The sequence below is a fragment of the Vipera ursinii genome, assembly GCF_947247035.1.
Source record: "Vipera ursinii genome assembly, chromosome: 5".
NCBI classification, from domain to species: Eukaryota; Metazoa; Chordata; class Lepidosauria; order Squamata; family Viperidae; genus Vipera; species Vipera ursinii.
This window is the reverse complement of record NC_139518.1, coordinates 65,558,363-65,630,279: the sequence shown is the minus strand read 5'-3', so window position 1 is coordinate 65,630,279 and position 71,917 is coordinate 65,558,363. Positions and strand designations below refer to the sequence as shown.

At 39.0% G+C, this 71,917-nt stretch overlaps 1 protein-coding gene across 1 annotated transcript; it reads left to right on the top strand.

The window, feature by feature from the left end:
• Nucleotides 1-27,703: 27,703 nt before the first annotated feature.
• Nucleotides 27,704-47,972, top strand: LOC310641241 (uncharacterized protein C10orf143). Its single transcript, XM_083364117.1, is given in 6 exon segments — nt 27,704-28,092; nt 42,194-42,358; nt 42,474-42,539; nt 44,141-44,162; nt 44,165-44,210; nt 45,509-47,972. Coding segments are annotated over 6 exon segments (444 nt in total). The 5' UTR covers nt 27,704-28,026; the 3' UTR covers nt 45,588-47,972.
• The last annotated feature ends 23,945 nt before the right edge of the window (nt 47,973-71,917 follow it).

Sequence of the window (71,917 nt, the reverse complement as noted above, 5' to 3'; positions counted from 1 at the left end):
TCCTTGAATTGTGTATGTACCAAATTTTGCACTAATTTATTAAATTGAATAATTAGTGTTGCATACAATGCTAATAGTTAATCAGCAATTTTATACAAATATTCCATTTACAATCCAGTTGTATTTTTCATACTTTGTCTACTATATTTGGTGTAAAATGTAGTCTAATTCTTCTTAGATTTTAATCAGAAATAAACTAAAAGTATAATGTAAAATCATTACATATACAATTATCTACTTATGGAAATAAATCCCATTGAATACAATGGAAATTTCTTCCTAATAGCCATTTGATAGTAAAGAAGCATGATCCTATGAAAACTACAAGGGACCACATTTGTTCAAAGGAATATGTTTCCTTTCCTTCAATGGAGGCCTTTGCAACTAGGCCAGAAACTAATTTATCAGTTGCCAAACATTGGCTGTTATTATTGTGTAAAATATTCTGGTTCTGCCTATATAATCGTAGGATGTATTTAAGCATAGTTTGGATTGGTTTGCTGAAAGCAATAGAACTTACAATTATTTATTTAACAAACTAACATGGCTACCCATCTTTACAAAAACTTGGACAGTTCACAGCAATAATGAAAATATGTAAATAATTATTTAAAAACACAGCATTCAAGTTAATCATGAGTAATATAAACTCCATTAATTTCAGAGTCCAGTCTAAGTATGATTAAGTCTGAAGCCAGCCCATTGCTATCTGGTAAGCAGATTACAATTTTACCTGTACAATTTCACATATGCACCTTTCACCTTTATGCTGCCCACAAAATTTAAATTAGAAATCATTAACTCTGGAATCAAGGAAATCAGCCATTTCAATGTAGCAATGAAATTAATATATTGTTTCTATGCATATTACTTTTGTGGCTAAAAAGTATTATGTTTAGTTTTTTTGCTAAGCTTCCATTGATTTAATGATTTTTCTGAAATCAGTGGAAGCTTAGCAAAAGACCAATTAAAGCAAAACCACCAAATGTATCAATAAAAATGCCGCATGCATTACTGTTCTACTCTCATGCAAATAAACTACTTTTTAAAATCATACGTTGCATTTAACTCTCACATTGCACTTAAAATATGCCTTCCTAAATAAACCACAACTGGCTGTTCTCACATATGCTAAGCTATAAACCATGGGTTACAAAATCACACTAGCTGACTTTGTTCAGCGAGCTGAACAAACAAAAACCCCAAAATTGTGACCAACAATGTTTAAAATTCATACATGCTTTGCATGTAAAAAAAAATACTACAATGAAATTGCTGCATTTAAACAAGAGGGAGCAGCTGTTAGCAACAGGAAACCAGAGATTCCAGCAGAAATTCCAACTACAGTTGCTTGATCATTCCCACCCCATTATTTTATGCAAAGCATCTTCAGATAAAATGCCAGTCTGACTGGAGGAGGAATTGGAGCTGCTGTGTTTTGGATATGATGAAATCTGACTACTGAATTTATATCTGATCACTGTTTATGGGTGATTCTGCAACACAGTGCTGATTGCTTATACCACGGGTTGGCAACCCGTGGCTCTGGAGCCACATGCGGCTTTCAGCCTTCTGCGGCTCCCAATCGTCCTCCGCCATTTGCAGAGAGAGACAGAAACAGGAACTTGTGCTTCCCTTCTCTCTCTCTCTCTCTCTCTCTCTCTGTGTGTGTGTGTGTGTGTGTGTGTGTGTGTAAAAAAGAAGTAGCCTCATGCTGTTCTCCAACAAGCTGACAAGCTTGTTGGGCAGGGCTTCTGCCTTTGCTGAGTCTCCGCGGGAAGCAGGAAGCAGCAGAAAGCAGCACCAGCTCTCTCTCTCTCTCTCTCTCTCTCTCTCTCTCTCTCTCACTGAGTAGGGGAAGAGGACTGGGAGACCAAGGGCAGGAGAGCCAGCCCAATAAGAATGTGTGTCAGCTTGTCGGAGAACAGTGTGAAGCCAGCTTGCCAGGTGAGCAGAAGATCGGAGAAAGGGGGGAGAGAGAGAGAGGGAAAGAAAGAGAGGGAGAGGGAGGGAGAGAACACATGCACAGCAGCCTCTATTACTTTTTAATTAAACTCTTCAATCAAGCTCCCCCCCCCCCGCGCACACAAGTTTTGCGGCTCCGTGTTTTCTTTTCTCTGGGAAATGGGCCCAAGTGGCTCTTTGAGTGTTTAAGGTTGCCGACCCCTGGCTTATATATTGCTAAGCACATTTCATTTGTGCTTAGATTGTAAGCCGCCCTGAGTCTTCAGAGAAGGGCGGGATATAAATGGGATTAAAATAAAAATAAATAAATAAATAGTGTGCTATATATTACTTGCCCTGGAAAACAACAGGATTTATATCAAAACAATGAAGATAGAACTTTGGTGCCTTGTGAACCTGCTTTCATGCTTTAGTATATAACATCCCTGATCAAATCACTTAGGCTTTTAGGCTACATGTCCTTCTTCTAGTTTCAAGATGCTAATGAGGCCATTTGACCATCAAGCATAAACCTGATGCCACTAAATGTTAAGAATCACCTGGATAGGTAGATGAATCTCTCTGCACCAATTATGGAAAGAATACAGGTTCCTAAAATAAATTCCCTCCTTACAGTTGCAAGAAAAAGTATGTGAACCCTTTGGGATTACGTGGAGTTTTGCATGAATTGGCCATAAAATGCGCTCTAAACGTCATGTAAGTCACAACAATAGAAAAACACAGTCTGCTTAAAATAATACTACACAAACATTAGCTGTTGTCACGTTTTAATTGAACATAAGATGGAAACATTCACAGTGCAGGGTGGAAAAAGTATGTGAACCTTTGGACTTAATAACTGGTTGACCCTCTTTTGGCAGCAATAACCTCAACCAAACTTTTCCTGTAGTTGCAGATCAGACCTGCACAATGATCTGGAGTAATTTGGGACCACTCCTCTTCACAAAACTGTTTCAGTGTAGCAATATTCTTGGGATGTCTGGTGTGAATCTCTCTCTTAAGGTCATGCCACAGCATTTCAATCGGTTTGAGGTCAGGACTCTGACTGGGCCACTCCAGAAGGCGTATTCTGTTCTGTTGAAGCCATTGTTTTGTTGAATTACTTGTATGCTTTGGGTCATTGTCCTGTTGCATCACCCATCCTCTGCGGAGCTTCAGTTGGCGGACAGATGGCCATACGTTTTCCTGAAAAATGTCCTGATAAACTCTGGAATTCATTTTCCCATCAATGACAACAATCCGTCCAGGCCCTGAGGCAGCAAAGCAGCCCCAAACCATGATGCTCCCTGTTAAGGAATTTGTTGTGCAGAGGTCTCCTTGTGCTACCAAAGAGTTGCACAGACAAGGAAGGGTACTGAGAGCAGTAAGAGTCACACAGAAACCACAAGAGTACACTGAGTTGTAAAAACAAAAAGTAGTTTACTTTGAGGTGGTGTAAAATCAAAAATGCACAGTCAAAAATAAACAGTCCAAGTAGTAATCCAAAATACAAAGTCTTCTTACCAGTCCAGAGGTCAATACACAGTTCAGGTAACAGAGCAAAAACAGTAATAGTAGAGAGCAGTGAATTCAGAGAGAGAAGCTACGCTACTAGCTCCCTCTTATGGCCATGAGAACACTTACACACCCATTGGCTAATTAACATCTTAAAGACATAACATCTTGGTTAATATATTTTCAACCCAACATTGTAGGCTAACACCATATGCCTAACATTCTCCCCTTTGGGTAGAATAATATATAACCCTTACAATCGTATGCACATTCTTTCACAATTAGCATTGTGTTTCACAGCGCTTTGTACCTTCGTAAAATGGTCTGCAATATTTACTTCAGATGAACAATACTCTAGCTGTATTAATTTATCTTTAACACATTGTCTGACATTTAAATAACGAAGATCAGTATGTTTGGATCTTGTTCTTACTGCAGCATTATTTGTCATCTGTATCGCAGCTTGATTATCCTCATATACAATGAATGGATCATTTACATTTAAACCCATATCTAACAATAATTGTTTGTACACTAGCAGTTCTGTACATAACACTGATAGACATGAAAATTCAGCCTCCATTGTAGATAAGCTTATGTGTTTTTGCCTAATGGACTTCCATCCAATCAAAGAATCACCCAACATAACAGCCAACCCTGAAGTAGATTTACATGTGCTTGTATCAGAGGCAAAACTCGCATCTGCATATGCAGTGAGGATTAACTCACGATTTGGCTCTAAATATAACGAGTAGTGAATAGTCTGCTTCAAATACCTTAATACTCGTTTAGCTGATTGCCAGTGTCTAACAGTTGGTTCATTGTTGTATCTAGCTAATTGGTTTACACAGTAAGAGATATCAGGTCTAGTCCAATTACTCAGATACATAAGACCTCCTATCAAAGATTGGTACATAGTCTTATCAAATACAGGACTCTCAACATTAGTGTCCTTAAAATCCATAGCCATCAGAGTTTTTGCTGGTTTACACATTTCCATATTGTATCTCTTTAATAACTGAGATATTTTACTGGCTTGTGACACCTTAAAACCTCTATTTGTTTTCACAATATCTAACCCCAAATAGTGGCTTATTTCCCCAAGATTTCTAATTGTGAATTTATTTTGCAATCTTGAAATGATAGTTTGTGCTTCTAACTCAGTTTTTGTTATTATTGCAATATCATCTGTGAATAATAAAAGATAATACTCTGTTGTGTTCTCTTCTAAACAAACAAGAATCAGCATTACTGGCTACAAAACCTATTACACTCAACTCATTAACTAAACATTTATTCCACTCATAGCCTGATTGTTTCAATCCATAGAGGCTTTTCTTTAATTCCCAACAATCATGGTCTCTATCATTGGTCAATCCTGGTGGTATTCTTAAATAAATAGTATGTTGCAATGGAGCATGTAAATATGCAGTTTCAACATCTACATGGTTAACCATATATTGGTTTTTAGCCGCCCATACTAAAGCTGCTCTTAAAGTAGTTGCCCTCAGACTGGGTGAAAACACCTCGTCATAATCCTCAGTAGTTTGGGCAAAACCTTGTGCAACCAAACGTGCCTTATGGGTTATGGTCCCATCTACACCCTTCTTTATTTTGTATATCCATTTGCAACCTATAGCTTGCTCACCAGGTGGCAGTTTTGCTTTCTCATAGACCTTAAGATCCTGCAAAGACTTCAACTCCCTGTTCATTGCAGCTTTCCATGATGCCTGTTCCTTTTCAGGATACATCCTGATCTCATCATAGTTAGAAGGCTCTAAACTAACTTGACATATTACACTGGCTTCATAGCGATCAGGTGGACATCTGATGTGCGTTGAACGCCAAGGAATTACAGGGCTTTGAATTTCTGACTCCTTTCCTTCCTGATTCATTTTTTATCTCCCCTATCTCCTCTTCATCTTTTATATTTACAGGAGATATATTATCATTACTAGTTACATTATCAGAGGAGTCCTCAAACACTAGAGGATCAGTATTAACAGTTTCTTGCTCTAACCCACAGGTCGGCAACCCGCGGCTCCAGTCGCCCGGTGCACGTGCACCTCTTTGAACGGGCAGTGGTGCGCGCGCACCTCTCCAAATGGAGAGTGGCACTGCCCGTTCCGAGAGGTGCGCATGCAGCTTTCCGAAGGGCAGAGGTGCGCGTGCACCTCTCCAAGCTGCCGCCGTCCCGTCCAGAGACCTGCCGCGTTCGTCAAACATGGACGAACGCGGCAGCTGTGCAAACGGGATGGCGGTGTTTTGGAGAGTGCGCGCGCACCTCTCCCAAGCCGCCACCGTCCGGAGACCTGCCGCGTTCGTCAAACACTGACGAACATGGCAGCTGTGCAAACGGGATGGCGGCGGTTTGGAGAGTGCGCGCGCACCACTCCAAGCCGCCGCCATCCCATCCGGAGACCTGCCGCGTTTGTCAAACATTGACAAAAACGGCAGCTGTGCAAACAGGATGGCGGCGGTTTGGAGAGTGCGCGTGCACCTCTCCCAAGCCGCCGCTGTCCGGAGACCTGCCGACGTACGGCGGCGGCTTGGGAGAGGTGCGCACGCACTCTCCAAACTGCCGCCATCCCATCCGGAGACCTGCCGCGTTCGTCAAACATTGACAAACACGGCAGCTGTGCAAACGGGATGGCGGCGGTTTGGAGAGTGCGCGCGCACCTCTCCAAGCCGCCATCCCGTCCGGAGACCTGCTGCGTTCGTCATTGACGAACACGGCAGCTGTGCAAACGGGATGGCAGCGGTTTGGAGAGTGCGCGCGCACCTCTCCCAAGCCGCCGCCGTCTGGAGACCTGCCGACAGACGGCGGCGGCTTGGGAGAGGTGCGCGCGCACTCTTCTAACCGCCATCCCGTTTGCACAGCTGCCGCGTTCGTCAATGTTTGACAAACGCGGCAGGTCTCCGGATGGCGGCGGCTTGGGAGAGGTGCGCACGCACTCTCCAAACCACCGCCATCCCGTTTGCACAGCTGCCGCATTCGTCCATGTTTGACGAACGCGGCAGGTCTCCGGACAGCAGCGGCTTGGGAGAGGTGTGCGCGCACTCTCCAAACCACCGCCATCCCGTTTGCACAGCTCCCACGTTCGTCCATGTTTGACGAACGCGGCAGGTCTCCGAACGGGACGGCAAGCACCTCTCCAAAGGGGAGACCCGTCGCCGCGCAGGTGCCTCCTATTTTGCGCATGCGCAAAATGTTTTTTGTGCATGCGTGTGAGTGGACGCACGCGCACGCTTTTTGCGGCTCCCACTTTTTTGTTTGTGTGATGGAACCGGTTCTGAGTGGCTCTTTTCCTTTTTCCGATTGCCGACCCCTGCTCTAACCTATCCCAACCAACGTGCTCAACGAATTTGGCACTTACACTTTTATATACATTAGTTGTGCCTTGTTCCCAGAAACGATAGGATCTGTGGTTAGCTTCGTAACCTACGAAGTATAATTGCCTAGCCCTGTGTTGGCCTTTACTTCTGAGTTGTGCAGGAATGTGGACCCAAGCTGGGGTGCCAAAAGTGTGCAGGTAATCAAGGTTTGGTTTTTTACCATGCCATATTGTGTATGGTATTTTACCAGTAGAAGTATTAACAACTATATTCAGAACATGGTTTGCACATTTTGCTGCCTCTGTTAACCCAGAATCTTTTAACATGGTTCTCATCATGGCTTGTAATGTTTGTCCACGTCTCTCAACAAATGCATTATGTTGAGGCCTATAAGGGGCTGAACGTTTATCCTCAATGCCAGCTGATTCTAACATATCAACAAAGCGCTTGTTTGTAAATTCAGTGCCATTATCGGTAATTATGCACTGAACCTTTCTCTTTCTTTTCCTCGCGACAAACTTCAGCCAGTTTGAAAATTGTTGGAAAGTGTCTGCCTTTGACTTAAGCAGATAACAAAAACCATATCGAGAGTAATGGTCCAGTATACTCAAAATATAACAAGATCCTCCTAAACTTGGTTTCATGGGTCCAATTAAATCTGCAAACACAACTTCCAAAGGAACAGTTGTTTTGAAGCCGTTTAACCTGTTTGCAGGAGTTGCCTTACTCTTTTCCTGATTACAGGCATTGCAATTCAAATACTTACTACATGGCTTCAGTTTAATTCCTTCTACTAACTCAACTGTTTTACATAGTGAGTTAAAGTTCACATGCCCTAACCGCCTATGCAATAAATGTATACATTCATCATGTGGCTTCTTGCTCTCACATATTGAGTTAGCTTTTACTGTACTAACCTGGTTACTTGTGAGAACGAATAAACCATTTTTCAAATTAGCAGTTACACAGATTCCATTCCTCTCAATAGTGCATTGCTCCCCTCTGAATGTTACCACAAACCCAACTTTAACCAATTCCCTTACAGATAACAGGTTGAATCTTAATTTAGGTATATATAACATAGGTAACTGTTCATCAATGCATGGACAATAGGAATTACCTTCACCAGAGGCCTTCATCCTCCAACCGTTGGCTAGTGAAACATATTGGTTGCTGTTTTTCATATTAATAAACCTCTTTTTCACTTTAGTAATGCATTGTGAAGCCCCACTATCAACAACCCATAATTCATTATTTCTGGATGTTGGTTCACCAGAAACAGCCAAACCAATGCTCTTCTTAGCCTTCCCACTGCTATTTACATTCTGTTTTCTTCCCTTTCTACAGAATTTGGCTATATGCCCTCTAGCCCCACAAGAATAACATTTCTTGACATTGTAAGCAGTGGTGAATGGCTGTTCCTCTTGTGGTTGTGTCTCTCTCAGCTGGTCTCTGTCACGCCTCCTTCTGGACTCTTCCAGCAGTCTCCCAGTAATGTTAGTCAAAGTCAGTTCCTCTCTGGTCAGGACTTTCAAAGAAGAAACATACCCATCATAACTCTCATCCAAAGATGACAGAATAATGTAGACCTGATGCAACTCTGAAAAAATCAGCTCCTTTTCATGAAGCTCTTGAAAAGTTGCCTTCATGTAGTTTAAATGGGTCAACATATCTCCATTCTTCTGCAGACGAGCCCTAAACAACTTATGTGTAAGGTGTATATGTGCACCCACACTGTCTCGAACATAAAGCCTTCGCAAACTGCCCCAACACCTAGCAGCAGACTCCTCACCACGAATATGGACAAGCTGCTGGTCATTCAGTGTTAGTCCAATAATGCAAAGAGCTTTCTCATTGTTTCGTTTAAAGTCGTCTATCTTCTTTGCATCCTCTTCGTTATTTGCATCCCAAGCAGTAGTATCAGGTGGGTTATTTACTACAGTCCATAGTCCTTCCTTGCGCAAAAGCAAGCAGCATTTTGTGGACCAGGAAACATAGTTTGTCCCATCCAACCGGGTTATCCAGGAGATGCCTGACAACTGTTCTTGTGCCATTTTACACCAAATAGCTAACACAAACTCAGCTAGGAATACTGTGTGTACTAACTCTCAGTACAGGCCTGGGCCCATAACCAGTGTTAAGGAATTTGTTGTGCAGAGGTCTCCTTGTGCTACCAAAGAGTTGCACAGACAAGGAAGGGTACTGAGAGCAGTAAGAGTCACACAGAAACCACAAGAGTACACTGAGTTGTAAAAACAAAAAGTAGTTTACTTTGAGGTGGTGTAAAATCAAAAATGCACAGTCAAAAATAAACAGTCCAAGTAGTAATCCAAAATACAAAGTCTTCTTACCAGTCCAGAGGTCAATACACAGTTCAGGTAACAGAGCAAAAACAGTAATAGTAGAGAGCAGTGAATTCAGAGAGAGAGAGAGAAGCTATGTTACTAGCTCCCTCTTATGGCCATGAGAACACCTACACACCCATTGGCTAATTAACATCTTAAAGACATAACATCTTGGTTAATATATTTTCAACCCAACATTGTAGGCTAACACCAAATACCTAACATTCCCTCCGCCATGTTTTACAGTGGGGATGAGTTTTTGATGTTGGTGTGCTGTGCCTTTTTTTCTCCACATAGTGTTGTGTGTTTTTCCCGAACAACTCAATTTTGGTTTCATCTGTCCACAGTATATTTTGCCAGTAGTGCTGTGGAACATCCAGGTGCTCTTTTGCAAACTTCAAACGTGCTGCAATATTTTTTTTGGACAGCAATGGCTTCCTCCATGGTGTCCTCTCATGTACTCCATTCTTGTTTAATGTTTTCCTTATTGTAGATGTGTCAACAAAAATATTAGCATGTGCCAGAGATTTCTGTAGGTCTTTAGCTGACACTCTAGGATTCTTCTTTACCTCATTAAGCATTATGCGCTGTGCTCTTGCAGTCATTTTTACAGGATGACCATGCCTAGGGAGAGTAGCAACAGTGCTAAACTTTCTCCATTTGTAGACAGTCTGTCTTACCATGGACACATGAACATCAAGGCTTTTGGAGATACTTTTGTAACTCTTTCCAGCTTCATGCAAGTCAACAATTCTTGATCGTAGGTCTTCTGAGAGCTCTTTTCTGCGAGGCATGGTTCACATCAGACAGTGCTTCTTGAGACCAGTAAACCCAAAACAGGTGTGTGTTTTTAAAGGGCAGGACAGCTGTTAGGAACACATCCAATATCATCACACTGATTGGAGTCAAGGTTGACTCACTCCTGGCTCCAATTAGCTCTTGGAGAAGTCATTAGGCTAGGGGTTCACATACTTTTTCCACCCTGCACTGTGAATGTTTGCATGTTATGTTCAATTAAAACATGACAACAGCTAATGTTTGTGTAGTATTATTTTAAGCAGACTGTGTTTTTCTATTGTTGTGACTAACATGACGTTTAGAGCGCATTTTATGGCCAATTCATGCAAAACTCCACGTAATCCCAAAGGGTTCACATACTTTTTCTTGCAACTGTAAGTCTCTTGTATCAACTACAACTGTTTCTGAGAATTTAAAACCTCACACTTTAATAAGCTCCACAAGACCTTTTCAAGGTTCATTTGGTAGGCAAAAAACAAGAATTGTCATTAAAAATGTATGGGCCCATGGAGATATGGGAGAACTAAATCTCCCTAATGTTAGGCTATATTTCTGGGCATCCCATATGGAATATCTGGCAGCAAGGTCCCAGAGAAACCAAGGGATTCAGTGGCTCCAGATTGAACAACAGGCAGCTGGCCAAATTAATCTGGCAGATCTCCCAGACAGTATAATCCTCCAACTACTCAGCCAATACAAGTCCCAAAGAAATGGATGGGGCAGCAGCACACGAAGCAGTGTTTCCAGATGTGCAGGTGCACTTAAAGTTAAAGAAATTTGATAACAGAATCCACATTAAGAAACATACAATACCTTGCAAACCACATGGTCCCGATCATGTGCAGCCTTCTTCTATAATCAAAACAGAATGGGAAGTGGAGCCCCTAGGATGAGTCCCTTTTAACTATTCTTAGGCTTACAGTTGAGTGCATTATCCAAATTTATTTCATCTGTAATAGCTCAAGACGTGTAAGACTGCAAATTATTTATAGAGATTCCACATTATAAAAACCCGGAAGGGGGAGAATGAAAGATATCTCTGACAAAATCAGTTTTTATTTTGCTGTATTCACAGGAGAAATTCACCCATTAAAAATTAACTGCTAAACAGAATTCACTATTCCCTCTGAAACCACAATTTTTATCTGACGGTGGAAAACAGGATTTACTTCTTTAAGCTCTTTAGTCTTAAAACTACTTTGCTCATACAAAATGAAAGTGGACAAAGCACTCAACTTTTTTAAATGTTAAAAAGTGTTTGAAGTCCAAAGAAAACACTTGATAAAATCAAAATTAAAAAAAAATATGGCAGATGTGAGATTAAATTCTTTACATTAATTTTATCTCTCCATGGCTATATAATAAAATACAAATATACTTAACCAAATGTCTACAACAAATACTTTTTCTATTAACATATCCTATTCTAGATCTGGGAAGTTGTAGTACTGTTGGGATCATAAATTCCATTTTATATTGATTGCATTAGAGAACTCGTGTATATTTGTGTGTGGGTACATACATGATACATAAAACCTTTTATAAATTGAAGGAATGTGTGTGGTATTTTCCCAAACACCCCAGAGAATGTAATTGGGTAGAAATGAATGATCCCATTTGCTTGCTCATATCTGTTTTTGAAATTATGCCTTGAAAGGCAGTGGACTATAATTCTAAATATTATGTTTTATTTACCTAAGTCAGGGGTGTCAAACTCACAATGTCACCTGACGTGTCCCGACGTATTGTAACTTTTTTCCATTGCCGACAATGGGGTGGGCGTGGTTTCACCATGACGCATCCAACCCACGGGCTGGCAGTTTGACACCCCTGACCTAAGTTTTTATAGTTTAACGTACTTCCTTGCCACTTGGTTTGCATTGTATTTTTACACCAAAACTGTATCGTTTTGTTGTAAAAACAAACGAATACTGGACAAAGCCATGTAATTTTTCAGGCATTAGTTCACTTATATGGAAGAAAATTTAAATGAAGTCACTGGCATTCTGATATTAACACTTTTCCATTTGTTAATAAAACAGGAATTTTGAATGTCAAAACGCTTCCTTTTATAAAATTCATGTTGAGGTCAAGCAGAATTGCACTTTTGCTTGTTTATTATATTCAGTACAAATAGTCCTTAACATATGACCACAATTGGAAGCAGAATTTCTTTTGCTAAGCAAACGGGTTAGTGCATCAAATCCGATTTTACAATTTTTTTTGACATGGTTATTAAGCAAATCACTGCGCTGCAGGAAATCATATAGCCATTAAGTGAATCCAGCTTTCCCCATTGACTTTGCTTGTCAGAAACTGGCTGGAAAGATCACAAATGGTGATCACATGACCCCGGGGCTCTGCAAGCACGTAAATATATGCCAGTTACCAAGCACCCAAATTCTGATCATGTGACCATGGGGATGCTGCAATAATAATAAGTGCGAGGACTGATCATAAATCACTTTTTCCAGTGCCATTGTAATTTCAAATGTTCTCTAAATGAACAGTTCAAAGTTGAAAACTACCTGTACTATATTTCTATTCTATACAGTATATTACCACACACTATTTTCCTGGCAAGTAATTTCAAAATCTGTTAAATAAAACAGTAAATAGTGTAGTCACAGGTGTCAATAACATTACAGCACATAAAAAAACAACATGGCGATAAAAGTAGTTGTAAAACAGACTTGGAAATTATTTTTAAATATTTCCAAGATTACATAGGAACCAAGAGAACTGTGCGATAAGTGCCAGGTGAATTTCTTTATAGAGGGCACTCCACAAAATATCCCCTGGGGTCCATTAAGGAAATCTTTCATTGTTCCTTAGTTTTATATGCTTTAAAAATAAGTCCACATGTTGGAGATTGTTGTAAGCAATTTCTATTACGTTTGCAAATGTGAGGAATTTTACTTGGTATAAACTCATATGCTTCTCTAGTGCAAAATAACCCAACACAGACTTCTATACGGTACTTTGTTTTAACATATAGGAGTCAAATCAAGATTGCAGAAAGTTGACAAAGCCAGAAGGGACCATTTTCCATTTCCATTCCATTCCATTTTGTGCATTCTTTCCTGGAGTCTCAGCTGCCTCCCTCACTCCCAAAATTAAAAATACACATACATATGCTAGACACCAAGAAGCTACAAAGAACAAAAGGCAGGAGTCTAATAAACATCGAAACAAGCTTATTTAAATAGCAAATAACAAAATGCTATTTTTGCTACCTACAATTCCTAAATCCTTTTAATCTTATTAAGAAAGAGGCAATCTAACAATTTCATGTTTTGCTTTTAAACTAACAAAGCTAATTAAGCTCTTAACACAGAAATGACTCTTGCTACAAATCAGAGTTGTAAAGATAGCTCTTTGTCTGTAGGTGGCATTAACAGCCTCTAAAGATAAGCAACTCTCTTTTAAAGCTTTCATTCTTATTATAAGCTATTGTATGTGTGTGTGGGGGTGTGTGTGTTGTGTTAGTGAAGTAAGCCTTAAATATTTTTAGAAATCTGGCCAAACGTTTCAGTGTATTTGGAAAAAACAAATGCATTTTGAAAATATGTAGTACTGTTCAGATTGTCAGCATAAAAAATTTCAGTGCTAACTGAATCCATAATTCAGATTTTAAATAGAAAATATGTTGCAGGATCCAATCTGGGTCAGTCACCAGGATCAGAGGTTTAGTCTTCTGACTGCCTGGAACACGTATATTTGCCTTCATTCGTGAGAAAATACATTATTTTTTAAAAAGCAAATAAGATTTTCTTTTATAATCTAGTTGGACTTCATGGTCTAAATGTTCCTTCCAGCTCCATTTATTTTATAATTCTAAGAGTCAGATTGCCCCACTTTTTTAATCTATGTGTTATGCAACATTCTATATTAGCAAAGAACTGGGCTTGATTATTGTGGGCTGACTCAATGGCTTCATACTTAAGTACCCCATCAGTCTAAATGTGTAGGAGAGAGACTGGCAGAAACAGGAGGGAGGAGTTAAAAGAGACATTAGTTTAGAATCACTAGGTAGCTGCAAAAGAATGAATTTCAACCCTGCCCCCGAATGTCTGTTGACATTTATCTAGTTTTGTCCAGATGCAAACTGTTATTCTGAGAAGATTCCTCTGCATAGGTTTTAGCGGTAAATCAGTAAATTAGATGTTTCACATGTGGACCTGACACAATTGGCTGCTAGATTACGATCTCAACTTTGCAGTGTAAAAATTAAGCACCATGATGGTAAATGTATTTTATTGTACAAGGAAGTTTTAATTATCAAAATGAAAAAACACTATATTGAGCTAAATTAGAAACAAACTGTGTGGAAGAATATGCCCTCCCCCTCCTCCCCAGATTTTATTGGAGAACCACAACCAAATTAATCAGGCTGTAAGCAATACGTTTTAGTCTTGAAATAAATACCAGTTTGGAAAACAATACATCTGGAGTCCAGAGCTTAATAATCACACTCAAACCAAAAATATTTGTCATTGGGTGATTATATCATACACTTCGATTTACTGATATTACATATAATCAAGGGTAATTGATAATAAGTGAATGATATCATTACATTACTAAAAGAGGTTTAGATATTTCCTAAGCCTTCTTATTGTGTGGTCATTCATCAAAAAAGTGTATTTTTTAAATACACTACATAAAAATCTCCATGACAACCTATTCTGCAGATACTGCAATATTTAATGCAGAATATGGTTATACTATAGAAGAATGATAGATCTAATTTAAAATTAACTTCTAGGTAAGCACCTTAATACAATGATGTTTTAAAAATTATTATAATTTCAATATAAAATAAGGTGAAATGATTTTCTCATCTTGCTTGTATACATTAACAGTTGTCAAACATAACAGCCAAATGAGTGTTGCTCATCTGGAGGCACTATTTCCTAAAACTAGATCCTGAGAACAGCAAGTGTTACATATGAATGAATTTCCTAATATAACTTATCTACAGTCTTTCTTTCCAAAAGAAAGAGACTAATGGACTGGATGATCCAGGGCTCTAATCCAGAAGAGCACTGTTGTAACAAGCAGATAAGAATTGCAGAAAAAAAGAAATCTAGAAATTGGACAGTCTTACTGTTTTATTATCAAATAAATTCATTTTGCATGAATCAGAGGTCATTTGAGTCTTCTCTAGCCACACAGCTTTTATTTGCTTTATAAAAAAAAAGGTCTGAAACTCGTTCACAGAGAGACAAGAAATTTTTATTGAGAAAGCAAAGCCAACGTAAGTTTTTGAGACACATGTTCCTAGTCACCTGCGGTAAACTATGCCTTTACTTTAGTCAACTAGTAAAAATTGACAATGAAGTATCAAAATGATGAATAGTTCTTCCTTTTAGGATCAACTATGAAATCAGGGATGTGTTTTATAACTACAAAGATCAGAATAGGGCAAGCCATAATATTCTCTCTTACTCTCTACGGAAATAAAAGTTGGACTTGGAAAAAGTAGGATAGGAAGAATGTTGATGGCTTTGAATTTCAGTGTTGGAGAAGACTTCTGAGAATACCGTAATCAGCCAAGAAAACAAAGTAATAAACAAGAGTGTACACTTAAGACACAAATGACCTGGCTCAAATTATTCTACTTCAAACATAATATGTAAAGACCTAACTCTCTGGACAAAGCTTTAATGCTGGGAAAATTGGAAGGAAACAGAAGAAAAAGATGACCAGCAGCAGAATGGATGGGTGAAGTTATGGTGGCAATCAGTACAGCATTGGAAGACTTGAAAAACACAATTAGGGATAGATTGGCATGAAGAAAATCTACATGTTGCTAAGAGCAAATATCTGTATATTAACATAGATATGTTAACATCTATGTTAAAGCAGGCACCTGCTCCATGCTTAGCTCTTAAGTGCTATCTAACAAAATAACCTTACTACTTTTGCCTTGAAGCTAAGGTCAGAATCTAATATTTTTTGATTTTATGCATATAGCCATGTGTTCAATAATTTGAACAATAATAGATTTTTGTAAAAAAAAACATGGCAGTTGCTTTAGTTCTTAAAATGTTTATTCCAGTACAGTCCCCTAAGTTTTTATACACATTCTCAATCATTTCTAATATCATGAAGTCTCTCCTGTCCTGAACCTGGTGGAACTGTAGTGTAATCCAACTAAAGCAATGTGGATCAGAAAATGTTTGTACATGAATCTATAACCACTCTCTACTGACCAGATTCTCTTCCTAACAAATTAGAATTCTAAATTAGTCTTCCTGAAAATCATAGTTTTCTCTCCTTTGTGATAGGGAGGAAGGAACTAAGGAAGAAAGAGAGGGTGGGGTGGAGATAGGAGCATGGGAATAAGTATAATACATTTAACTCTTTTTTTACAATGATAATCCTTAAAATATCAACCTTATCTTGAATTCCAGTTTGTGAAGAAAAGTTAAAAACTACAAGAGGAATTATCTAAACATTACTGATTAGAAGTGAGACCTATAGCCAGTGCTGCATATTGTGTTAGCAGAATGCTGTATGACATACAAGCAATAGCAGTTATGTATATGTAGCACAAGCAGATGTGGAATTACAGTTAGTAGTAAGATATTTAACATCTACAAAGGCAAAGATGTTGTTTAAACTAGCGATTCATAATATTCATGAAAGGTTTTTCTGTGCTCCTGAGCTGTGGTGGCACAGTAATTAGAATGCAGTATTGCAGGCAAACTCTGGCCATGGTCAGGAGTTCGATCCTGACCGGCTGAAGATTCACTCAGCCAGTAAAATGAGGACCCAGACTGCTGGCTACAATAAGTTGACACTGTAAATAGTTCAGAGTGCTGTAAAGCACTATGAAGTAGTATATAAATCTAGGTGCAAAGTGCTATTGCTATTTTTTTTTCATATTAGAAGACCACAAGTGTCACTGTCCCCAGTAGCATTTCTGTCTTTCAGAAAAATTAGGGTTTGCTACAATGTTCTAGACTTCTAGGATCAGTATGTGTATCAGACACTTATTGGGAGGTGTTGGAATGTGGAAAAATAATGAAATAATATTAGATGAAAATGAAATGGAGACCAAAAGTACGGGCTATAAAAATTTCAAGAGTCAACATTTTCTGCAGAAAATGTTTTACTTTTGGCAATTTAGCAGGTTGAAATTTGTATAGTATGTTATTGTTCATTGCACAATACTATTTCCAACATTCCAAGAGATCATTTTTCTTAATGCATAAAATAAAGCTCTTAAGTTTCTCATAATATACAGTGGGAGTCTCATAAAATAGGTTAGTTTTTTTTTCAACATAAAATAATGTACCTGAAATTCTTGAACAAGCTCTAAATATTGAAATGAATACTCACACTTATCTACATGAGGAAACTTTCCAGAACATTATTCTATTTAAAGCTGTCTGGAAAACCCTTATTTGTAAAAAGTTGATAGTTAAAAAGTTTTCTGATCCTTGTGATATATGAACATTCACGTCTTCCACATGGTGGAAAGGAATTGAAGAATCTTGGTATTGAGAGTTCAATATTACTGAGTTGTACATTATGCTGTACACTTAAAAGTTCCTAGAGGAATTTCCAAGAAAAATCTTTCTGACTTTGAGAGCCACATTAGTCACCCAAGTGAAATTCAGGTTAAGAAAAAGGACATAATAAGGTTTTCTACTGGCATTCACTTCTGCATTTTGAATAGGATGATATGACTGCCAAAGCTATAGACCAGTGATGGTGAACCTTTAAGAGATGGATTTTTTAAAATTATTTTATCATAGAGAATAAAATGCAGAACAGTAAAACAAACAAAATGTAACAAAAAAACCCATACATTCAACCCTGAATTGTGTCCAGTTTTATGACCTTTTCTAGTGATTGTTAACCAGACCACGCAATCAAGCAAATCCATTTTTCCCCCATTGACTTTGCTTTTCAGAAGCCCCCAGGAAGGTCGCAAATCGCACTTATGAGACCACAGGACGATGCAACCACCATAAATACATACTGGTTGCCAAGTGCCTAAATGTTGATCACATACCTGTAAGGTTGCGGCAAATGTCATAAGTCACTTGTTTCAGTGTTGTTGTAATTTCAAACAGCCGTTAACAGGTGGTTGTAAGTCAAGGATTACCCAGGGCTTTTTTTCTCATACAACGTTCAGAACGGCGTTACAACACCTTTTCTTTTTTTTGCAAAAAAAGAAAAAAAGGCTCCCTCTATTGGCTTTCGAAAGCCTCTTGCAGTGCTAGGCAATCTTGGCTCTTTTTTATGACTCGTGGACTTCAACTCCCAGAAATCCTGAGCCAGCCACGCTGAGGGGAAACAGAGAGGTTTCCAAGCTGAGCCATGCTGGCTCAGGAATTCTGGGAGTTGAAGTCCTTGAGTAATAAAAGAGCCAAGGTTGCCTACCCTGCACTAGAGGAGGACATTAAAATTATTTACAAGGTTACTTTTTTAGGAATTAAACTTTTAGAATCTAAAACAGCTAATTCAAAAAAGCCAACAGGAAAGAACCTCACATTTTTCATCTGCTTCTGTCTTTTGGAAGGTAAAATTAGAAAACAAAATAATCTATTTCCTATGTTAACATCTCTGCAATGAAATCAATAAAGGTAACAGGAAAGAAATGAGAAACATTTTTCTCAATGTAATATGTTTAATTTAGCTGATGCTAGAAAAAATAGCCCCTTCATGGATTACTGCCTTGTCGTGGCGAAGGGGCTTGCGTAATTCAATGAAGCTATGAGCTATGCCGTGCAGGGCCACCCAAGACGGACAGGTCATAGCTGAGAGTTCTGACAAAACGTGATCCACTGGAGAAGGAAATGGCAACCCACTCCAGTATCTTTGCCATGAAAACCCTATGGACAGTACCAAAAGGCAAAACGATATGACGCTGGAAGATGAGCCCCTCAGGTCGGAAGGCGTCCAATATGCTACTGGGGAAGAGCAGAGGGCTAGTACTAGTAGCGCCAGAAAGAATGAAGCGACTGGGCCAAAGCCGAAAGGACGCTCAGCTGTGGATATGTCTGGTGGTGAAAGGAAAGTCCGATGCTGTAAAGATTTTTTCTCCATAGGAACCTGGAATGTAAGATCCATGAATCAAGGAAAGCTGGACGTGGTCAAACAAGAGATGACAAGACTGAACATCGACATCTTAGGTATCAGCGAACTAAAATGGACAGGAATGGGTGAATTTAATTCAGATGACCATCAGGTATACTACTGCGGGCAAGAATCCCTCAGAAGAAATGGAGTAGCCTTCATAGTCAATAAAAGAGTAGGAAAATCAATACTGGGATACAATCCTCAAAATGACAGAATGATCTCAGTTCGAATCCAAGGCAAACCATTCAATATCACAGTAGTCCAAGTCTATGCCCCAACCACCAGTGCTGAAGAGGATGAAATTGACCGGTTCTATGAAGCCCTACAGCACCTTATAGAAGTAACACCAAAAAATGATGTCCTTATCATCATGGGGGATTGGAATGCTAAAGTAGGAAGCCAAAAGATAACTGGAATAACAGGCAAGTTTGGCCTTGGAGTACAAAATGAAGCAGGGCACAGGCTGATAGAATTTTGTCAAGAGAATACGATGGTCATAGCAAACACTCTTTTCCAACAACCCAAGAGACGGCTTTACACATGGACATCACCAGACGGTCAACACAGAAATCAGATTGACTATATGCTCTGCAGCCAAAGATGGAGAAGCTCTATACAGTCGGTAAAAACAAGACCAGGAGCTGACTGTGGCTCAGACCATGAGCTTCTCCTTGCGAAGTTTAGGCTTAAACTGAAGAAAGTAGGGAAAAGCACTAGGCCACTCAGGTATGAATTAAATCATATCCCTGTTGAATATACAGTAGAGGTGACAAATAGATTTAAGGAATTAGATCTGATAGACAGAGTGCCTGAAGAACTATGGACAGAGGTTCGCGACATTGTACAACAGGTAGCAACCAAAACCATCCCAAAGAAAAAGAAATGCAAGAAAGCAAAATGGCTGTCTGAGGAAGCTTTGCAAATAGCTGAGGAAAGGAGGGAAGCGAAAGGCAAGGGAGAAAAACATAGATATGCCCAATTGAATGCAGAATTCCAGAGAATAGCTAGAAGAGATAAGAATGCCTTCTTAAATGAACAGTGCAAAGAAATAGAAGAAAACAATAGAATAGGGAGGACCAGAGATCTTTTCAAGAAAATTGGAGAGATGAAGGGAACGTTTCATGCAAAAATGGGCATGATAAAGGACCAAAATGGCAGGGACCTAACAGAGGCAGAAGAGATTAAGAAGAGGTGGCAAAATTACACAGAAGAACTATACAAGAATGAGCTTAATGTCCCAGATAATCACAATGAGGTGGTCACTGACCTCGAGCCAGACATCCTAGAATGTGAGGTGAAGTGGGCCTTAGAAAAGCTGAGCAACAACAAAGCTAGTGGAGGTGACAGTATTCCAGCTGAGCTATTCAAAATCTTAAAAGACAGTGCAGTAAAAGTGCTACACTCAATTTGCCAGCAAATTTGGAAAACTCAACAGTGGCCACAGGATTGGAAAAGATCAGTTTACATTCCAATTCCAAAGAAAGGCAGTGCGAAAGAATGTTCAAACTATCGCACCATTGCACTCATTTCTCATGCTAGTAAAGTCATGCTTAAAATCCTACAAGCTAGACATCAGCAGTATGTGGATCGAGAACTACCAGAAGTACAGGCAGGATTTCGAAGAGGCAGAGGAACTAGAGATCAAATTGCCAACATACGCTGGATCATGGAGAAAGCTAGGGAGTTCCAGAAAAACATCTACTTCTGCTTCATTGACTATGCTAAAGCCTTTGATTGTGTGGATCATAACAAACTGTGGCAAGTTCTTAAAGAGATGGGAGTACCAGACCATCTTATTTGTCTCTTGAGAAACCTATATGCGGGTCAAGAAGCAACAGTGAGAACTGGACACGGTACCACTGATTGGTTCAAAATTGGGAAAGGAGTCCGGCAAGGCTGTATACTGTCGCCCTGCCTATTTAACTTATATGCAGAGCACATCATGAGAAAGGCAGGGCTAGATGAATCAAAAGTTGGAATTAAGATTGCCGGAAGAAATATCAACAACCTAAGATACGCAGATGATACCACTCTAATGGCAGAAAGTGAAGAAGAACTAAAGAGCCTCTTGTTGCGGGTGAAGAAGGAGAGTGCAAAACTTGGGTTGAAACTTAACATTAAGAAAACCAAGATCATGGCATCTGGCCCTCTCAATTCTTGGCAAATAGATGGGGAAGAAATGGAGGTAGTGACAGATTTTATTTTCCTGGGCTCCAAGATCACTGCAGATGGGGACTGTAGCCAAGAAATTAAAAGACGCTTGCTCCTGGGGAGGAAAGCCATGGCAAATCTAGACAGCACACTAAAAAGCAGAGACATCACACTGTCAACAAAAGTGCGTATAGTCAAGGCTATGGTCTTCCCAGTTGCAATGTATGGCAGTGAAAGTTGGACCATAAGAAAGGCTGAGCGCCAAAGAATTGAGGCCTTTGAACTATGGTGCTGGAGAAGACTCCTGCGAGTCCCTTGGACTGCAAGGCGATCAAACCGGTCAGTCCTAGAGGAGATCAATCCTGACTGCTCTTTAGAAGGCCAGATCCTGAAGCTAAAACTCAAATACTTTGGCCACCTAATGAGAAGGAAGGACTCAGTGGAGAAGAGCCTAATGCTGGGAAAGATCGAGGGCAATAGAAGAAGGGGACGACAGAGAATGAGGTGGCTGGATGGAGTCACTGAAGCAGTAGGCGTGAGCTTAAATGGACTCCAGAAGATGGTAGAAGACAGGAAGGCCTGGAGGAATGTTGTCCATAGGGTCGCGATGGGTCGGACACGACTTCGCAGCTAACAACAACAACAAAGAAAAAATAGAATCTTTTGTACATACTCTATTACAACTAAACCACTTTAAATTAAACAATTTTTAAGAATGAAATATTCTTAATTTGGACTTTACTTTTACTGTTTGGACTGTTGTGTGTTTTGAAAAATAGATTATTTAGAATCTAGTTATGTTACACTTCAGTCTTTAAATAATTAACCTAGTATATACATAACAATATATGATGTTTCCATGGTGAGCTTAACATCAATAACAACATTTATTAAAAAGGCTAAAATAATTTCTGGTGGTATTATCTGTACATTAAAATTTTGTTTAGTCACAATCTTTCACTTTTCACATTCTGGACAAGCAGTGGTCATGTAACCTAGCAAAAGATGTTACATAAGCGTAGTCAGTAGCATATGCCTTTTTAAAAATATCAAACATGCAAAGAGACAAAAATAAGTCAAAAATATCTGTATTACATCCAGAAATGCCAACTTTGCAACCAATATTTCTCATCTATAACTATGGCACCCTAAGGATACCTGCATACATGCAAATGCTTCTCTGGGATCAGTAACGCAGCAGGGATTGCTTTTTCCTTCCAGTAACAGATTGCTGAGAAATACCAAACATGGCCTTGAGAATTCCAATGTTTGTTACAAATTTTTCTGGATGTGGTTGGAAAGAGGCCTAGAAATGCCAGCACAAATACATCACACTTGCTGAACGTGCACATGCAACTTATTACAATCTTCAATTATATGTGATATATCTAAAATGAGATGGGTTGTCTCAACTGCAACTTGCAACCGTTCCGTTTTGTGGCAAAACAATCCAGGACAAGCTGATTAGCAGAGCTTAGAGAGGACTCATTAACACAATTTTTGGGAAGGAAAGAAACGGACAGTTTAACATCTTCCAGTTGATGTTATGTTATGTAACATCTTCTGGAAGTTGAAGTCCACGAGTCATAAAAGAGCTTACCCTGGGCCTATTGGCTCAAAAGCCAATAGGAAATGCTGCTGAGCGTGCCAAAACACCCTGCCAGCAAACATTGCACAGGCAAGTTGTCTGCAGCGAAGGCAGGAACTTTGCACCCCTCCCTGCTGCCCAACTACATCATCTCAACTAGGTAAGTAAGATATTATTTGCAAATAGGATGGCAATAAACAATTTAGGCTGCATTTACATCAGGGCTTTTCAACCTTTTCAGAAATTGTACCACTTTTAGGACATGACAATATTCAAGTACCACCAATGCTTAACAAGGTGTCAAAAACTTAACTAAAAAAAGGGGGGGTATTTTGGGTTTCATTGGTTAGATTCATTTATTGTTATAGAAATGGCTAGTTTATAATATTATAGAAAAGCAAAAAGTTGAGGTTCAATGTTAATGCTTCCTTCTACTCCTGCAACAGAGGAAGTCAGAAGTCAGTGTCTTTTCTTTTTCCCTTCTCCCCCTCACTTTTCCCTTTTTCTTTCACCCTTCATTCGCAAAAGCCCCCCACTCACTCACTTTGCTCACAAAAGCCTCCAGTCACTCTTACTCACTCCTCCGTCTCTTTCAAAGGCACCTCATTTAGTCTCTCCCCCACTCACTCCATCTCTTTCAAAGGCCTCTTGCTCACTTGCTCACTTACTGCCCCGTCGCTTCCAAACGCCATTTGCTCGTTCACACACTCACTTACTGCCCCGACACTTCCAAATGCCATTTGCTCATTCACTCACTCACTTACTGCCCCGTCGCTTCCAAACACTTCCAAACGCCACTTGCTCGCTCACTCACTTACTGCATTTGGAAGTGACGGGGCAGTAAGTGAATGAGTGCTGGTGCCGGAGGCCATCAGCTGTTTGGCACCGGAGACCACTGCCATGAGGAACACAGCTCTGGGTCAGGATTCGGAGCAGCTCCGGGTGGGGGCTCAGCACGGGCTGTGGCGTGGCAACTGCGGGGAGGGGAATCCCCGCAGCCTGTGGCTCCGAGATGCAGGGGCAGGGGTGCAAAGGACGGGTGGTGACACCATAGCAAGACACCAGCATCACTCCCAGTGACAGCACCTTTGAGTTCCGGCACCTTTTTTTTTTAGAAAAAAAGCACTGGGATTACCTATATAGCCATTGACCACCACCTTCTAATCTAGCAGGTGCATTACATAACAATTTTAGAAATTTCCTTTTTCTCTGAATGTCATCTATATGAGCTTCCTTGAAGATGAGTGTTTCAGTTAGTCTTCCAAAGAAGCAAATGTGCTAGGGTTAGCAATATTATTCAAGGTAGCTATTGTCAATGACACTTGGACGCTAGTAATCTGGACTTCCAGGGAAGGTATGGTTCACTTAATATGGCTCTGCAAAAGTGGAAGCCAGTACCACTGAAAAAGACCAAAGAATAGGTGAGAAGACTGATACCTTGGAATCTTTCAAGATAAGGAGAGGACAGATCACCCATAAGCTTAAGAATCTGAAGAATCTGAAATAAACAGCAAAAAGCTACCATATTTTCCGGTGTATAAGACGACTGGGCGTATAAGACAACCCCCTACATTTCCTGTTAAATTATAGGGTTTGGGCTATACTCACCGTATAAGACTACCCCTCTACCATTTCATAAAACAGTGCAAGTGGATTAAACTTAATAATAATAATAATAATTATAATTATAATAATAATAAGTTGGAAGGGACCTTGGAGGTCATCTAGTCCAACCCCCTGCTAAGGCAGGAAACCCTATACCATTTCAGACAAATGGCTGTCCAGTCTCTTCTTAAATGCTCCAACTCACCACTTCTGGAGGCAGGTTGTTGATTAAACATAATAATAATAATAATAATAATAATAATAATAATAATAATAATAATAATAATAATAATAAGAAGAAGAAGAAGAAGAAGAAGAAGAAGAAGAAGAAGAAGAAGAAGAAGAAGAAGAAGAAGAAGAAGAAATTGGAAGGGACCTTGGAGGTCATCTAGTCCAACCCCCTGCTAAGGCAGGAAACCCTATACCATTTCAGACAAATGGCTGTCCAGTCTCTTTTTAAATGCTCCAACTCACCACTTCTGGAGGCAGGTTGTTCCACTGGTTAATTGTTCTAACTGTCAGGAAGTTTCTCCTTAGTTCTAGGTTGCTTCTCTCCTTGACTAGTTTCCATCCATTGCTTCTTGTCCTGCTTTCAGGTGCTTTGGAGAATAGCTTGGCTCCCTCTTCTTTGTGGCAGCCCCTGAGATATTGGATCACTGCTATTATGTCACCCCTCACCCTTCTCTTCGTTAAACTACACATACCCAATTCCAGCAACTGTTCCCTATTTTCCTAATTCACTTTTTCACTTTTCCTAATTCACTCTAAAGCTTTCCCTGCGCAGAGCCTTAAGTAACAACAGCTGCCTGCAATTAGTGCAGGTTCGCATCCCACCAGGCTCAAGGTTGACTCAGCCTTCCATCCTTCCGAGGTAGGTAAAATGAGGACCCAGATTGTTGGGGGCAATAAGCTGACTTTCTAATAATGCTGCTTGTGGGGGGGGGGTTGAAAGCCCTAATAAGAAGGCATATACATAGAATGAAGGCTATTGCTAAGCACATTGATTTGTGCTTTAAATTGTAAGCCACCCTGAGTCTTCGGAAAAGGGCGGGATATAAATGGGATTAAAAAAAAAAAGACCAAATGGGAGATCCGCTCCAGGTTTTCCAGCCAGCCCGCCCAGTTCCTGAGTCAAATGTGTCCTTAGAGCTAAGCAGCTGCTCTGACTGCTGCATTCCCCACCTGCCTTTCAAGTTGGGATAGACTACAGCTGCTCTTCTACTTTAGAAGGAAAGACGCCCAGACCCCAGCCTGTAAAAAATCACAGACTGCAGCTTCTTCTCCAATTGGTCCCGCTTTCCCTGCGCAGACTAAATGGGAGATCCGCTCCAGGTTTTCCAGCCAGCCCTGTCCCTAAAGTTTCAGCACCTGGCGTATAAGACGACCCCTGACTTTTGAGAAGATTTTCATGGGTTGAAAAGTCGTCTTATACGCCGGAAAATACGGTAAATAACATTTTAATCGTAAAAAGTTATACATGGGCTAAAGATCCAAATAAAATTGGAATAGTGAAAGTTTTGCCATAAGATTTTGGAATTAATTATAAAGGACAAACACCTCATGCAAATTAGATTCTGTTGTTGTTTTTACAACAATTTCCTAATTTCAAAATCTGAACACTGGAGGTGGCCAATGTTTTTACTTAAAGCCTGTAAAAAGTTGCAAATCACTATAAGCAATGAAAATAACGGGGTCAGAAATGAGTAGCCATAATATCAACAGTGTCAGTAATGATGTCTGCTTCCATGGATAGACTATGTCCAAAAGATGTTATTGAAGAAATGACAGATGTAGAACACATTTTATCTAACAAGATAGAGATGGTATCAAAAGTGAATTTACAACCCACGGGCCAAGAGAATTAGAAAAGGATGTTTCATTGGATCTTCCAAAGAAACTAGCTAAGGTTTCAAAATTTAAAAGGGAAATAAAAATGATCAGCCAAGAGAGTCACTTGGCTGTTTTTTTCCTATTAGATTTATAAGTCTTGTTGAAGCCTTGAAGAATTCTGTGGGACAAAGAAAAAGTGAAGAGAAAACAAATTCTAAACAATATCTGAATGAACTAAAGCTTAGGATTGTTAGAACTAAAAAGGTGGAATTTAAAGTTTTATCAATATTAAAATATATATTACTTCTGTCAATCCTTTATGGACTTTCTGCTATTGTTACAAGAATTGTGGAAAATAAGGTCTAATGGGACTGCAGGCCCTGACATGCAAAAATCCAGACAACCACTAAATAATAAGGGACATGCAGATAGTCCTCAACTTACAACAGTTTGCTTAGTGACTGTTCAAAGTTACAATGGCACTGGGAAAAAGTGACTTATAACCATTTTCATATGTATGACTGTTGCAGCATCCCCAGAGTTATATAATCAAAATTCAACCTCTTGGCAACTGGCATGTATTTATGACAGCTGCAATGTCCCAGAGTGACGTCATGACCTTTTATGATCTTCTGACAAGCAAAGTCAATGAGGAAGCCAGCTTCACTTTACAACTGTGGCAAGAAAGGTCATATAGTGGGGCAAAACTCCCTTAACAATTATATTTGCCGCTTGGGGGGGCAAAAGCCCTAATAAGCAGGCATAGATTGTTGGGGGCAATTAAGCTGACTTTGTAATAATGCCACTTGGGGGGGGGCGAAAGCCCTAACAAGCAGGCATATACATAGAATGAAGGCTACTGCTAAGCTTGTAAGCCGCCCTGAGTCTTCGGAGAAGGGCGGGATATAAATGGAATTAAAATAATAAATAAATAAATAAAATATACATAGAATGAAGGCTATTGCTAAGCACATTGATTTGTGCTTACCAAATTGTAAGCCGCCCTGAGTCTTCGGAGAAGGGCGGGATATAAATGGGATTAAAATAAAATAAAATAAATAAATAAAAATCTTGCTTAGCAACAGAAACTTTGGGCTCAACGGTGGTTTTAAGTCGAGAACTACCCGTACAAACACCTGTACAAACTCTGTGGATAGGCAAAGCCTTCTGGAATGCCCCAGGCTGAAGAAAAATAACGTTTCCACTCATCCCAAACGAGGACACCAGACACCAACTACGTTTTGCATGAGGCGAAGCCCGCCGTGAGGTAGCGGTGCTTTCAAGAAGCCAGGGTTAAGCAAACCGTACTTTGGCGGGCTGCGCGACCCAAAATTTTCCTTTACAATTGGCAACAGCTCCCAAGCCAGGGGTCTTCAAAGTTGGCCCTTTTATGACTTGTGGACTTCAACTCCCAGAATTCCTCAGCCAGGCATGCTGGTTGAGGAATTCTGGGAGTTGAAGTCCAGAAGTCATAAGAGGGCCAAGTTTGAAGACCTCTGTCCCAAGCTATCCGGAGCGCGCCTTTTCACTTCTTGGAGCGCCCCGAGTCGCGTCCTGGCCTTCTAGCGCCGCTACCTCTGGGGGTTACGGAACTGCCCCAGGGAGAGCTCCGGGCTGCCCGTCGGGCCTTGCCATTCGAAGCAAAAGCTGCGCGGGCGACGGAACCTTTGCCTTCCGCGGCTAAATTAAGAGGATTGGCTATGGAGAAAAGAGGAGGCGGAGTGCCGGGCGCGGAGTCCCCCCCCCCCCCCCAGAGAAGCGGCCCAGCGAGTTTAGCGCGGACAGAGGTGAACTGGCTGCCCGGGCCGGGCCTCCATGAACTTGTTGGAGAAGCGGCGGCGAGGCTGGCCGGAGGAGCTCTGCGCCTCTCAACCCGAGCGCGTAAGTTTTTTTTTTTTTTTTTAGGACTGCGCAAGCCAGCGCCATTTCCCGGCCGGCCGACCGGCCGGCCTGGAAAGAGGTAGTCTGAGCATGCGCGACGCGGCGCCCCGTTCTTTCAAGCCGCTTTGCCCTCCCTTGACTGCGCCTTCGCTCTGTTTTTGCAAAGCGCCGGAGCAACGGGCGGTGCTGAAAGCGGGCCGGCTGCAGGTTCGAAGGCTGCCCTCCTAAAATTTGGCCGAAGGGCCGGCGCTTCCCCCCAGTAAACGGAGAGGGAAGAACTGCAGGGAAAGGAATACGATGGGAAGAAGGAAATAAAACTCACGGGCTGGGGGACGCTCGCTTCAGGGGTAGGCAACCTCGTCTCTTTTATGACTCGTGGACTTCAACTCCCAGAATTCCTGAGCCAGCCAAGCTGGCTCAGGAATTCTGGGAGCTGAAGTCCACGAGTCATAAAAGAGACGAGGTTGCCTACCCCTTGATCCAGACTTTTCCCGTAGCTGCGGTGGGACTTTAGAAAAGGGCTGACAAGAGCTTCTTCGCAAGTTAACTTCTCCGCCTCCTTCCCGCGGGCTCCTTTTTAGAGTCGTAAGGCATCACGCAATATCTTGAGTTGGTCTCATCGGAAGTAACGGCGTCTCTGGCTGGCGGATCTGACGAGCTGGAATATTTCAGGCTTTTTTTTCCCCCCTTTTCGCCGACTTCCCCGCTGGTTCATAACGGGCCCCTGCGGGGCGGGTTGCTGCTCCTTAGGGGGAAAAAAAATTACCTGGACACCTCGTCCTTCGATTGCAAATGATCTCTGAAGAGGTTAAGGAAAAGGGGAGAAGTTGGGAAGTTTGGGCACAGAGCCCAAAACCTGTTATGGTTGCTTTCTTGTCCCCCCTTGTCCCTCAGTTTTTCCTTTAGATTCGCAGGAGAGCAGCAGCTATTGGGAGAGGCCAGACCTGCACACACACACACATACACACACACACCCCTACACCCCTACCAGGATGTGGCAATGAGTTTCCTCAGAGATCTTCTGAGAGAGGCCAGACCTGCACACACACACACACACACACACACACACACACACACACACACCTACCAGGATGTGGCAATGAGTTTCCTCAGAGATCTTCTATTGGGAGAGGCCAGACCTGCACACACACACACATACACACACACACCCCTACACCCCTACCAGGATGTGGCAATGAGTTTCCTCAGAGATCTTCTGAGAGAGGCCAGACCTGCACACACACACACACACACACACACACACACCAGGATGTGGCAATGAGTTTCCTCAGAGATCTTCTATTGGGAGAGGCCAGACCTGCACACACACACACACACACACACACACACACACACCCCTCTACCAGGATGTGGCAATGAGTTTCCTCAGAGATCTTCTGATCCCCATTTTGAGCCTCGAGACTGGAGGATGAGCTTAGCTGGAGAATTTGGGTAGCCTAGTGCAAACCAATAAATAATAATGAAAATAATACATGGAAGAGGATCGGATTAGCTTTGGGTTTCTTGTTGATTGAAAAGAAAGCAAATCATTTTGGGCTACTCGCATCTCCTGTTTCTAGCCAATGCTGGTCAAGATGAAGACTATGTACAATTTGGCATGTTGAGGGAGGCTAGCAGATCCAGCTGCACAAACTGTAATGATCACTAGCCGTGGGAATCAGAATTGCCCCCATAATGTTTCACAACCAGTAGGACAAAGTGCAGACTTTAATTAAAACTCTTAATACAGTATAGCTTTCTCTATTCCACCTTCATGCTGTCTAGATTCACTGGAGTACAACTCCTGGAATCCCTAACCAACTGATAGAAGTTATTAGGAATTGCAGCCCACCATATCTGGACAACACTGCGTAGGGAAAATTTTCCTCATCTTCCATATTTTCTCTGAAGGAAGGAAGGAAGGAAGGAAGGAAGGAAGGAAGGAAGGAAGGAAGGAAGGAAGGAAAGAGAAAGAAAGAAAGAAAGAAGAGAAAGAAAAGAAAGAAAGAAAGAAGAAGAAAGAGAAAGAAAAGAAATTGCTATTGAAAAAAGGCATTTCTTGGACTTTTATCATGAAAGCTAATAATAGCTGTTTGCCAATCAAAGATTGGTAAGAGTATGATCTAAGTTCTACTCCAAGCTTTTTCTTCTGACCCCTGTGAATTCCAAAGCAATTATTTTAAAACTCAGGTCTGGGCCATAAACTTCAGCCTCGTGGACCAGTTCTAGTATTTGTAAATCTAAAGTATTTCTGACAGATACTTTTAGTGCTTCTTCAAAAATCTTCAAATGATTCTCCATCACCTTCCCTTCCTGGAGGGTCCTCTCATCCATCAGGCTGTGCCACTCTTGCAAGAAAATAGCAGATTCTGACAAGGAAATTTCATGAGCTGTCACGGAAGTGAGAATGGAGAAAGATGTACCAGCTTGTATATACATAAATGTCAGAAACCATCACTCAGTTATAAATTTACACCGCAGATGCTACTGGCATAACTCTTTGCTGGTTCAGAGATACTAGGATCAGGTAGAACGCTGAAAGGATGGGGAGAGGGAGGATAGATGTGTGCACTTAAAAATATTGCCTGGGGCTGGAAAGATATCCAGGTAAGTGGCACCTAGGATTTTTGTTTGTAATTTGAAACATTAAACTATGAAATCACCTTCTCTTATTCTGAAAACTGGCTGGAAGAGAGATGTAATGGTATGTGGGAATAATCTTGGGAAACAGGAGGAAGATCCACAGGCTAGGCAATCTTTTGATAAGAGGCAGGTCAGTACAGGTAGTCCTCTACTTACAACAGCTCATTTAGTGACCATTCAAAATTACAATGGCTTATGATCATTTTTTACATAAGTCACAAAGTGACTTATGGCTATTTTTCACACTTATTGCAGTATCCCCATGGTCATGTGATCAATATTCTGATGCTTGGCAACAGAATATTGATGGTCGAAGTGTTCCAGGATCACATGATCCCTTTTGCGATCTTCTGACAAGCAAAGCCAATAGGAAAGCCGGATTCACTTAACAACCATGTTACCAACTTAAGAACTGCAGTGATTTTGTTTAACAAATCTGGCAAGAAAGGTTGCAAAATGGGAAAAAGTTCACTTAACAAATGACTCACTTAGCAACAGAAATGTTGGGCTCAATTGCAGTCATAAATTGAGAACTACCTGCACACAGATGGGAAGAACACATGAGAAGCATTTCAGAAGGGACCCTCCCTGGTTTTCTGAATACTGGAAAGAGAGAGAGGGAGAATTGAATAGAATAGAGCTGGAAGGGACCTTGGAGGTCTTCTATTCCAGCCCCCTGCTTAAGCAGGTGAACCTATACCATCTCAGACAAGTGACTGTCTAGCCTCTTTTTAAGAATCTCCAGTGATGAAGTACCCACAATTTCTGGAGGCAAACTGTTCCATTGGTTAATTGTCCTCACTGTTAGGAAGTTTCTCCTTAATTCCAGGTTGCTTCTCTCTTGGATGAGTTTCCAACCATTCTTTCTTGTCCTGCTTTGGAGAATAACATGACCCCCTCTTCTTTGTGGCAGCCCCTCAAATACTGGAATACTGCTATCATGTCTTCCCTATTTCTTCTTTTCTTTAGACTAGCCAAACCCAAATCCCGTAGGCGTTCTTCGTATGTTTTAGTCTCCAGGCCTTTGATCATAGTTGCTCTTCTCTGAATTTTTTTCCAAACTCTCAACATCTTTTTTGTGATATGGTGACCAAAATTGGCTGCAGTATTCCAGGTGTGGTCTTACTAGGGTTTTATAAAGTGGTACTAATACCTAGCATGATCTTGATTCTATGTCTCTGTTTATACAACCCAGAATTGTATTAGCTTTTTTTGCTGCTGCTGTATACTGCTGGTTCATGGTTAAGTGATCATCCAACTAGGACTCCAAGGTCCCTCTCACAGTTACTGTTTTTAAGCCAGGTCTTCCCCAGTCTGTACGTGTACCTTTGATTTTTCCTACCTAAACGTAAAACTTTGTTTTTCTCCACATTGAAACTCATTTTGTTGGATAGGACCCATTGTTCAAGTTTGTCAAGATCTTTTTGGATCCTGAGTTTGTCTTCTGGGGCGTTGGCTACTCCTGCCAGTTTAGGGTCACCTGCAAATTTGATGAGTTTCCCTTCAATTCCCTCATCTTAAGTCATTGATGAAGATATTGAAGAGTACTAGGCCTAAGACAGAACCTTGTGGTACCCCACTGCTTACTTCTCTCCATGTGGATGTTGTGCCATTGAAGACTACTTGTTGAGTATGGTTTGCCAGCCAGCTACAGATCCATCTGGTGATGATGTTGTCTATTCCACCTTTTTCTAGCTTACCAAGGAGTAGGTTGTGATCTTCTTTATCAAATGCCTTACTGAAGTCTAAGTATACTATGTTCACAGTATTTCGCTGGTCTATTAGTGTAGTCACTTTGTTGAAGAATGAAATAAGATTGGTTTGGCGTGATCTGTTTTTAACAAACTCGTGCTGGCTACTAGTTATAACTTGGTTTGCTTCTAGCTGTTTGCAGATCTGTTTTTTGATTATCTTTTCTAGGATCTTCCCAGGTATTGATGTTAAACTGATTGCTCTGTAGTTTCCTCCGTCTGTTTTTTTTCCCTTTTTTGAAGATGGGAACCACATCAGCCCTTTTCTAATCCTCAGGTACTTCCCTGGTGCTCCAGGATTTTTGAAAGATGTGGTGCAATGGTTCTGAGATAATATTTGCCAGCTCCTTCAGAACTCTGGGATATAATCTGTTGGGTCCTAGTGATTTATATTCGTCAAGGTCAGATAGGTGTTCTCTTACCGTCTTCTTGCTTATTTTAATTTTTGTTTCTAATTTGTCTTTTGCAGTGGTTTTTTTGGTATGTTGGGCTATAGTTTCTTTTTGTGTGAAGATTGATGCAAAGTATGAGTTAAGCAGCTCTGAATTACTGAATTACTTTCAGTCTGGTAAGATTCTGCTAATGCACATAACTTTCGTAAGTTTATCCAACTTACATAAGTTACATAAGTTTGATTAGCTCAACTGGGTGTACTCAATAGTAGTAACTGTGAGAAGGATCTTGGAGTCCTGGTGGACAGTCAATTAAATATGAGCCAGAAGCATACGCCAGCTGCCAAAAAAGCCAATGCAGTCCTAGCTGCATTAATAGAGGGACAGAATCAAGATCATGTGAAGTGTTTAGCACCACTTTATAATGCCTTGGTAAGACCACACTTGGAACACTGCCTCCAGTTTTGGTCACCATGATATAAATATATGTTGCGACTCTAGAAAGAATGCAGAGAAGAGCAACAAAGATGATTAGAGGATTGGAGTCTAAAACATGAAGAATGATTGTAGGAATTGGGTATGTCTAGTCTAGTGAAAAGAAGGACTAGGGACAATATGATAGCAGCCTTTCAATATTTGATGGGCTGCCACAGAGCAGAGAGGGTGATTAGCTTATTCTCCCAAACACCTGAAGGCAGAACAAGAAGCAATGGATGGAAACTAATCAAGGAGAAAAGCAACCTAGAACTAAGAAGAAATGTCCTGATAGTTAGAACAAGTAATCAGTGGAACAGTTTGCCTCCAGAAGTTGTGAAGGCTCCAACACTGGAGTCTTTTAAGAAGAGACTGGTCAGTAATTTGTCCGAAATGGTATAGGGTTTCTTGCTTGAGCAGGGAGTTGGACTAGAAGACCTCCAAGGTCCCTCCCAACTCTGTTATTCTTATCTGGACTACCTCACAAAGCTGCCATCAGTTTTGCAAGACTGAAAGCATTTCTTCCTTCTTCTATTTTTAGTCTCCAAGAAACTAGGGTAGGTCCCTTTATAAATGCTTCTCATGCTTTTCGCCTACCTGCTGAACCGCCTCTTACCAGCTTCTTGCCTTGGCCGTGGTCTCCCAAGGTCATGCCTACCTGCCTTTACAGGAGGAGAGGGCAGGCAGCAAAATCTATAAAGGTGTTTAGAAGACTGAGCAGCTGGAGTACTACACTCCTCAGTAACAATATTCACTGAATTCTTTCTAACACCATTGTGTTCTTCTTCATAGCTAAGGGGAAAAAATACAGTACAACGAGTACTGTCCTAAATGTCATCCCTTAAAAGTCAACAGTTGGCCATCATGGTTTTTATAAGCAAAACGTCTACCTGAAAATATCATTTTATTTTTAAAACAAAACTTGGCTTCATATTTCTAAGAATTCAATTGTTCAATATTACCTTTTCTTTTAGTCCTCTAGTGTTAATAATTAAACAGTGCTGAGCCCAGTCCTTTGGCGATTTCACAGTACTTTTATTATAGGATTTTTAAAAAAAGCTATTGTAAAGAGATTTGTAATGTGGGGTACTGGAAAATCTATTTTTAAGAGACTTGAAATGTAATTCAGAATTCAAATGCAGGAGCAAACTTAGGACAGGAAAGTGAAATCACTAGTGACTTGTTATATGCTAATGTTGCAAACGGTGATGCCCCTATATCTTTTTCCTGAAGTGTTTTCCAGTGAGCTTTATAATGTAATTAAACCTATCAGTGCAATGGCATGTGCTTGTTAAAAGAGCCACCTTTGGTACTTAATTGTAGTTAGCCATCATTTGCTTTATTAAAAGTACATTTGCAAATATATAACAAGGCAGGCAAATCCCCCAGGAATTTAACCCACTATCTTCAAAACCCACACACAGCTCTAACCTACCCTTTGGCTGAAAAGGGCTGGACATGTTTCCCCTCTAGAGCCTATTAAAACTACTCTGTTAAGTGACCAGAGGCTGTTAACACATTAATGACATTAGTTGCTTCTTTTACTTCAGGGACATTACACAAAGCCTTTTCCCTCCTCTCCCCCTTTTTTTTTTGGTTGTGGGGGGGAGAGGGCTGACACTAATAGCATTTCTACGGAGAATTGGATTTGTTGGCGCGGTTGATCAGAATAATGCAAGCTAATGCCATCCTCATTTTCCTTGTCTGTCTAAAGGCCATCTACTTTAATGCTTTATATTCAGTAGAGTGAGTTTTAATATCACCCTTAAGGGGTGATTGGTCTTATCTTCAGCTTATGAGATCAGAGGTGGTAATTGGCGTCTCCTTTAATTTTTATCCCACTGATATACTTAGCTAAGAAAGTGCTCCCAGCCAAATGATCATGCAGTCATACCAGTTGACGAGCATAAGTTACCGTACCTAGCCTAGCCTTCCCTCGATTCAAACCGTATTGCAAAAAATATCATGCTAAGGTTAAAAAAAAGTATTTTTCAAGGTTTCCAGAAATAACAGAAGAATAGAGAATGTCTGTCAGCAGTTATCAATAACCGAGTATTGAAGTTCAGCATGTCCTTCGTTGTATGCAGCTATATAGAACATTTCCTGGAGTTTTTTTTTTAAAAAAGAGACATGACTGAGATGTTCTAAACTACCTGTTATTAAATCTCATTGCCCTTGCAGAGGTGAAATTTAAGTGAGATATAAGAACAGTAGCAATACCAAATAATATTTTCGCTCTTTATTATTTCCCTAAATTACTATAAAACTGTATTTTATATAAAATTAAGATTACTAATGTAACTAATTTATTAATACATTTCTGTGTGAAATCCATAATACAGGCTCTAGTATGTGCTATATAGGACTGACTTATTAGAAAAGGCATGCTACACATCCCAATTAAGGCAAAATATGTGGGATAAAACTGTTGCTATTCTTCAGAAGCAAATACAGTTATATTTCCTCTACAGGTAGTCTTAGACTTACGGCCACAGTTGAGCCCAAAATTTCCATTGCTAAACAAGACAGCTGTTAAATGAATTGTGCCCCCACCTTTTTTTTGACACAGTTGTTAAATGAACCACTGCAACTGTTAAATGAACTGTGCAGTTATTAAACGAATCTGGCTTCTTCCATTGACTTTGCTTGTCAGAAGCCAGTTGGGAAGATTATAAATGGCGATGACATGACCCTGGGACAGCGCAACTGTCGTAAATACATGCCAGTTGTGACCATGGAGATGCCTGCAACTCTCATAAGTGTGACAACCAGTCATAATAATCCCCTTTTTAGTCTTATTGCAACCTCAGACAGTCACCAAACAAATGGCTGTAAGTCAAGAATTATGTCTTCCTAGATCAGGGGTGTCAAACTCAATTTCATTGAGGGCCGCATCAGCATTGCGGTTGCCCTCAGGGGGCCGGGTGGGTATGGCCAGGGTGGGCGTGGCCTACTGGGTGGGTGTGGCTAGAGTGGGTGTGGCCTACTGGGTGGGTGTGGCCAGCTCTACATCGTTCGCATCAAGGGTGCCTATGGGGGCCTGGGCAGGAGTGGGACAGATCTGAGGGTCTCTGGCAGAAGGAGGGTCTCTGGGCCAGGGCCAAGGCAGTGGGGGCCCATTCCCTCACTGTTTCCAGGATTGCTTCGCGGGCCGCATGAAACCACTTCGCGGGCCGGATCTGGTCCCCGGGCCTTGTGTTTGACATGTCTGTCCTAGATTTAACTCAATTATGCATGTCGTCCAGTGGTGGGATTCAGCTGGTTGGCACCAGTTCGGTAGAACCGGTAGCTAATTTTTTGTTGCCCAAGCCCAGAATGGATTTCCAGAAGTGGCATCCATACAGAGAACTGGTTGTTCACATACTTGAATCCCACCACTGATGTCGTCCCAAATTTCTGCAGCATTATTTTTTATTTTTATTTATTTTTTTATTACATTTATATCCCGCCTTTTTCCGAAGACTCAGGGCGGCTTACAAGCTTAGCAGTAGCCTTCATTCTATGTATATGCCTGCTTATTAGGGCTTTCACACACACCCCAAGCGGCATTATTACAAAGTCAGCTTAATTGCCCCCAACAATCTGGGCCCTCATTTTACCTACCTGGGAAGGATGGAAGGCTGAGTCAACCTTGAGCCTGGTGGGACTCGAACCTGCACTAATGGCAGGCAGCTGGTGTTACTTAAGGAGGCATTAGCCCTCTGCTCCACCAAGGCTCCTATTATTATGGATTAAGCAACCCGAAATGAGAAATTGGGAATTCACAGAAACTTTTTTTACTTAGTGAAAATATGAACTTGGTCCAAGAATATTCATTATTGCTATACTCACTTTATTTTTTTGGTCTTTGATTTGTCCTTTGTGGATATTTCATCCTCAAACTTAATGCTGTATCATACTTCCCTGCATTGTATATGGAAAAACAGACGGTGCTGCATTTAAAAGGAAAATTGTACATTTTCCTATAGGAGGACTATGAAAAGGCCACTCACTCTTGGATAATAGCACCCATTGTCTGAAATTAGTGAGCTTGTTTGCCGTAGCTGATGGTGATAGAAGTTCAAGTACAATCACATATGAAAGAATGTGATCTTGCTCAGCAGGAAAACTACAACAATTATCCTAAATTCCGTTCATGTTGAACACAGCAACATGAGAGGAGAATATTAAAAGCAAGAGGGAGGATAATATTAAATATGCCTTTATGTTGTAGTTTAAAGCTGCAGTTAACGTTACCTAAAGCATATGCCTCCAAATGATACGTTGTTATTCCTTGTGATCATGGTATACATATTATGAAACTCCATGAAGAATCCTCATGCAATTTCCAGGTTTTATTCATCTACTGATAACGTACAGTAAAGCAAAAATCCATTTCCTGTTCAGAATCTGTGCTGTGTGTGTGTGTGTGTGTTTGTATCCACATACTAATGCACATACAAAACACGCATACCATTAATAATCATATGAGATGCTATTATAATCACCTTAACCTAAACTTTGCTTGATAGCAGACATCCTTTCTAATATATTTGGACTTTTCGACTGCAGAACAACGAGGTTGCCACATTTATGCCTCATTTTTATGAAATTCAATGTGAAGGTCTCTAAAGCTCTCTGACCCATTGGGCCTTGCCACGGACATGCTAGGTATGAGTTATTAATGCAGTCTCCACAATCAGAATTCTATACAGGTCTGTTTTTTCAGTTCCTTGAGATGTTTCTGATGCCTTCAAATATCAGAATAATTTGGGAGTCTCTATAGAAACCTCTAAAGGTTCTGCTTGCATTAGTGTAGCATTCATAACCAGCTGCTCTGTATGCTAAATTCCTGCCTCTGATCATAAGTGCTTTAGACCCAAAGCAATAGCCTGGTTTTATTTTTGATAAGAGAAAATTTCTTCTAATGCATAGCAGTAAATCAGTTTTCTCTTTTATCTATCCTTTCATGCATCTTGCTAGTTATGCTGCTTGTACTTGCCTGCTACAGCTTTTAATAAAGGACAAATTCTCCAGGAACAAAGGAAATGGATGTTTTCCCAATGGAAGGCAGCCTGTCTTCAGAGGGTCTTCTCAGATTTTTATTATTACATTTTGTACACTCTTACTATAATACATATTTTGTTTCTGATTCACTTCCTCTAGATGTATCCTGATTCATTTTCAAGAGTAGTCATGCTTCAGCCTTTTCCCCTTGGATATTCTTCTTGTGCTCATCTACTTTGTTTTAACCTAACAGGATTCTATTTCATTTCATTTCATTTTTGTTTATATTCAGATTTTTTTTTTAACTTTATTTCTGTAAAGGTGTATCCTTCACAAAATAAAATACTTCTGTTCCGGTGGCCAGTCAACCTGAGACAGGAATCGTGAAACCATATTCAGAGAATTGAAAGAAGATACAGGAAAATTTGAGGAAGAGAGAGAGAGAGAGAGAAAACTTTTTTCTCTTGCATCCTGTTCAAAAATGTATTACAAAGGTGTATAAAGGTTCACTTCAGATGTTACTGTGGATAGAACTTTATGGATTTCATTGTCAGCTACATCCCAACGTATTCCTACTGTATCTTCCATCTCCATCCTATTATAAAACAGAAAGTTGCAGAAATCAGAATACATCTTTTTGATATCAAAATCCATTATACAATGTAATGTTTTCCTTTGTATTTTCTATTCCTCTCTAAATACCTGCTACCTGCATCATTGTTATTCAAAGAGAAAATACCCCTGAATCTAAGATAAATGAAAAGAAAGGTAACAACAATCAAATAATAATGTTCTGCAAATGCCAATTTCTCCATCTTGCCAACCTTAGACTGGAAACTGCATCTGAAATCTTTCTGAATATCATTCACCCAGATGTATGTTTATTATTTGTACATGTGTATATACATATATGTGTGGGCATATATATCTGACATAATTACACCCTAAAAATAAGCAAGATTAGGAATGTGTCTTGTATTGCATTAATATCTATTGGCTAAAATTAACTGCATATACTGTATGAAGGAAGCCTGTTTATAAAACAAATCATACTCATATCACTCTTTTTTATATTAATTTAATCAGTAATTACACTTATTCAGATAAAAACTAATAATAAAAAAGAAAAGGTATAGATAGAGAGGGGAAAAAGTATAGCAAAGAAAAAAGAAAAAATGAAGTAACTTCCTGCTTGTCACAAGTATGTTTTTAAAACAACTTATCACCTTCTCTTTAATAACAAAAAAGTATCTCTTCATTCCAAGTCTCATCTCCTTATGTATAAACAAGTCTTAGAACTTTGACATTCAATTCTAATCAGTAAAAGTCCATTAAGTGCTAACAGAAACAACAAAATATTTTTTTAAACTTAATAAAAAAAACAATTTTATCATCCTTTCTTTTCCTTCTGTATCTCACCCCTTACCTGCAAAGAAATCACCAAAACCTCATCATTCAATCATAATCAAAATCCATCAGGTTTTATCAGAAACACATAACTAGATTAATGTAATCAAATAGATTTAAAATACAAAATGTATTAACATCTCTTATCTGAGAACAGACCCTTAAAACCTTTTTATTCAGTCCTGATCAGCCAAAATACCTTTAATGTTTATAAGATATAGCAACCCATATAGTTTAATCTTGATCAAATAAACCAACTTTATATTCCTTTTCGTCATTCCCTGAAATTTTAGTCTTTATTCCCCAAATGTGTTTTTCCTTCCTTCCTTCCTTCCTTCCTTCCTTCCTTCCTTCCATCCATCCATCCTTCCTTTCTTTTCTTCCTTCCTTCCTTCTGTCTTTCTTTCTTTGGCAAGTAATTTATGTGTTTCTCCTTTAAACACAATCCTTAGTTCTTTCTGGTTCCCTCTGGTGTCCAAAACTTCAGGGCCCATCTTACCATGTTTTTATTTTTACAGTTAAAAAACATTAGTATTCCCACAGGAAGTAGACCTATAATTAATTTTAAATCAATAATTAATTTATTTAATTATTTAAATTATTTAATTTTAAATTAATTTTAAATTTCACATCTGTCTGGATCTTTAGACAATTTTAAACTTTCTGTCAGAGTCCTTACCAGCCCTGTTTCCACAAATGATAAATGATGGTCAATAAGGTAGCTGGCTAGGCAGGAACATTCTGACCAGTGTTTATTGACGGCAAATAACAGCAAATAAAGTCAGCACTGGGAGTGACTTGCTCCCAGTGCCTTATATATAGGCATTCCCCTTAGCTCCACCCCCCATCCAACCAGCCAGCATCCGGCACCCATCCCTAAAACCAGCATAGCTGGCCTCCGTCTCCCCACTCCAGCGTCGTCTCCAGCAGTCCAGCATGCAGCCAGGAACCTCAGCTGTTCAGCGGCCGGAGAGAGAGCAGTCAGCATGCAACTGGGAACCTCAGCTGCTCGGAGGTCAGGCAGAGGGATTCCCAGGCAAAGGGGGATTCCCTGGTCGTCAGGCAATGACATCAGCAGCTGTCCCTTGTTGTCTCCCTTGCCCTTCCTTGAAGTGGCAAGCCCACAGGGCTTGACACTTTCCAAGTTCAATATTCTAATCACTCCTTTTCTGTTTACTCCAAAAAGATTTTTTCTCTGAGCCTTTGAATTCATATTTTAAAATCCTTTCACTATGGATTGAAGGAGATTCACCCAGTGAATACTGTAAAACCTGCTATACCAATGCTTCTCAATATTTAAAAAACAATAAAAAATAATTCCAATAGTTATTACAAAATGAGGATCCATTCAACATAAAATCCTTAGAGGCTACATTATGCTTCTGAGCCTGATGAAATCCCTCAACTTCCAGCTGTTTGATGCACAACCACAAGAATGTCAGTTCCTGCCATCTATTCACAAAGTGCAAGTGTCCAAAGTACATATGGATGATCTCAATCTCTCCTTTCTCAGGAGTCAGTGGTTGTACCAATATCCAGCCACCAATTCAGCCATAATGTTCATCTCATTGTTCAGGGATATGTGTTTATCATGTCTCCACTGGAAATACTCCTTTTTGTTTTATTTTTTTAGCCCTGCCAAATCCAAATTTGCACAAATTTACATATATACATTCCATCCCCTTCTAACAGAATCAAAATGAAAGAGGAAAGGGTAGAGAAATGAGAAGGGGAGAACAAAACTATATTAAGAGGGGTGGATATGTTCACACAGAAGAAAAGGGATATCTTGTTAGATATTACCCAAAGGGTTGGAATTCTAGGTAAGAAGCCCTAGACTGGCAACTATTTATCTACAAACATTTCTAAATTTTGGCCATCTATACCTGTCATCCATTTCCTCATTTTCAGAGCATCTTCTAATCTTATGAAATGCCCCTTCTTTGAAATCATAGGTAATTGTTTAGGGAAAATTCTTTCTTCCTTATTAGGTAAATATATGTTAGAGAAGGAGTGACAAAGCCTGGCGGGGGGAGGTCAAAAGAGGAATTAGCCTAGAGTCTCTACATTCCCACAAGCAATTTAAGTCCAAACCCTCTTGAATTCTCTTAACCCTTACCTAGCATCAAAATAGTGCTGTTAGTTGACTAGATTCCTGTAGGTAGATATGAGCAATAAATCAGTTTAATTGGAAATTAATGTGTTCTTTCGTGCCTGACAATATGATGTCTATTTTTTTGTATTTTTAATACAGAAATATTTTGCAGCCTTCTTAAAATAGTGAGATGTGTCATTTCTCAAGTAAGAACAATGACCATCATTTGCTCACAGCCATGCAATAACTTGTGGCTGCAATAGAGACAGAATCATGATTTCTCAGGAACAAGATGCATGTATAACAAGCATATGGGAAAAGACTTCAAACTTAATTTCTTTTTCTTGTCACAGAAACGAGTGTGCAAAAACTTGGAGACTGTTCCACAGGCAATCACTCCCTGCCATCCATTAAGCAACTGTTTTATGGATTACTGGGCTGTGAAGCAGAATTTGAAGCAGAATGATCTCACTGAATTGTTCAGTCCTCAGATTATGAAAGAGAAACCAAGTTATACGGTATGTTTTATAAGCTTGGATCCATGCTATTAAGTTCCCTTTTTTATAACAAAGATGTCAAATAGTGATTATTAGGTTGTTTTGAGAATTCTGTATATATGTGCTTATTAATCAGATATTTACGAATAATGACGCCAAAGCCACTGCCCAGCCGTGTCCAAGATGTATTGCTGGCGAATCTGTAAGTATATTAACCCTCTTACTATGACATAAGATAGGCTTGTTCTTAAATATTAGAGCCATAAAACATAAGGTTAATAAAAAAACAGCAATTACATTTCTCAGGGATAAAGCATGTAAATAAAAGCAGCAGATTGATTTAGTTTTTTCTTGGCATGCTAGCAGAGTGCAAACTAATATGTTTCCTGCATTAGGTTGAAAATATAGGGAGTGCAGGCTCGTTTTTCAAACACACTCTCTAGAAAGCAGAATTTAGTCACCTAAATTAATCTCAATGCAAGTTAAGGCATGTATTACTCTATTCCTGTTTGGAGACACTTGAGATTTACAAAGAGATTTTAGAACTATATCTACAAAATTGAAAGAGGGGAGAATTGCATATTATTCTTTGATATGTTTAACCTAAGATGTAACTTAATTCAACTGTGGTTAAGCAGAGTTGCTTTTAACCCAAGGAAGATGATATTCCTCCAAGCCAAAATTCTTAGTGCAAATTTCCAAATATTTTAATGAGGCTCTTAATTCCATTCCCAGCTGTGCATTTTTTAAAAAAAAATTAAGACTGAATAATTGGTCAGAGTAAAAGTAAGAAAATAAGCAATTAAAACAAAGTAAATAAGGGTATGATTTTTAACTTGTTTTTATCAAGCTAGACTAGCCCTTAGAATTGAAATCTCTATTCATATTCTAATACTATGAGAACCAGTGAAAACAGTTATTTATGAACAACTTTGATAAATTGAAAATTAAGTCTGAGTAAATATTTTATTTTGTTCCTATGTAATATTTGAAGTAGATTCTCCTTCATATATTCCACAGTGATGTTTCTGGAAAAAGGAGGTAATGCTTTTTAACTAAAAGTTGATACATCTTTTATCTTAGGATAAGTTGGCTGCATTTTATTTCTAACGTTTATTAGCCATAAACTTAAGAAACATTGAGAACTGAAATGGTATCTGTTTGCTTAAATACTGTAGCTTTAAAGAAGGATTATATGATTTCATGGAACATGTTTTCATAGATAGTAGCCAAGTGAGCTACTACTCTTGTTACCAGCACTGAAAACAGAGTTTGGCTACTTTAGTATTCTCATTTTGTCTTGCTGACTCTTCTTTAAAAGAAAGCTGGACATTTGTACGTTTACCAAAGTCATTATTATGTCATTTAAAAGAAAGAAAAAAATAGTGCAGATTCAATTAAAAAAACATAGGCTCTTTGGAGTTCACACACTGGAGTTCACACACTGTGCTAAGATTTAATGCAACCTATTTGGTTTTGATAGTGAATTATATGGAACCAACTGTTGTAGGCTGAAAACTTTCTTTGTACTTCAATGCGGTAAATTAATCCAACCAACTTGGGTTATTCAGCAAACCATGCTGGATGTCAGTTCAGCCTTTATCTGAATGAACATGTCCAGCTCTAGTTAGTGCCTGGCTGTCAGCCACATGATTCTTTCTCCAGCCTAGTATTTATTACCTCCCAACTTTGACAAAACTGCAAATCTTGCTGTAGTACATTTCTTCTATATCTTTATTGTGATAGAAAATATCTGTATAACAAACCTTGCTTTCAATTAATACAATTTATTTTTCATTATAGGGACATTTTGGCCATATGATGGGCTTATAGAAGATCAAAGGACATTGATGCATCAGTCCTTCAAACTTATGTATGATAATACTTTCCCCACTTCTCTTAAAAACTCCTATAGGTGTAAAAAAGAAATAAATATGTAACATATTTTTAAAGTGTTTTCAGTAGAATTCCATTTTGGTTTGCTTTTTAATATTCTGCATTATCCATTGTTTAGAAAAAAAAGTTCTTCACTTCTAATACATACATAACATGTACTATTAGAAGTATATTTTCCTGACTATAAATTCTTAACTGAATTATTTTCAGTCTTTGCAAGCAACTCATTTGACTTATTTTTTATTTCATGTAAAAAGGAACTAGTTTTTATCTTAAAATTTCATTTTTTTCATTGCTCAGATAGGATTCATTCAGCCAACAAGAGTCTCTCCCAAAATGTGTGTTGTTTCTATATGAATTGTGACAGCAAAGGTCAGAATTAAACATATGTTTCAAAATAGAGATCTATTTTCCCAATCTTAAAATAATATTCAAAGGAATTAAATTTTGCTGATTAGCAATATTCTGTGCACTTCCAATACTTGTGCTATTTCCTAATACAGTCCCACAAATTCTAGAGTAAGGGGGACTACAGAACTTTAGAACTCACCTCAAAGAGCAATCAGTTGAGAGAGACTCTTGTTGGCTGAATGAATCCTATTTGAGCGATGAAAAAACGAAATTTTAAGATAAAAACTAGTTCCTTTTTACATGAAATAAAAAATAAGTCAAATGAATTGCTTGTAGTTCTTTGTTTGCAGCTAATAAACCTTATTTTAATCTGCATATTTGCTGACTATGTCATAAAATGCATTTGAGGTTGTTTGAATTATTTTAAAATGCAAGATTAAATTACTTACTTTTAAAATATTTTTAAAAGGTATCCATCATATACATTGTCATGGATTTATTTCTAATTTAACATTACACAATAATAAAGTTTATGGAAGCACTTTATTTGAAAACATTTAGGACCTTTTAAAAATAATATATTTTTATACTAAATGAATTAACAGAAATGCATAAGTAATGCCAGCACTGTAATGTAATACCAGAATTTAAATAAAAGTTGTGCCATGTGATTCTATGCATTTTAGGCGAAATATTTAGCAACTGAAACCTGGTGAAATTAAGCTACCTGTGGTTTATTGCTCCTTCTAACTTTGCAGTTCAATCAAATACTTTTTGCTCGTGATTGTCATATAGTTTTGAATAAAATATTAAGAATATAATTGAGGAGAGGGAGTAGAATTCAGTTTAATTCTACCACAAAACAGCTACAGTATAATATGCCTTTGCAATCCAATGACTGAGATATTTCATTTATTCCTTCAGAAGGCTGTCAACAAAGCAGTTTCCAAATCAGCAGCTTGAAGAGACCTCAGACTGCATTCTGATGGACACTTATCTGTGAAAGAGTCTCAGTGAACAAGTGTCAGGGTTCGTCTTCTCTATGTAATATTTTACCTTCAAAGGTGAGGATGGCCTTCACTCTTACAACTTTCCAGGAAGTTAGAAAGGCTGTTTTTCATTTGGGCTGACTGATTCCAAAGCTGCTAATTCAGTTTTACGGTACAATATTTGTTTATTGTTTATATACGTATTCTATAAGTTGCCCAGAGTCTAATTGCATTGAGTTGGTGTGTACATTTAATAAAAAAAATACATTAAGTGTGTTAGGAGACATTTCCTTAATTCTCGTAGGATTTTGGCAAGGTGCATCCCATCTGATCAGGCCCATCTGGTATTGGCAAACATTGGCTGTAGTGTGAGACTGTAATATAGAATCCAGCATTCTGTAGATTCCATCCATGTAATCATTGCCTTTAAAATTTAGGGCTGAAGCTTACATGAATCATTCGTTAGATTCTACATCTTCTTATTCCAACGTAGAGGATGAAACAGAGGTGGCAAAGAGGATGAATCTGTCTTCCTTTATGTCTCACACCATTTACTGGAAAATAAATGTGGAATTGCCCTTCACAAATCTGAGGTTGTTGTTTGTATGTATATTGGAAGACTTCCTAGACCAGGCACGCCCACCCCGGCCCCACAAGGGCAAAACAAGTCCTGATACATCACAATACAGCCCGCGATACAATCGTTTATGACACCCATGTCCTAGACTTTTATCAGTTATATGTGCGTTTTATCATACACTTTTTAGTATATCCAAGGTTGATTTTGCTCTCTAGGATCAGGTTTCAAGCACATGCAGATAGTCCTCCACTTATAACCATTTGTTTACTATGTATGATCAAAATTCGGACACTTGGCAACTGGTATGTATTTGCGATGGTTGCAGTGTCCTGGGATCATGTGATCACCTTTTGCAAAGTCAATGGAGAAGTGAGACTCACTTAACAACCATATTTCTAACTTAAAGCTGCAGTGATTCACTTAACAACTGTCGCAACAAAGGTTGTGAAACGGCAAAACTTAGCAACTGAAATTTTGGGCTCAGTTGTGATCCTAAGTTGAGGACTATCTGTAAAACATGAACAGGAGCACAATAACAAACCTACATTCATACTGGGGGTACCTAACTTAAAAACCTGTATTAATGCTAAATGACACACTTGGAAATAATGGATTAGATATAAATGCATTTAAAATGCTCTCCGAAGTCAGGATCCTTGAGGTTGACAGCAAATGTCCCTGCCTGATTTTTATGAATTCCCCAACTTGTTTCATAGTCTCCTTGATTTATTTGGAGAATTGATTCCAGGACTTCTTATTCACTTGTATACATAAAACATAAAACTGAATTCAAGCTCCTGAAAATTAATTTCAACATGGCATATGTGACCATAATATATAAAGTTTGGAAGTATCTTAATTACATTATAAAAAGCAACAGATTGTTCTTAAAATGCTAATAAAATATTTTTTTAAATAAACTAAGCGGTCCTAAAATATTTATATTGGTAAGTATTCCATGGGAAAATACCATTTTATATTGTACATTAGACCTTTTAAACCTTACATTGAATAAACATTTGGGGTTTTTGTTCTAAAACTGAGTATAAATTTTGCCTCCAAATCAAATTGGACAAAAATATCATAACCACAGAATGGTTTCTACAAATATTAACCATTTTTTATTTTGTGATAAAATAATTAAAAATATACATTGTAACATTTTTGAATACAAAATCTAAGAATGCCATTTTCCTGAATGTATAATAAAGGAATTAATAACAGCAGTTCACATTTTGTTGTATAACTTTAAACTGTGTATTTGGTAAATTATAATTTATTTTTTTAAGATGGAGTATTAAATAGCATATTTGCTGTTAAGGCAGAGAACTATGTTTTTAAAAGACATGTTAATATATAAGAAAAAATTATTTTACCTTTCTAAAATTTATCTTGCAAGTCTGCCAAAATTAATTGTATTTTTGTTCTCCCTTCATTTGATTTCCTCAGAAGGGAATAAAATAGAATTTAGAAGACTAGTTTGCTATGTCATTGAGAACTGGGCATTTTGCAAATTTGAAAAATGCACATCATTAAACAGTGACTTAATAGAAAAATTCTTATGTGAAATTTCAAATATAAGCTAGCACCAGTGGTGGAATTCAGCCAGTTCGCACCACTTCAGCAGAATCGGTGGCTAATTTTTTGTTGCCCTGGCCCAGAATGGACTTCCAGAAGCATCATCCACCCAGAGAACCTGTTGTTCACATATTTGAATCCCACCACTGGCTAGCATATGGTAGAGTTGTCACTTCCAGTTTGTCCCATGGTGATGGTGTCATATTCTACTACATATATTGTTTAAATTACTATTTTTGAAATGTTTCTATTATCAATTAGTTTATTTTGAACAAAGATCATGGTTACTTAAATATTTTCATGTATTTATGATCAGATGTAATTCTCATAGGCTGTATATTTTGCAGTCCAGTTTCACATTTTCTCCTACCCCATGAGTATCTGGTAGAGATTGTCATAACAAAGAAAGTGAAAATACAAACCCTGGCCTTTTATACTTCTGCTATGATGTCAAGCAGAAGTAAATAAATGAAGCAATTCTCAACATGAACATGTCATGTTACATGTTCCGTTCTTCATCCCCCTCCCATTTGAGATGCCTATACACACATTCATAGGAAGATAACATTTCATGCATCCATTGTGGATTGTAATCCACAAAAGCATATGCCAAATTAAGGATGGGAGCTTTTAAAGCGCAACGAGGATGTCTGCATATTCCCAAACTACTTCTTGAACTCTGGTGAAATATAAACCGTGAGAGGATTGTTCTCAGGAAACCTCAGTAGGACAAAAGACCCAGAAAAAAAATGAGTAAACCCTCCTTCTCCGACATGTGAGCATTCGTCTATAATGTGAAAAATAGAGACATGATGATATAGATATTCTATCTTCAGCAACTTGCATTTATTCAAAAAGAAAATAAACATTTCAGGGAAATGTTAAAAAAAGGGCAGATTTCTAAATCTAACTTTACTTGCAAAGAGGTCTGTTCAAAACTCAAAGCTCAAGTTTCCTTACAGACCACTTGATTCTCAGACTTCTCCGAGTTTGTTTTCATTTCTCATTTCTTGCTTGCTTGGCTAGACTTTTGCAATCTGCATTCCACAACCTACTTTCTTCAGCAATTGACCTACAGAGTTTGTGGTTTGACCTCAAAGCTCTTCTCCCCCAGAATTTAAGACCTTGTCTTTTTAGTATTCGTTACATTATCATATTCTGAAGTTGCTTGGTAGATCTACTACTTGGTGGTCTTTTTTTTCTCCTTGTAGTATCCCTACCTCTCATTTGTGACTTTTTATAGATAGACATCAACAACAAATGCATTATTTAAACAAGTAGAATGAGGGAGATGTGGTAGCAAATATCTCGAGTATTGTACTACAATGGATTCTATAACAATAACAAAACAAAATAACAGTAGAACAGAGCTGGAAGGGACCTTGCAGGTCTTCTGGTCCAACCCCTTGCTGAAGCGCAGGAGACCTGACACCATTTCAGACAAATGGTTGCCCAATCTCTTTTTAAAAGCCTCCAGTGATGGAGCACTCACAACTTCCCTCCCCTTGAGGGAAGCCATTTCATTGGTTTATTCTTCCAGGCCAGGCAGAAGAGCCAAACCCACATATAAGGGAAAAGGCCTTGACTTTCTTAGCCTGAGGTCCTCCCTTCCGGCCCTAGAAAAGGTCAACCAGAAAAAGATCCACTTTCATCTGCAAACACCCCCACTCCCCAAATCCTTGAAAATTAAAACCACCAAGGAAAAGCAGTTCAGAGAGCTGGGTGAGAGGCTCATAGCCTCTGACCTGTACAGTCCCAATTCTGTTTGGTGCTTCCGCCTGGTACTTTTCCATATATAAATAACTTTCCCCCCAGAATTTTGCCTATGTGAATCACTTTTCCATGGATTGAGTACTACAGATGTCAGACTATTCTATTCTATTCTATTATTCCACAGAGAAATTTAGGCTCTGTCCTACTGTATATGTACTCACCTGAGAGTCTATTTTAACTGAACTCAGCAGGATTTATTTTTGAGTGAAATGTATAAGCGCACTGCCTTTCTTAGCCCATTATCTTTGATTTAGGAAACATTGTTTGAACCCAATAAGTAAGGTTGGATACATTAGATAAATGTAGAATAGTCTGTAATCGTCGATTACCAAAGTAATAAATTGAACAAAGAAGCTGGTATCATATATAATCAAGTATTATTCTAACCCATCTATAGATCGATAAGAACCTGGGCAATGATTTCAATAATAGAACAATTTCTGTTCCATCTCTAAGTCTTATGGTTGGAATGAGAATAATATCCCTCCAGTGATATCATCAGCCTTACCACTTTTTTCCTTGATGACTAACATTTATAGACAGCATTTATTTATATTCATATTTCACATCTCATTTCTTCATTTTTATCCTTACTGACACTTAACTTTGTGTTAAGCTTTCTTTACTTTTTTTTGTCTACTCGAAAACCATTTTCTGTGCCCCATTCTTACTTAACTATTTTTTACTCTTTTTGAACAAATTCTTTACAACTGTCCATTTTCTCTATATACCAATTTCACAATATGTTTTTTTCTCAGCCTCAGTTTGTGCCATAATTACTGGCCTTCATACATTTTCTCTCCCATAACACCTTTCACTTCATCATTCCAAGGAAGCATCCTTACTTTAGCGTGACTCCACACACTTAAATGGCATTTTGTAACAAAATTGTTTCATGTTAGTCCAACCTATGAATTATGAGTATTTTTATATACTACCCAGTTCCTATTATCAGTTTAAGTGCCCATAGCAGTCTAGATGGCGCTCATTCATACCTTCTGACATGCATTTCTGATAAATATCTTTCATTTACCATTGAACTATTCTTTCATTTTCATACATGGATTCAAGCTTATTGCAAAGGACAGATGATTATCTGGTTCTTTTACGTATTTGTGATGTTAACATCCTTCCCTTCCCTCCCTTCCTCTCTTAACCCTCCTTCTTTCCTTCACTACCTCGTTCCTTCCATCTTTCCAAAGCAGTCTTAAAAGAATTTGGACAAACTCCTATAATCCCCTTATTTATAGGCACTTAGCACTTACAGGCATTTATAGGCATTTAGATACTTATTAATTAAAAAATATAACATACTTTCACGTTTAGAGGAAAATGTTATGTGATTTCTATATTACACAAAGCCTAGAAATATGACTCCAAGCTTTCTCTAAACATACACTATTTAATTAGGGCTAACTTCATATTGAATGGAATTATGTCTTGGAATGCTTTAGTAATGTTACTTTCCTTTCTGAATCTGGCTATAACATGTATGCACTTCTACTATTGTTACTAGAGAAGTATAGAAACTACTGCATGGATATTTTCTTGCAACACAGGATGTCATTCATGAGTTATACATAAATGGCAGCTTTACATATTTAAAGGAAACATGAACAGCTTCATATCTGAAGTATGCTTCCCAGGGGGTACCACTACCATTTGATCTATTTTTGATTAAAATGTAAAAATTAAAAATTAAATCAAATGGTAGTATAACTCCTTAGGGAAAACATACTTCAGTTATGAAGTATTCCCTGTAGCAACCTTGAAAATCTTACAGCTGTATTGTCTCATCAGTAGGTGGTCCTTTTATGTCACACATAATTAAAATGAATGGCTGTTAGAGAGCCCATACTACTGCATACAGATTTATGAAGCTGGAGGCACCTCCACTCAGATGTAAACACAAAGTAACTGTGAGGGATAAATAGCATGAGGATAGGTATCAGTGAGATATTTCCCTGTGCCATAAGAGGAAGGACCAGGTGTATGTCATAAAACATTATGTACATGTCTAGTAAAAAGAATTTCCTGGAGAAAGATAATAATGCAATTTGATTAAGCTCACACTGCCTTTGCTATGCAGTTCATTTCTGCCTTCTTCAGCTAAAACAGAATAAGAACTTTAAAAGTATGGAGGAACGATCAGTGTCACCATAAATAAAAAAAGTTATATTAGATTTACTAAGAAAATGTGCTTTGCAAACTCTACTTGTGCGCCCCAGGCTCCATGGAGCTCTATTTGATAAGATAGCAAAGTAGGGATTAAGAATGAAACTACAGAATTTGCATTCCGCATTTCACAGAGCCAAAGAATCAAATCTCACAGGTGTTTTTCTTGCACAGGGGCTGTGATTTGATTCCTTCAGTGATGTCATTATTTCCTAAGCCATGATTTATAGCTGCATGTATATTCTGAGGACTGATAAAAAAATTGAAAATACCCAGGAACTACAAATATAGTTTGTGATCCATTGGTAAATTCTACACAGACTGATTCTGTGCTACATAGTAGCTCACGTTTTGGTACTTTATCCTGAGCCATGGCCATGCAGAGCAGTGAGATGGAGATTATATATGAGGCCATATATTTGTGACGTAAATAATGCCAATTTTGTAGTATGTCTTATTTCCGTTCTGAGGACACAGAGCTGGTATAAATTACGTAATTTTCAACAATTGGATGATGATCTTATGATGGTAAGATGTCATCATGGCTTATACTGTATTGGACAGGGATGATGGAATATGCACCTGAAGAACCAGCTGAAGGAGAGCAGCACAGAGCTTTCCCAGGAAAGAGGCCACATTTCATGACAGAAGCCCAAATTAAGAGGCTGTGCAGTCCCAGGCTGAAGAGGGAAGGGGGTTCAGGACAGCCTAGAATCGGTCAGGATGTACAAGTAGTCCTCGACTTACAACCATTCATTTAGTGACCGTTCAAAGTTACAATGATACTGAGAAAAGTGACTTATCACCTTTTTCACACTTACGACCGTTGCAGTATCCCCATGGTCATATGATCAAAATTCGGATACTTGGCAATTGGATCACATTTATGGCAGTTGCTGTGTCCCAGGGTCATGTGACCACCTTTTCTGACTTTTTGACAAGCAAAGTCAATGGGGAAGCCAGATGGACTTAACAACCATGTTACTAACTGAATAACTGTTAAGTGATTCACTTAACCGCGGTGGAAAGGAAGGGGGCAAAGAAAGTAAAATGGGCAAAACTCACTTAGCAACTGTCTCTCTTAGTAACAGAAATTAATACAGTTTTAAAAATGAATTTCCTGAAAATAATGTAGATGAACTCCCATACTTTTTAAACTAGCAGAATTATAATGTTGGCGAACATTAGGGATAATCCAAAATATGATGATGTTGGAGAACATTAGGGATAATCCAAAATAATGAATATTTGTTTGTTCGTTCATTCATTCATTCATTCATTCATTCATTCATTCATTCATTCATTCATTCATTGAAGATATATAGCCACATGTCTATCTCTAGGAAATTCACAATACAAAAATTATATAGGTATATAAATAGAATACCATAAAAGCACCAAAAGAGCCTTGGTGGAGCAGTGGGCTAATGCCTCCTTAAGTAACACCAGCTGCCTGCAATTAGTGCAGGTTCGAGTCCCACCAGGCTCAAGGTTGACTCAGCCTTCCATCCTTCCGAGGTAGGTAAAATGAGGACCCAGATTGTTGGGGGCAATAAGCTGACTTTGTAATAATGCCGCTGGGGGGGTGGGCGAAAGCCCTAATAAGCAGGCAGATACATAGAATGAAGGCTATTGCTAAGCACATTGATTTGTGCTTTAGATTGTAAGCTGCCCTGAGTCTTCGGAGAAGGGCGGGATATAAATGGGATTTTTTTAAAAAAATGTACTCAAGATCCTAAAAGACAACTCCCAATGGAAAATATATACCTATTAAGTTCCATTAACAGTGTGGTCCCACTGCCTGGGGTAAAAGCCAGGTCTTTTAAGGCTACCCAGTTGGGGAGATGTGCAAATAAATGATCCCTGTACAATGCAAAGCCTTAGTGATAATCACCAGTGCTTTCAATTGTGCATAGAATTCCACGGGGTACTAGGGCAGCTCAAAAAGCATGGCCTTATATTATTCAGTTAAATATATGCTTAAATGTTATTGGCAGTACGCTGTTTGGACAGCATCTTCCCGTCCCCACCATTGAAACAAGCTATATAAAAGATAATTATTGGAGCTGTGTAGAGAGGACTTTAACATTGGCTGGACTGTGCTTATCATTAACATTAATCCAATAGCAAATTTCAGATTCACTCTGCTAGCTGTAGGTCACATAGAGACAGCCACATAATCAATCTGACTCCCTTCTAATAATAAGACCTGCGGAAGCCAACATATCATAGTCCTGGATCTGGCTATGAAAAGGCTTTTCAAGGAGTTGCAAGGCACCAAGAGCTGGAGAATATCTTCCTGAACTATCTGAGCAAGTAGCCATAGGGGAATTCATTTTTGCAGTGTCCTCTTGGGATTGTGCTGCTTTAATCACCCACCGATACAAATACCTTACAGAGACGCGTGGATGCCAGTGATTCCAGTTCAGAAACCCCTCAGCTTGTTTTTGTCATCATGTGTTTCTTAGGTGAGAATTAGTATGTAAGAAGACTTATCAGTGTTGTCCTTTTGGATTTTTTTTTTACCTCAAGGTGGTCCTTCCAGAGTTGAATTTCTCCTGTGAAGACAGATCAAAATACAAACCTCGGTATAAGGTTTTCCCAATCAATTAAAGAAACCTAAAATAACAGAATCGTAGTGAAGCATTTGTTTTTTTTAAAAAATCAATAAAATTAAGCTAAATAGTTTGAAAATATACCAAAAGTTCCAGTGTACCAGCTTAAGCATGATCCCTTAATACTTTCACAAATAGTTGAGATTATACATGACTTCTGAAAGATGAGTGTATTTCTGAGGGAAGAAAGCTTAATACTACATAATGCCATGGGAAATTTAGCATATTGTGCAAACAGCATGAAGTTCAAGTATAGTCCCCTATCAGCCAACCAGAACAGTTCAAACAAGACACAGGAAGCTACAGAAATGTGCATAATTTTCTTTGCAACACTCTCCTGGTATAATTAATAAAAACAGACATTGTCTGATGGTATGCTGTGTGAGGCATGTGCACTGCCTGGATGTGACCCCAATCTCTTTTGTAATATTCCCTATGAGCAGGCATCATCAATTGACAAAAAATATTGAAAATTAGTCGGCATATTTTCCCCTCAAGAGTTTTTACGGGAATGCAAAGGAAATAGGTTGATTAACCCACCCATAAGATTAATAGTTTAATAAGTTTAACCTGTAAAATACCACACAAGGCTCTTATGTCCTTTGCTGAAACAATAGAAATAACACTCTAACTTAAAACATTGTTCCAACTTCCAGTTATACCCTTCAACACTGTTGATGAAGGTGATAGGAATTCATATAAAATATTAATGGAAGAGCTAGCTCAAAAATAAAGTCCACTTAAAAATAGATTTGTAAGAATCGTTTTGGAAATGGTTAAGGCCCGAGGCTAGAAACAAGAAACCTGTCAGTTTTAGGCCTTCTCAGTGTTCTGACCCAAGTCACATTGGCAAGGGCAGATACCAATTAGAGTCAATTATTGTGCAACTTACACAGCTTCAAACAACCCACCAATGGTGCCGGTAAGACTCCACCCCTACCCACAGTCCCCCTCAATCAGAAAAACTGGTTCCGCAAACTAGATCCAAACCAGCCGACAAGACAAAGAGGGAAGCCACAATGCCCACCGATTCTGCAAAACAAGTGCAAGTTTCTGAAAACCAAAGCACAATTCAAGATTCCATAGACTGAAGGCCAAGTCCAAAGTTCACAAGGAAGTCTGAGGGTCAGAGCCGAAAACATGATCCAAGGTTCGCAAAGCAGGGTCCACAAAAGCCAGGAAGGTGTGCACCAAAGCAAACAGGTGTTCCTGACAAACGCACCTTCCCCCGGCATCCAGCTAAATCACCCTACACCAGGTGTTTCTTGTGAGGAGAGGTGAGGCTGCTTCCTCATGAGCAACCTTGCTAACCTCTGTGGCTCCCACTCCACACCTGCTGATTGGGCATAGGAGGCAGCTGTTCCTCATCGGAGCTGATCTGTAGCCTGTCATTGCCACTGGCCCTCTGCAGCTGATCCTCTCCTGCAGGTAGTTCCCTGTCCAGTCGGCTGCCCCTTCCCAATCAATGCAGACAGGCCTGGGATCGCATCATCCTCAGCCCTGGACTCTCCAGGCATTCTAGGGGGACTGAGCCATCCCTATCAGATGGTCCCAATTGCAAATCCTCCTCCTCAGAACCGGGGTCCAACAGGGCCATCACACTTAGCCACAGAGCCAGTTCAAAGGTCCATTCACGGTTTCTCAGCCCTAGGAAGCAAAAACTTTGCGAAGAAAACTTATCCAATCAGGAATTAATACGGAGAAGGAGGAATAGAGGGAGGAGGAGGAGTAGAAGGATTTTGTTCTTAAGATTTAAGTAAATGAAAATATGAATTTTATGGAACTACCTGGCCAGAGTGATGCTAATAACCATATATATATAAATCAGGGGAATCAAACTCGCAACGTCACGTGATGCGTCACGACTTTTTTTCCATTGCCAGCAATGGGGTGGCCGCGGTTTCACCATGATGCATCCGGCCCATGATATAAATGAATGTGCTCTCTCTCTCTGTGTGTGTTATCCCCTCTATTTTGTTTCTCTTTTTTTCACTTTCTTTCTCTTTGTATTTCATATTATGCGGATAAGTATTCTTGACAGTCAGACCTTCCTTCAGAAAAGGAAATCTCCAGTTTAAGAAGCAGTATGCATGGAAGGATATGAAAGCAAACCTTAAAGAAAGAGGGAAGAGAAAGAGGGAAAGAGAAGGTAATGACAGAAAGTTAATTCTGGAAACATTTCAAAGGACAAGGGGTATGACGGCCTCTTTGGAGAGTTGAAGTAGACATTAGCTTTTAGTCTGCTACATCCTTGGAACATCTCACTGTAGACGAATTGAGCTAGTATTATAGTACAATCAAATCAATTTACTAAACCAGAAATAAAAATGTAACCCTGATGGCTTGGATGAACTCATGGCTATGTGTTCCAAATGGACGGACTAAGGCATTTTCTGTCCCTTTCCTTCCCTGTGTCTTCTTTTCTTGCTTTCTGGATATGAAAGGAAGAGGGGGAGGGAGAAGCTTAGTCTTCATAGTCTGTTGCCACTTCATCTTATTTATTTATGAAATTTATCTGACTTCCAGAAACCAGCGGTACTCTAAGCAATTTATGGAGTTTAAATATTAAAAGCAAACCACATAACTGGAAAAAAAATTAAAACAGTGATTAACAATATGAAACTGAAAGTTATAAAATTGTAAAGCATTGCTTTACAACAATTAATCCTCAAAGGAAAAGCAGAAGAATCGTGTTTTCACCTGCAAAGGAATTTACAATCGACCTTGGGGAAGTGCAAAAGCGATGCTATGGGAGGAAAGAACAAGTTGTGAAGGAGGGGCTTGGAGAAGAGATTGCACAGTCCAGAGACATAAGCTACCTTCTGGACCAGTTGACGTTTCTAGATGGTCCAATGAGAGAAGAGATGAACAGTACCATCTAGCAGGAAAGACATGAATGGCAATCCTGTTCTAGGTGCTAGTGCACCAGCCCAAAGTGTGATAAATAGCCCTTCAGTTCCCAGTTCTTCCTGTTCCTAAGTAGGAGCTATGAGCCCTGGACAATCCAACACAGCATGTTTACTGTTTCCAGGGCACCACAATCCCATAAACAGCCAAGTTGTACATACTGTATGTGATTTCCATCCTATATCCATCTATTGTATAACCAAATCAATGATTCTCCTTCCAGGTCTCTCCTTAGAGCCCATCAGTTGAGGTAACAGATTTGAAAAAAGTACTGGTAGTTCTTAAGCCCAGAGCTATTCATTACATTATACAGAATTCAGTCTTGTTTTAAAAACGATGAGCAATGCATACAAGCAGACAACTGTTTTGATCATTATCCTAATCTATGCTTTTGGGGTTATTTTTGTAATGACTGTACATAAGAACAGTGTATATTCTAACAATAGTTTTATTTTTTGTTATTTTTATTTTGTAGACAAATGACAAATGTTGAGTTTTTGACTTGGATTAAAAATATGTAAAATTAATGTTTATTTAGATTTCCAAATATCTCTCTGTCTGTCTGTCTGTCTGTCTATCTATCTATCTATCTATCTATCTATCTATCTATCTATCTATCTCCATCCATCTGTCCATCCATCCATCCACTCACTGAGAGATTAAGAGTTCACCTATGGCACATTTGTTCACTAAGAGTTGTTTTGATTGCAATGGGATAGAAATGCAATCAAAGAAAAATGTTTTTTTAAAAAATAATATGTGATTTGCTTGCAAGTTTCTATTGAGCTCAAAAACAGCCATCGTGGTAACAGACTGTTTCCCACTCTCTTGTGTTGTATGCTAGTATATAAGAACTTGGCCATTAATATTATATGAATTTTGTATTATCATCTATTGAAGAAATAGATTGAATATTGGCATATATGTCATTGAAGAATGTGTGATTTGCTTATGTAAGAGTAGAACCCACTGAAATCATTCACAGTTGCTATTGACATGTGTAGTCTGGCATTGCCAAGGCTTCTTAATCATTTATTAAGTTGTAGTTTAGAGTTGGGATCTAATTCAATCATTTTATGCTGTGCGTATAATTCATGCATTCATATCAGAGATGTTTGTGTGCTTAAAATCCCATTTATCCACTCTTTTTACTCCAAGCATTCCCCCCCATATCAGACCAAAGGGAAGCAACTGGTGCCCGCCTAATGCCTTGGCCCATTTTCCAACAGTCCTAGTAAATGTGGCCAATGTCCATAAATTCTGAAACAAGGAGATGCCATAATCCCCGTCTCTGTACTTTGGTCATTCTCTGGCTCCTGTTTATATCAATCATGGACTCTAAGCAATAATCTCCTTTTGAAATGAACTGATCCTTATAGTTAAAAAAGGTGAAGAAAAGGGAAGAGCCACAACACTTTCTTGTGGGATAAGATAAACAGGTCACTTTTCAAAGCCATACCGATTTCAGTCATTTTGAATATTTCAGCATTATTTAAATATCCTTTGCTTGGAATTTTATTGTGACTTAAGCATTTATTACTGAATACATCCAGGAGTACTTTCGGCCTAATAGAATATTGTAAATCAGCTGATATTTTCAGCTCCCTTAAGAAGATTTGGAGGCTCTTGAGAATCCCTTGGGAAGATTTATAAGATTATTTCAAAAAACAAAGAAGATTGGAAATATTTGTTAAGTGAATTTTGGGAGAAAAGTAATAGTGCAACTTTTAAATATCCAGCATTAGTTTTTACCTGAGTCACATAATACAGTCACCACAAGAGGGGGCCTTATGAATAGTATAGTATAAAAAAGGAATTTATGAAAATATTTTTTTTTTATTAAGCAGGGCTTTTTTTCTGTCTTACATTGTGAAAGTGAAAAAAGCAGACATAAACCTTTCACTGCAGATTGCATGAGAAGAGAAAGGACTCATGAAATATTGTGTCAGAAGAAGACTTTTTTTAAAAAAAAGTATTTGAAAAACATATATATATATATATATATATATATATATATATATATATATATATATATATATATATATATATATATATATATATATATATATTTCATGAGTCTGACCAGTATCTTGCTCCTATTGTTCAAATTAAGCAACAGAGGTTCATGGAGTTGCAGATTGAAATCTTTCTAAATTCCATCTGGGGCTGCCAGAGATTAAAACTAGGACATTCCACATGCAAATTAGATGTAGACCGTACTGAATTACGGTCCTTCTATATTGACTGCAAAACAAAGATGTACACACCTCTATCAATAAAAATTCAGGCTCTAAAGCAGGAGTCCTCAACCCCCAGCATGCCAGCAACCAGTCCGCACAAACAAGGAAAGCCCCATCCATGGGATGCAGGCAGCATGCGAAACCACGCCTCCTCCGCTCCGCAGAAAATCCTCTCTCCACAGAACCGGTCCCTGGTGCCCAAAAGGTTGTGGGGGCACTGTTCTAAAGACAAAACATGATGGCACTGATTTCACCCAGCCATCTTTATTACTTCTGGAAACAGTATCCTGAAAGAAAGCTATCTGAAGCAATTCTACTGTTTTGGTTTCAGGTAAGCATAACATAATTTTCATCCAGCATGACAAATGGAAAATGAATCAGTCGATTCTTCAGATCTCAGATCCTCCAAGTAGATTTTACTTCAAGAATTTAAGTCAATTAATATTCCAGAGTCTTGTGTATATATTTTTTTAAATAAACACAATTGGAGAGCTTAAATTATTTTGTTGTAGGTTTTGGATAAAAATATTAGCTATAATGTAGTTTTTAATAAATAGAGCTGTAAGATCGAGCTGCAAAAATCTGAGTAACTGTGATTTGCCATTAAATGGTCATCTAGTTTTTCTAGATGGCTTAGTACTGATTTAGTTTCTAGCAAGCCAGAAGGATATGGAAACTAATATAATCTGGAGGTAGAAAAAGAAATTGAACCATACAATACATGAGATAGAAACAAAGAATTTGCAATCTAGATATACTATTCATAAGGAAGAAAAGTTATTTATTATTTATTAGATTTATATCTCATTTTTTTCTCCAGGGGCTCAAATAAACATACGTAATACTGCCTTTTCCTGCTTGAGTGGTTAGATGTCCTAGACTTTGGTATTTCAACAGAGATCTTTTAAACATTTATATTTTACTGTGTTTTACTAATCTGAAGATGAAATGTTAATATATATTGCTAGTCCATGTATGATATGCCATATGCTAAATAAATAAATAAACTACCTTTTCCAGCGGTTCCTTATGAGAGCAACAGGGCAGCTATAGATTGGGTTGAGTGACAGGTACAGCTTCTCATAGATGTAGGTAATGCTGGATTTTTGCCTCTTAGATCTGAATCAAACACCTTAATCATTATGCCACACTGGCTCTTTAACCACTATGGCACACTATAGTATTCATAGAATTTATTTCTGTAAAATAAGAATAGCTAAATTTACTTCAAAGTTCAAACAATACAATAAAATAAAATACAGCTCGAAGAAAATTAAGAACAGCAATATGTCAGGAACACATTTTAAAATAAGCAACCTGAAATGCAAATGTAGCAGAATAAAAATTTATAGGAACATGTGGAAATTGTATGCACACGGAGTAGCTTGTTGTGAGATGGGTGGCCATATAAATGAAATCAATGAATGAATGAAGTACTTTATTACAAAACAAAATCAGATTACATGAGTAAAAGATGTAAAAATACATGGTTTGCTAACCGTGGCTGTCAAACATATTGGAATAGTACTTGACCACAAACCACATCTGATGGGTTTGAAACATGATGGGGCTGCAAAGAAGGTAAATACAATTTTAGACTACCACAGTCAGTTTCCAAATCATAGGAAGTAAATTGTTCCATTCCATTCTGCATGGATCAGACCTCAATTTGAGTGTTATGTCCAGTTAGATAGCAATAGCACTTAAACTCATATACTGCTTCACAGAGCTTTGCAGCCCCTCTCTAAGCTGTTTACAGAGTCAGCATGTTGCCCCAACAATTTGGGTCCTCATTTTACCCACCTTGGAAGGATGGAAGGCTGAGTCAACCTTGAGCCAATGAGACTCAAATTGCCAAACTGCTGACAATTGGCAATCGGCACAATTAGCCTGCAAAACTGCATTCTAACCACTGCGCCACCACGGCTCTTAAACTGGAACAGGTTCAAAAAGAAAAATGAAGATGATCATGGAATAAGAAGCAAAGTCCTATGAACAGCAATTGAATGAGAAGGTTACGTTTAACCTTAAGAAAAGATTCAAAGGATTATGGGGGTGGGAGGAGTGGAGAGAGATAGCCAAAGGAATGTCACCTAGAAGGTCATGATCTGTCCTTTCTTGCCCTTGAACACTAGAAATAGAAGAATAATGATTTATAGTTTTAGGAAAGCATATTCTGATTAAATGTTAGAAAAAGACATTCCTAACAATATAAGACCAGTTTGACCAGTATAAGACCAATTACTTAGAGAAATGGTAGCCTCTTCTTCACTGGATGTGCTCCAGTGGAAGCAAAACAGATATCTCTGTGAAGCTGTAACTTAGATTCCTGCAATTTTTGATACTAGGCCTCTGCTAACACTTGCCTTTTTTAATGTTTAGGCATCTTAAGTCAGGGCCAAAGGCCTCTGGCAGAGGAAGGCGAAGTAGAAGAATAGTACAAGAATATAGATTGGAACTAAACAAAGATGAACTGCACTGTGGTTTACTAGGTATCACAAGAACAAGAGACTATTGCGTAGAGTAGACCTCAGCTGTTATCTTTAGAAGAGAAGTTTCCATCCAGTAGGTTACAGATTTCAGTGTGCTTTGTGGCTTACATCCAAGTAACTCTGCAGACCCAGATTAAGTACACAACTGCTTCCAGAAAGATCTACAGGCCCAATTTGAGTTCTAGTGCTCTTGACAGGTTAATCCTTTTCAAAACTCTCTTTTTCCCACTTTCTCAACTGTAATGCCGATGATTTAGATGCACTCCTTTAAGGCATAGTGAAAATTCAGCAATAACTTGAGTATTGCATTATAAAACAGATGAAAAAGGGGTTGTATTCAGGTGAAATACAAACATCTCTCTGAAATTCCTCTACCTCAGGTTGCTAGTTATCTAATTGTTGTTGTTTTTTTTTAAAGCCACATTCCTCTCTCTTATCATGCTGGCTTTTCACATATGCTTTAAAGAGCTGTTTCTATGAAGCAAATTAATCATGTTTAAATTAAAATAAAGTGTGAACACATAATGGTAAATGTGCAAATTCGCTATTTTCACCCTGTCTCTTCCAGCGCCTTCCACAATGGGGCTCAGATGTGTGTGCTGTGTATATACCTGTCAGATGAGCTGAATCAAGCTTGCTCTTTACTGCCAAGAAAGAATTAAGTACAAAATCTTCTGTAGGAAGCAATTGTGAAGTGTGGAAGTTTCTAGTCAGGCAAATAAATTGGATTTAAGTATATTACAGTCATAATCTTTTTCAGCCTCTCTCCAGACAGCCTTTGTACATGGAGAAATGAGAATGTATTCGCAGACAAATCTTGACCTGAGGGAGAAGGCTGAGGGAATCTGGATTTTCAATAACATAAGACAATAAAGCCCAGACTTCTAACGTGCTGCAATATGGTAAAAGTATAAAGAGCTTAGCAACTAATAAAAGGAAAGGGTCTTCCAACTCATATTTGAAGATCTAGACCCCAAAAGGACACTCCATAAAGATCGTAATGGGTTAGTCAGTACTTAACAGAAACTATGTACTGTGTTGACCAATTGTCTGACAGTTGTCTTCTGTAGGGTCTGGATATTAATAAGTCTCAAGTTGATTTCCTTTGGGGATTTGGCCTCATAATTGTACATCAGCTTATTGTGACAATGCAGCACGCTATATATTTATTTAACATGATTCCTGCAGGGGTTAAAAGAAGACAGAAATAGACAGATGCTATTGCCTCACTGTGATTGTATGCACCCATTGCAAATTTTAACTTCCTCTATGGTACTGAAAATCAAATCTATTATAATGTATGGGAGAAGAGATGGTCTTAGGGGCAGAGCAGAAACCCAGATGAGTTTTTCACTCTGGCAAGAGCAGCTTCATCTTCCATTCAGTAATAGAGGGATTATAAAGAGATTCAATTATCACAACATGTTTTGATCTCTTATTAATAAAAGTTGTTCTGGAAGGTATCCACTAGCTAAATAATATTCTGACAGTTAATGCTAGTGTAAAGCAAGTGTCGCTCATGCAGTGGAAATAAGAGGAAACAGATGCATAAGAGACCATCTTCTGATTTAGTCAGAGAAAATGAAGCCTGTTTAACAATTATCCCATAGAGCTTCTTTCTTCAGCTTGATCTTACCCTCTGTATAGATATGCCCTTTATAAAAAGGCAAATATTTAAAGATGACCCACATATAAAATAAAGCTGGGGTTCCCAGCTGCAATCTCAAGAAAAGCCGTGTGTTAAGCATGCATTATGTGAATAGGATTTTATTCTCTGAATAGTTTTAATATATTCAGCAGCCTTATATGTAGCCTAGGAAGCTGCCTGAGATGAAAGCAAACCAAAGTTGCATATCATCCAATACTGTGCATTCCATCCATAAGTAGCTGTCTAGGGCAGTGGTCCCAAACCTTTGCGCATGTATGCTGCTCATATAAGTTGAGCTGCGCACGTGTGCATGCGCACTGGCCCACCACTCACATGGCCCAGTTGCAAATAGGCCACGGCTTGGTAGTGGTCTGTGGCTCAGAGGTTGGGGACCCCTGGTCTAGGCTTCTCAGTGAAAATTGTTCAATCAATTGCTACCTGTTTGTTTTTGTTTCTTTGTAAATGGGGATAATATCTGAGGGAACACCTGCTGCCGGCATCAAGCTCCCTTCGTCCTGTGCGCTCCCACAGGGAGGGTCTTCTCAGGGTACCGCCGGTAAAAGATTTCTGGCGGACAATACCCAGGGGGAGGGCTTCTCTGTGGGTGCGCCTACCCTTTGGAACCAGCTGCCTGTAGAGCTTAGGACTGCCCCTGACCTTCGCTCATTCCGCCGGGACCTGAAGACCTGGCTCTTTGAGCTCTCTGGCCTGGACTGAGAATATTAATTGGGATTTTAATTGTATTTTAACTGGGGTTTTATTTCAAGGTCAATATAATATTTTTAATTGATTTTAAGTTTTGTAATTTGTTGTATTGTTTTTAAAAAACCTTGTGAACCGCCCTGAGTCCTACGGGAGAAGGGCAGTATATAAATCGAATAAATAAATAAAATAAATAAATAAATAATAGAAATCGCATAAAAAGTCTTCAAGATGCCAAGCAAGTAGCTTGATAATACAGCATCTTGTGAAAAGTTCAGTTGGGCTCTTTCCTACTCAGCCCTATTTGGTCAAGTTGAGCCTGACCTGTAATTAAGAATTGAGCGCCCACCACCAAGCAAATAGTATTATCAGCAACATATGACCTGGGAAAGCAATACTTCTTTCTCAATAGCAGAATGGACCCTCTGAGCAAAACACAAGCACCAAATGCAGAATGAAAGCAATGTACTGGGGAGGATTCTTACATTTTGGCACTGACCTGCTCAGTTTCCAACTCTGCATATGGGATGAACATCTGTTGGAAAAACCTAAGTCAAAGCCACATCCTGCTCATAGTTAGCCTTTGGATGAATTGGATTCAAGCTGATTTATTATTACACTATCCTGAATACTGAATTAGACGATACTCTTATGCCATTAATATATGCAGTCATTACAGCTATGTACAGATTGCAGGGTGCTGCATAGCGTACCCTCTCATCAAAGTCTGAAACTATTCTGTAGACTCATGAAACATCAGCAATTAAATCTGCAATGCCCGAGACATAATGTGCTAGTATTTAACACATAATGAAAACTCAGAGAAAAACAGGTTTTCTTATTAACATTACAGTAAAGATTTGGATTGAAATCTGATGTGAATGAGCCCATGGATGATCATAAAATTATCATAAGAATTTTATGATTGGTTTGAATGAACTTTGAGTTATAATCAAAGACATATTGTTCCACTATCCTGAACTGAATGAGGACTTTCAAGGAGAATGCAAGCTGAGTCTTGTATCTTTGGGATAAGAAAACATTAGATGCATAAGGAATATGCAAATATTTGTTTTATTTTAATCAGTTTAGGAAACTTCTGCAGATGAATTCACAAAATGCTGAGTGCATGCATCTCCAAGAGACTTCCAGCTTTCAGATAACTCACAGTGTTTTCTTTCCATTCACCCCCTGCCCTCACTTAAGTTATATTAGCACTCTAAATCTAGGTAGATGGAAAATATGATACTTTTCTCAATGTCTCATTGAAATACATAAAAAAGGTTGCCAATTATTTCTCAAACATTCACTCAGCCTTCTTCAGTCTGGTGCCTCCAGATGTGTTGGATTTCAACTCTCAATATTCCTAGACAGCATGGCCTTGCAACAACTCAGTAGGAGGTAAATAAAGTACTAATTAGCCAGCACCAGCATTCCTAACTATATGTTGCACATTAAGAACTTTTGAACTGGTTTGGCAATGGATTAAAGCAGAAATAAGCCTAACATAAAATGTCAACGAGAACAGAATTACTAGGAAGATGTAGCTGCAGGTAAAAAGAATAAAAGGATATGCTGAGCTAGGTATTGAAATACAATGTTGAGATATAAGAAGCAGTTTTATACATTAATTCTTAACTAAGTAAGCTTCTTAAACGCAACTTCCTTTGTTATTGCAACCCAGGGGTTTGCTGTCAAGTTGAGGAAATTAGCAAAACTGGTACAAACTGGTAGGAGTTTACCATAAGAAGCAAAGAAATAGAGCAGTGCTATAAATTGGAGTTTGTAATTAACTGAAGGCAGAACAGAGGAAAGAGGATGTATAAGTAAATAAAGGGAAATAGTAAAGAAATCACAGAATGAGCTAAAGAGGTCCTCCCCAGATTTCAAGGATGTTGCAAGTAAATCTCAATTGGGCCCTTCCAATGTGAGAGGGAGGTCAACCTAGAGCAGGGGTGTCAAACTGCTGGCCCACAGGCTGGACACATCATCCGGAAGCCACGCCCACCCCATTGCCAGCAATGGCAAAATAGTCCCAATAGGTCTCACGACATCATGTGACATCATGAGTTTGACATGTCTGGCCTAGAGAGTGAGAAGAAGAAATAAAACTTGGTTTGAAGGAAGGAGATAGGATCTATCTAGATCAGACATGTCAAACACAAGGCCCGGGGGCCGGATCCGGCCCGTGAAGTGGTTTCATGTGGCCCGCGAAGCCATCCTGGAAACAGTGAGGGAACGGCCCCCACTGCCTTGGCCCTGGCCCAGAGACCCTCCTCCTGCCAGAGACCCTCAGATCTGTCCCACTCCTGCCCAGGCCCCCATAGGCACCCTTGATGCGAACCATGTAGAGCTGGCCACGCCCACCCAGTAAGCCATACGCACTCTAGCCATGCCCACCCAGTAGGCCATGCCCACCCAGGCCATACCCACCCGGCCCCCTGAGGGCAACCGCAATGCTGATGCGGCCCTCAATGAAATTGAGTTTGACACCCCTGATCTAGATTGTCTTTTGCCACATGCAGTTTGGAGCATTGTAATACTGACTGTTGCAAAGAGTGTGGGCAGGATTGTTCACATCTCCCTGCTTGAGAGGAACTGCCAGCAGCCATGAAGAAGGCAGTGATATATCTCCTTCTGAAAAAAACATGTCTGCACCTGTGGTCCTAGATAACTATCTGCCGGTGTCCAACCTTCTATGTTTGGTAAAAGCTGTTTAAACAATAGTGAATCACGCAGCACATAGAAAAAGGGGTTATCTGCACTCTTGCAGTCTGGAATTGGGCCTTGGTATGGGGCCAAGACGATATTGATGTTTATTCTAGAAGACACCCTGAATGATGACAGAGTGTCATGGTCATTTTAGATCTCTTGGCAGCTTTTGATACCGGGATCGGGGAATAAGAGACATTGTCTTACAGTGGTTCTTCTCCTTCCAGAGTAGACAGTTCCAGTCTATAGTGGTAGTAGGAAATGTGAGTGTCACCTCACTCTCACTTTCACAATGCTATTAGGTTGGTCATCTCTGCGCTGTATGTATGTGTGTGTGTGTGTCTAGGAAAGGTCATATAACTGTTTAGAGTGCAATACTATAAATATGTTGATTTTACCCAACTATATATCACCATTGTAGACTATAGAGCAGTGGTCCCCAACCTGTGGTTCATAGCCTGCTGGCCACTAGGCCACAGAACAGGCTTGCCAGTGCATGCATGTTTGTGTGCACACTCATCCCCACTCGCACTAGTGCTACCACTACTACACAAACAGGGCACCATATGGCAAAAATTAGGTGCCGCACAGAGAAAACAGGGCACTGCATGGCAAAAATGGGACAGTGCTAACAAGTGTCATGCGGGCACTAGCACTGCCCGTGCTCGCAGCCCTGTTTATGTGTGTGTGCACGCACATGCGTAAAATGCTTCCCCCTCCCTTTCCTTCCAGTTCGCCAAGTGAGAAAAGTTAGAGACCTCTGCTTTAGAGGAAAGGCTGTCAATGTTCTATCCCAAAAGTTATAGCAATAGCACTTAGACTTATATACCCTTTCACAGTGCTTTACAGCCCTCTCTAAGTGATTTACAGAGTCAGCATATTGCCTCCAACAATATGGCTCTTCATTTTACTGACCTCAGAAGGATGGAAGGCTGACTCAACCTTGAGCTGGTGAGAATCGAACTGCTGAACTGCCGGCAGCCAGCAGTCAGCAGAAGTAGCCTGCAGTACTGCATTCTAACCACTGTGTCACCACGGCTCATATAAGGGTCTAGTTGGGACAGAATACACTGTAATTAAACAAAGACAATATTAAATACTGGGTTCGTGGCTTCAATGACGAGACGAGGCGAGTTAGTTCAGCAAAGATCATTGTTTATTGCTTCCAGGAACTGAACTGAGAAACAGGGCTGCAAATGCAGCAATTTATACCCTGGCCTCTAGGCAGCAGCCAATAGGTTTAAAGCAACCTATTGCCGCCCTAGAGGCAGCCAATGGTGGCGCTGGAGACGGGTTGTCTGAGGAGCTGGGAGTCATTAGCCAGCTTCCCTGCTTAAACAACCTACCATCAATTAACCCACGTGATGTTCCCTTAACAAGACAAGGCCCAATACATTACAGGCAAGTTGCTGTTCGAACTCTATCAATGTCACTCTTATTTGTGGACAGGCAAGCACTATCTGTGAAATCAGAACACAACCTAAGATTGCTTGGTTTGTGCCACAACAAGGGTCTTATGCTAGATATTTTGAATTTTAATTTTGCATCTTTGGTCTACACTTGTACATTTTATAATAATAAATTAATAGAGTTGCGGTTTCTTACACTTTTGTTACTTATTGCATGTAAAATATTACTTAGTTTAATGTATTCTTTTAATGCTTTTTTTGGTTATGCATCACATTTTTGTTTGTTTTGGTTCTTTAACTGTAAATTAATAAATAACACCTACAGGGAGTTGTGATTGAATATAAATTCAACAAATAAAAACATTTTGGAAAAGATATAAAATGTGGATGATTGTGGTTTCAAGAACATGTAGATTGAAAGATTATTTTTCATGTAAACAAGATTTAACCTACAGATGAATCAAGCCTAGCAGAAATGAGCAGGAAAAATGAAAAGAAGTAGTTAATGAAAGCGACCTGAACAAATAAAAAGAAATTGGTGATGCAAAGTGATAGGAAGATTGCTGTAGTTAGACCAGATTAAAAAGACAAAAACAAGATAAAAATGGTCCATTTAGCGGAGTGGGTGATAGCAAGAACACTCATGAGTAAGAGGTAAAAACAGAGAAAAGTAAGCTTTCCATTGAATGCCCTACTGGCATGCCTGCCTATAGTTTGGCTTCCAGAAAGTTGGATCAACCAGAAAGATCCACCTCTGCAGGGAATCAACCCAGTGCATCAACTGGAAAGAGGATAGAGACAAAGAGGGACAGTTGTGAGTCAAAGTGCAATGGTTACCTCAAGAAGCAGATTGTGACTGGATGGAGAACGAACGGTCTGCCCAGATTTGGATCAGGGTTAGCAAAGAGGAGATCCAAGAAGAATGGAGAGGACCCAAGAAGAAAGAAGAGAGAACTGCTCCAGGTGAATTTTACATGACAACTAATACTGTTAAAATAGTATGTTTGGAATTAGAATGCAACAATTTTTTTTAAAACAACAACAACAACAACTTGTCAAAAAGACAGAAAGAGACAGAAGAGGCTATGCAAGCCTCCCAAGAGTGAGGTTGAAGTGGGAGGAAATGTATTATACCTATAAAGTATTCTCGGGATTATGTACGTGCCTATTCAGGTCGGTTTGCAGATCTGTATATATCTGTATTATCTTCATTTTAATGCATTTCGTAAAATGAAGCAAAACCAAGCGTGCAACCAAGAAAGGTGTGTTGCTGTTTTATAACTAGAAGTGTCTGTGGAGGGAGGAGTTCTCCCTTAGCATTCCTGCAGGTGTAGCATTAGGATTGGCTGAGGGGTTGGATAGGAATCAGAAACTAGAGGAGTTTCTTGCAATCAGGATGAGCCTCTTCTGGAAAACAACAACACAATGAAATTCTGTAAGTCTCAGATTTGACTATATGATGAAGTCACAGATATCTACTTGAAAGTGATAGCAGGGGATTGTGGAATGATTAGATAGGCAATCTGAGACAATCAAATAGACTTCGATTGCCAGAGGAGGGTTTTCAGCTCTTCAGCTACAACTTCCAGCATCCTTAATAATTTTACAAGTTCACAGACAACATTTGAAGGGCAACAAATCCCCCATTGCTGCCATAAACTATAGCAGCTTTTAAACACACACACACACACACACACACACACACACACACACACACACACACTACAAGATTCTGTTCAGGGCTCCAGAAAGTGAAGTTAGCAAGATAAATACTAAAAACAGCCTGCCTACTGGGAGAAGAAGATGATAGCAGATCTGAGATCTAGTATGGGAGAGGAAATGAGAAAGTGGGATTGCATATTAGCGTGGATTACACAGTGATTATATGAGTGTTTATTACTTAATTAATCTTCCCCAAATGTTCTACTAGTTATGGAGAAGGAAGAATAAAAATAATACTTTTGCTGATCTCTTCTGTTTGCAATCATGTAGAAACAAAACTATATGCTCTTGTTCATAGAACACAATCAGTCCAGTTTTAGCAACTACATTTGTGCAACATGCTAAATGAGGTTAGTGTTTACCTTGGTTAGCTTTCCTGTAGTTTAACATATTATGCAAATTCAGTTTATTTAGTAACTTATGGTTTAATGAATTGTGCAAACCTTCCAAATGAATTAATTCAATAACTAGATTGTGTGGAGCGAACTCAGTCAATAAATGGTTATTACAAGAAGATGTTGTTACAGAAAAAACCCACATTACAACGTATGCATGTAGCAGACACAACTGGTATATTTCCAGCCTAAGAATAATTTACCTTTCAAGATTATTCATATGGAGCAATCTGTGAAGAGAAAAACTTTACTACATATAACTATATTCAAAAGAGAAAAACTTTACTACATATATATGTATTCATTTAATTATAATTAGGATTGTCATTATAAGGAAACCCTCTAGAACAGGCATGTCAAACTTCTGGCCCATGGGCCGGATGTGTCATACCGAAACCCCACCCACCCCATTGCTGGTAATAGGGAAAAAGTCCTGATATGTCATGCAACGTTACATGATGTTGCGAGTTTGACATGCTTGATCTAGAATGTCTTTGGATTGAGGTGGGGATAAACAAACAAACAAATAAATAAATAAACAAATGATTAAATGCCTCAAAGTAATGTTTAAATTATTTTCCCGAAGACTACCACCCCCATCATTACAATGCAATCTTTTAATTGATATGTATCCTTGTAACTATTAACTAGTTCTTTGAAAAATTACATTCTATTTCTGATTTTCTGAATTCTTGCATATCTCTGCTGGGTAATGTTAAGTAAGAACTTAATGTACTGATAGAATTTAAATAAACAAAGAATATTAAACTTTTTCATTAGTTCATAAATAAAGTCATTCAAAATTAGTGTACCAATGAAAACAGTAATTGTTCCTAATTCAGACAATTTAGTTAACATCTAGGTTAAGTTATGAATATTTCACTAAATGGTTATGGTTGGTTTGGGTCAACCTTACCCAATATAAATCTCACAAACTTTGGCTCCCCTCAACAAATAAAGATCCCACCAACAAATCTGAAATGTCCTTCAAGTCCAACTCAAATAACTATAAAAAGCCATTAATGCATATCAGTCTGAAAAAGATTGCCGAATCATTTTGAACCTTTCAGGTTGCATGAGTGCTGCTATTTCATGAGAAAGAAACACTACTTTCCATAATAACATACCTGCTGTCAAGCCTAGAGGTGATAATGGCAAGGCTTGAAATGTTTTGCTGCAAGACTTGGATATTTTGCCACTATGAGCGAAAATTATGAATTCAGCTTCATATGGGACAATTCTACAGAAGACTATCAGGCCTTCTGTCCATCATCCTAAGGTGTAACAAAAGTGATTCATGCAATAAAACAGTGATCCCAAATGTATAAGCAACTCTACAAAAGAACTAGTGAAGACAACCAAACTCAATATGTCCAGACATAAGTCCCTTAGAACA